The sequence below is a fragment of the Aquarana catesbeiana genome, linkage group LG01, assembly GCF_042186555.1.
Source record: "Aquarana catesbeiana isolate 2022-GZ linkage group LG01, ASM4218655v1, whole genome shotgun sequence".
Classification (NCBI taxonomy): Eukaryota; Metazoa; Chordata; class Amphibia; order Anura; family Ranidae; genus Aquarana; species Aquarana catesbeiana.
This window is the reverse complement of record NC_133324.1, coordinates 230,914,637-230,986,725: the sequence shown is the minus strand read 5'-3', so window position 1 is coordinate 230,986,725 and position 72,089 is coordinate 230,914,637.

Below are 72,089 nucleotides of genomic sequence, written 5' to 3'. Positions count from 1 at the left end.
TCCAGCTCACTTCATTCCTGCCTTCGCCTTGGTCACATCACAAGAAACTATCTCCTGCATTCCTGTTTAAAGATTGGCTTTGCTGACATCCCTTCTGGCTCCTTATCCTGCTTGCTGTTGGCTACTTGGATCCCTGCCTTTTGGCCTGGCTGATTACCCGATCTGGTTACTGAACTCTGGTTTGGCTGATTACCCGATCTGGTTACTGAACTCTGGCCTGGCTGACTACTCGATCCAGTTACTGCACTCTGGCTATGCTTTGATTATGCTTACTCTATTTACCTTTTTATTTTTATTAATAAACAAGTGTGATTTTACTGTACTTCTGTCTCGGTCTGGTTCATTATTTCTAACACCACTGCTTCAAAAGAGGACGTTTTCAAAGTGTTATGGGAAGAAATGGTGATTTGTCTTTTTAGCAGCAAGAGTTCAGCAATACTGGGAGTGGCCAACTCCCAGTATTTTATATGATTGGAGAATCATTGTTCATATTGTTCATATTGGTGCCTCCCCAACTCATGTTTACTATATCCTGATTGATGGGTTCCAAAATTGGGCGGTAACTGTCCATTTCTCATCTTCCCACTAGTGGTCAGTTCAGTTACATAATTGGAATTCATGTTGTTCTATAATGAAATCTGGTATTTTATAAGAACCGTATTGTTAATATGTGTCATATTGACGCTGATCTGGTGATTGCCCACCTTCATAACTCTTTGGTGCACTGTCCCAATATCGTGTACTTTGCTGGTTATAGGAAAATAGGACCTGTAGTAAATATACTGTGAATGTCATTTATTCAAGGAGGAAAAAAAACCTCCTTTCCTCCCTTCTCCTAATAATATTTGTACAAAAGTTATATTACAGAACATTTAGAGAAAGATATCATGTCCTTGTAGTTTGGTGTTTCATGGAACGATATATGTGATTTGATATGTGGGAAATCTCTGTTTATGAATTACTTTTAAAGATAATGGGAATCTCCCCATGTCAGTTTTTCATACTTGTCATTTTCAGTGAATGACTTCTGGTATACATTGATCCTTGTATATAGCAAGCATCATAAATAACTTGTTATAATATATATATATCTATATCTATATATACCTATAGATATTGATATATATCTATCTATATATATCTATATATATCTATATATATAGATATATATCTATATATATATAGATATATATAGATATATATAGATAGATGTATATATATATATCTAGAAAATGTCCAAATTGGGCCCAAAGTGTCAATATTTTGTGTGGCCGCCATTATTTTCCAGCACTGCCTTAACTCTCTTGGGCATGGAGTTCACCAGAGCTTCACAGGTTGCCACTGGAGTCCTTTTCCACTCCTCCATGACGACATCACGTAGCTGGTGGATGTTAGAGACCTTGCGCTCTTCCACCTTCCGTTTGAAGATGCCCCACAGATGCTCAATAGGGTTTAGGTCTGGAGACATGCTTGGCCAGGCCATTAATTTTACCCTCAGCTTCTTTAGCAAGGCAGTGGTTGTCTTGGAGGTGTGTTTGGGGTCGTCATCATGTTGGAATACTGTGATTTAACGTAAATCTGGTTTAGTGTTACTAAGAGCAGGTCTGCCAGGAAGAAGGAGATTAAAGGCTAGTTAATCTTTTTCCATTTTAAAAGTAAAATATCAGGGGTCTGTTCAGAGGCGTAACTAGAACCTTCAGGACCCCGGTGCAAGAAACCATGAATCAGAGGCAGCGGTGGTGATAGGGATGGGATCAGTCAACTGTGGGTGGTGGGGGGTAGGATCAGTGGCAGCAGTGGTGGTGAGGGGGGTGGGATCAGTCCACCAATGGTGGTGAGGGGGAAGGGATCAGTGGTGGTGGTGGGGAGGGGGGTGGGATTAGTGGCAGTGGTGGTAGTGGGGGGATGAGATCAGTAACTATGGTGGGGAGAGGGATGACATCAGTGGCAGTGGTGGTGATGGGATAGGAACGACATCAGTGGCAGTGGTGGTGGTGAGGATAGGGATGACATAAGTGGCGGTGGTGGTGGTGGGATAGGGATGATATCAGTGGCAGTGGTGGTGATGGGATAGGGATGACATCAGTGGCAGTGGTGGTGGTGGGGATAGGCATGACATCAGTGGCTGTGGTGGTGGTGGTGAGGATAGAGATGACATCAGTGGCAGTGGTGGTGGTGGGATAGGGATGACATCAGAGGCAGTGGTGGTTTGAGGATAGGGATGACATTAGTAGTGGCAGTGGTGGTGGGATAGAGATGACATCAGTGGCATTGGTGGTGGGACAGGGATGACATCAGTGGCGGTGGTGGGATAGGGATGACATCAGTGGTGGTGGTGGTGGGGATAGGGATGACATCACTGGCGGTGGTGGTGGTGGTGGGATAGGGATGACATCATTGGCAATGGTGGTTGTGAGGATAGGGATGACGTCATTGGCAATGGTGGTGGTGAGGATAGGGATGACATCAGTGGCAGTGGTGAGATAGGGATGACATCAGTGGTGATGGTGGGATAGGGATGACATCAGTGGCAGTGGTGGTAGTGGGGATAGGGATGACATCAGTGATGGTGGTGGTGGGATAGGGAGGACATCAGTGGCAGTGGTGGTGGTGGTGGTGGGGATAGGGATGACATCAGTGGTGGTGGTGGGATAAGGATGACATTAGTGGCAGTGGTAATGGAGGGATAGGGATAACATCAGTCCACTGCCACTGATGTCATCCCGATCCCTACCACTAGGGATGGGCGAATGGCTATGCCCAAGCATAAGTTCAGGCCGAACTTTGGTTGTTCGGATGTCCTGCGAACACCGAACAATATGCGGTTTTCGGGGCAAATTTAAAAGCCGCTGGTACACCGTTAAAGTCTATGGGACACTAACATGAAAAATCAAAAGTGCTAATTTTAAAGGCTTTAATGCAAGTTATTGTCATAAAAAGTGTTTGGGGACCTGGGTCCTGCCCCAGGGGACATGTATCAATGCAAAAAAAAAAATTTTAAACGTTTTTCGGGAGCAGTGATTTTTTTTTTAAATAAAGTGAAACAATAAAAATGAAATATTCCTTTAAATATCGTGCCTGGGGGGTGTCTATAGCATGCCTGTAAAGTGGCGCATTTTTCCCGTGTTTGGAACAGTACCACAACAAAATGAAATTTCTAAAGGAAAAATTGTCATTTAAAACTGATCGCGGCTTTAATGAATTGTCGGGTCTCTGCAATATAGATAAAACTCATTGAAAAAAAGAGCATGGGACCCCCCCCAGTCCATTACCAGGCCCTTTGGGGCTGGTATGAATATTAAGGGGAACCCCAAACAAAAATTTTTTTTAAAAATTGCGTGGGGGTCCCCCTAAAATCCATACCAGGCCCTTCGGGTCTGATATGGAAATTAAGGAGAACCCTGCACCAATTTTTTTTCTAAAAATGGCGTAGGGGTCCCCCCAAAATACTTACCAGACCCTTATCCGAGCACACAACCTGGCAGGCCACAGGAAAAGAGATGGGACGAGAGAGCGCCCCCCCTCCTGAACCGTACCAGGCCACATGCCCTCAACATGGGGAGGGTGCTTTGGGGTAGCCCCCCAAAGCACCTTGTCCCCATGTTGATGGGGACAAGGACCTCATCCCTACAACCCTTGCCCAGTGGTTGTTGGGGTCTGCGTGGGGCTTATCGGAATCTGGAAGCCTCCTTTAACAAGAGGACCCACAGATCCCATCCCTCCATGTGAAATGGTAATGGGGTACAAATGTACCCCTAACATTTCACAAAAAGAGTGTCAAAGTATTAAAAAAAAAACAAGACACAGTTTGGGACAAGTCCTTTATTAAGAAATAAAAAAATAAAAATGTCCCACGATGTCCATTCATCTTCTTATATCACTCCGCCGAAGGAACCGAAAAAAAAAAAAAATCCGCCACTGATCCGCTTCCATCGGAGGCTCCCACCGTGTGACACTTCATTGCCTTTGACAGTTTTTATATAACTCAGGGCGGGGCCACCCGGTGACCCTGCCCCCTCTGACACCATGGGGACTTTCCCATGGCTTCCCCGCATCAGAGGGGGGTGAGGTCACCCATTAACATAACCAGGTGACCCCGCCCTCAGTTATTTAAATACTGTCAAACTGTCAAACTGAAGCATCACACGGCGGGAGCCTCCCATGGAGGCGGATCGGTGGCGGATTTTTTTTTTCTTTTTCGGTCCGTCGGCGGAGCGATATAAGAAGATGAATGGACATCGTGGAACATTTTTAATTTTTTATTTTTTAATAAAGGACTTGTCCCAAGCTGTGTCGTTTTTTTTTGACATTTTGACACTTTTTTGTGAAATGGTAGGGGTACATTTGTACCCCGTTACCATTTCAGACAGGGAGGAGGCCAGGATTTGGGGGTGCCCCCACCTGCACGCCCCCACAACCACCGGGCAAGGGTTGTGGAGATGAGGCCCTTGTCCCCATCAACATGGGGACAAGGTGCTTTGGGGGGCTACCCCAAAGAACCCTCCCCATGTTGAGGGCATGTGGTCTGGTACGGTTCAGGAGGGGGGGGTGCTCTCTCACCCCCCCTTTTCCTGTGGCCTGCCATGTTGCGTGCTTGGATAAGGGTCTGGTATGGATTTTGGGGGACCCTACACCATTTTTGTTTAATTTTGCCACAGGGTTCCCCTTAAAATCCATACCAGACCTGAAGGGTCTGGTATGGATTTTGGGGGGACCCCTATGTCATTTTTTTTTAAATTTGGCGCAGGGTTCCCCTTAAATTCCATATCAAATCCAAAGGGCCTGGTATGGATTTTAGGGGGACCCCCATGCAATTTTTTTTTTTAATTTTGGTTCGGGGTTCCCCTTAATATTCATACCAGACCCAAAGGACCTGGTGTTGGACTGGGGGGATCCCATGCTCTTTTTTTCAATGAATTTTACCTATATTGCCGAGACCCGACAATTCATTACAGGCACGATCAGTTTTAAATGACATTTTTTCCTTTAGAAATGTCATTTTGTTGTGGTACTGTTCTAAATACGGGAAAAAATTGCCACTTTACAGGCATACTATAGACACCCCCCCAGGCACAATATTTAAAGGAATATTTCATTTTTATTGTTTCACTTTAAGCATTAAAAAAATCACTGCTCCAGAAAAAACGTCTGTTTTTAAAAAAAAATTTTGCATTGATACATGTACCCTGGGGCAGGAACCGGGTCCCCAAACACTTTTTATGACAATAACTTGCATATAAGCCTTTAAAATGAGCACTTTTGATTATTCATGTTCGTGTCCCATGGACTTTAACGGTATACGTGTGTTCTGCCGAATTTTTTGCCTGTTCGCATGTTCTGCTGCAAACCAAACAGGAGGGTGTTCGGCCCATCCCTTCCTACCACCACCACTGATGTCATCCCTATCCCCCCCACTAATGTTATCTCTATCCCCCATCCCCACTGCCTGATGGGAGGGGGAGAGGATGGAATCAGCCAGAGGCAGTGGTAGTAGAGGGAGGATGGGATGGGATCAGTGACACTGGCACTCACCTGCTCTCAGTGTCAGTTGATTCCCCCTCCTCCTTGCTCAGTGTGTCTCTGCTCTCTGCTCCCTTCATGTGCCTCCAGTGATGCCTCTCCTGACAAGAGGTCCCCTTGTAGAGTGGAGAGCTCCTCCCCCTTCACTCTAGTGGCCGTCACCTGGTCAGCTGACTTTCTGATCCAGTTTTCACCACCTGACATCATGGCATCTGACTGGATTCTGCAGCAATAGATGGCGGCGGGCAACCCTTCCCCATCGGTCGACCCTTCCCCACATGCTGCCCCCCACAGTGGTAGAAGGGGCGGGCAGGGCCCCCTCACAGTGGCGGTACTCCAGGGCTCAGTCACAAGTGCGAGCTTTGTGACCCTGGTAGTTCCACCACTGGGTCTGTTTATAACTCCAATATATCACCAAAGCCCCCCGTGACAATTCTGGAGAAGCTTCTTCCAATGCACATGCGGTGTGCAGTTAGCTGCAGACAGCAGCCACATTTGCAGCTGTGTATTCTGTACAAATCAATGACCAGCGCCGCTGCTGTTGCCATGTGACCACTCATTTGAGTGTTTGTATGACGTCATAGCACAGTTCTGCTGCGTCCAGATGCAGTGTTTAGCTTCATCTAAGTGCTGACTTTCAGCTGCCACTGGCCACCTGTTTAAATGGGTCCTTAAACAGTGTAGGTGGAGGTGGACTGCGGTACACTCACATACTTAGGATCCATTCACACCAGCAGGCAAGCATTGTGGTGCACATAACACAGATGCACTGCTGTGCATTGAGCATGTGCACTGCAGTACATTTTTACAACACATTGCAGTGCTTGATTCTTATCTTCTTGTTACACGTTTCCAAAATTACATTTATTCAACATATGCATGGCAAAGTATTGGGACTCAACGCCGCACCTTGTAATGTGTAAAGCGTAAAGTGCGCAACCAAATAATATACAGTAGCTCCCTTAATACAAAAAGGGGATTATGACACAAAGTAATAAAAACCATATGATTAGGTAAAGCAATAACAATTGTGATAGAGTCCATAAAGTGCTTCAGTAAGTGCAAATATGTTAAAGGACACTCAAAGGATCACTCTGTTGTTCTTTTCATGAAAACAACCAATCAGCGCCGCTTACCAGAGTTGCTGGATATCAAGTTTTAGTGATCAAAAAAGGCTCACACAGGGATCGCTCAGCCAAGGAATGCACCTCCACGAGTTCATCCAAAAGGGATCCTCTCTCCTGTAGCGGGCTATCCATTAGTATGATGTTCCTCACGGCAATAACCTTCTCCAGGTGATCTCCAACAGTGGGATATATCATGAAATAAAAAAAGAGGCTTCATGGTGCAATACTACACTTAAAAATTTAATAAAAAAATTGAAGGCACTAACATCCAAAAAAACGGTGATCAGTACATTCAAACAGCCGCGGCTCAAGCCAGCCAGCTGGTGCGCTGGTTGATCTTCGGCTCCTCCAATGCATCCTGTGATTCCCTTGTTCCTGTGATTTTCTGTGACCGACGTGGCTTGTTCTAGACCTGTCTTCTGCCCGCCTCTTGTGTTTGACCCCGGTTAGTCACCTGACCTTGTCTGCTCTGAAACCCACCTGGCACCTGACCTTGGCTTCCATTGAATATTCTTCAGTCTCTGCATTATCAAAGACCTGCTACGTCTCACAGGCGCAACCTGTCTGCTGACTTCCCTCCAGCACATCAGCTGTACTCAGGAACTCCCTGCTAACAGTCCAGCAGGTGACCCGTGCTACTTTGGACCTGAACTCTCCTATCTTAACCTTGGGGGGCCTGGAACTTAGCTGCAAGGGAAGCCCTCTCTCCATTGGTCTCCAGCACCAAGTACCTGATAGTATTAACCAGCCACATGTCTGAGGCCAAGAGAGGTGCTTCTGCATTGGAGGCCATATGCCAACAGATGACGGTCCTTACACAAGCAGTCAAGAATCTGCAAGATGGCTATTTTCACCTGGAAGGACACCTTCACACCATAACTGCTTCTATGACCGCTGCAGAACCAAACCCAGCTTCTAGCCCCACCTCTGCAGCTACACCTTCCAGCCCTCCTGTCATGGCTACATCTGCTGTGGCACTGCCACCTCCGGAACCCTGAGCGCTTTTTAGGGGATTGCCAGAAATTCAGGGCCTTCAAGAATGCTTGCGAACTTTAGTTTGCCCTGCAACCAAAGACTTTTTTCACTTGAGACAGTCAAGGTGGGTTCATCATTTCTCTCTTGCCGGATGAACCACAATCGTGGGCTAATAACCTACTAGATCAAAAGAACTTAGTGCTGAACACCTTCTTCGAAGCCATGGCTGCTCTTTATGATGACCCACAGAGAACTGGCACTGCTGAGTCTGCCCTTCATGCCTTACTACAAGGCCGATGACCCATGGAAGATTACATTGTGGAGTTTCGTAAGTGGTCAGCTGATATACCGGATGGAACGATGCAGCCTTGAATTACCAATTTTGTCTAGGCTTGTCTGAGACTCCTAAAGACGAGTTGGCCTGGATTGAAGCTTCTGCATCCCTAAAAAATCTCATCCAAGCCTCTATGCAGTTGGACTGACATCTGCGGGAGTGATGTTCTGAATGCACTCAGACCTTCCAGCCCACATGGGTATTGCCAAAAGTTCCAGGACCAACAGTCCCCATCTCTGTTCCTCAGCCCACCAAAACTTCTGATGTAGAACCCATGCAAATAGGTCTACTCCAACCCGCTTTGACCCCTGATGACAGAGCGGGCAGACAACAAAGTAACTTGTGCCTTTACTGTGGAGCTACAGGCCCCTTCCTGCACAATTGTCCTGTTTGTCCAAGTAAGTCCATTCAACCATATCCTTTGTTCCTCCGGTTATCTGAAACCTTGTCCACTCATGTTATTCTCCCATCTCATTGGGGGGTGGCCGGAAAAAAAGTCAAGCTGCGGACAATCGTTGACTCCAGAGCCTACAGCTGTTTCTTGGAAATCAACCTTGCCAAGGACTTACGCATTCCCCTTAACCTAAAAACGCAGAGACTTGACATGCATTTAACTGAGGGCCCTACTCTATCCTAGTAACCACAGATACTGGTCATCAGGAATTCTTTCGTTTTTACATCATTAAGTCTCCTATATTCCGAGCCATCCTAAGAATACCTTGGTTGCAGGCTCACAACCCACAAATCAACTGGCCCATGGGAGAGATCACCTTCTCATCCAACTACTGTCACCAACACTGTGGTGCCCCCACGCCAGTCAATTCTCCTGTGTGTCTTTATGTCCAGCCTATTAGTCATTCCGTCCCTTCCACTTACCATAACTTCCTTGACGTGTTTGACAAGAGGAAAGCCATCGAGAACAGATACCCACTTCTTCTAGTCCCTGAGTTATTCCAGAGATTCTGGACAGCCCGAGTGCTCACGAAGTTGGAATTATAGGGGTCCTACAACCTGGTTCGCATTAGGGAAGGTGACGAATGGACGCTTCGGCACTTTGAGTACCTCGTAATGCCCTTCGGGCCATGTAATGCCCCCATAACATTTAAACACTTTGTGAATGACATTTTCAGAGAGTATCTTGATCTGTTCTTGATTGTCTATCTGGATGATATAATAATCTTTTCAGCTTCACTTGAACTCCACCGAGACCAAGTCAGAAAAATACTAACCATTTAATCATTGATAAGTGTTTTAAAAGCCTGTTTCTTATATGAGTGGACATCCCAGTCTTTACCTTACTACAAATAACAAAAAACAGGAAATCGCCCCGGGACTTTAAATGAGGTGAATGCAGTTAGCCAACAATTGACAGAGTAAATGCAGTCTCAAAATGTATTAAAATTGTCATGCAAACATAAACAACATAGCCAAGCCACTGAAATGATATATACAGTAAAAAATGTCATTACACCTATCATGGTATAAAATGGAAATTGCAAAGTATACACGTGTTTAAAATATCCTAACTCATTTTGCAACACCATGCTCGCTTCATCAGGGGTAGATGCATGTGTAGTACATCTGTAGGGGGTATAATGAACCAAATAAGTATCAACACAGATATGGTATTGTGATAATTAGTCAAGAGGGTCTAAAACGCATGGCCCTATACTTACCAAAGGCTGGATCAGACTACCAAATGCTAAATACCCAGAGGCGGCAGTAATGAGCGTCCGGCTTGGGAGCTGAGGAGACAGAGGAAAAACCAACCCAACAGTGCACAAACGGGGGCAGACATGGCTGGGATGGGGGTGTGTGTCACCAAAGATCTCCCAGTATCCATTAATAATGTCAACTGAAATATAAATGCATATGTAGCAATAGATGCTGTCATAACAGCATAGAAGTAAAGTAGTATATGATATAAGTATGTACAGTATATGCATGAACCAATCTGGTTCAATAATGGCAAGGGCTTAGAATCTAGGGGACAATAGAGAAAAAAATAGAAATAATAATAAATAAATAAATAAAATGTGTAAAAAAAAATATGACAAAAATAGTGTGATAGAGTGCGTGCCCGCATAGCATGTATCCAAGTCCATTGTATATGTCAGCTAAAATAAGAATATATGTATATCAGTTGGTACTATACCAACAGAGTAACCATGAAGTATACAATGTGATTAAAAAAATATATATATACACATATGAACCAATGTTGTTCAAAGCTAGATGGACTTGGAAACTCGGAGACAGTGAAATAAATGAGATGAATGTGTAATGGTGTGTGCATGAATAAACCATGAGAGTGAACATAATATTGTGTGAGACAATATATATGGCAGACCATGCTAAAGTTAAGTGCTAAAATGTGAAGGGAATGAAGGATGATTAGCATCCATCAAGGAGTGTGGACTCACCTTGAATGAAGTGAAACTGCTGCGTGTGAGTGAAACAGGAAATAGGAAGTGACAAACAGATCCCAGCCATGACTAGCCCTCAATTTGTATCCCCAAAGGGCCCAGTGAGCTCCACCTCCAACATCATGTGTGCATGACGAGGCACGTGAACGTGATTGACGCTCACCGCCAAATGGAGGCACGCCTACGCAGACACCCCCAGTCACACATGCACACATGCCATGCAATAGCGAGCTGACGCCGCATCTGCGGATGCCGCCCAGTAGGTGTGGATGCATGACGCCGATGTGTAGGTGGCTCCGCCCACCCAGATATGGCAGGGGGGATAGCTGGAGGTATGAAAACCTCCCTTGTATACATCGCAGCTCCCGAGCCAATTGATAACTAACGCCACCAACAGGGAACAGCACCAAGAACCTAGATCAGCCCCATGGAGATGTGGTACCTGAGTGTTAGACGAAATGGCTGAAAGGGCTATGAAATAGAATAATTGTTTGTAATGAATAGTTGGCTGATGGTGGCAGCAGACCAGGTTTGGGCTAAATGGGTGTCTTCCACCCGGGTTCAATAGACAAAAAGAAAAAGGTCTGGTGTCACTCGCAAACCACCTCCATCCCAATATATGAAACAACAAAAAAACAAGTCTTTACCTTACTGAGGTATTAACTTACAGTTCTGGTCTGCAAAGGTGTATGAGGCCAACTACAAGTCTTTACTAACTGCAATTCAAAAGGATTTGTCCCACATAGCTTCTTATGAAATATCATGGCTAGGCCAGATAGCAGCCTTTAAAATGCTAGTGCTGCCTTAATTGCTATTATTTTAGGGCTATTCCTGTTACTCTACCCTCTAGCTTTTTTAAAGCAATTGATACCAGCCTAAAAAATTATTTGGCAGGGGAAAAAGGCTAGAATCCCCTTCAATACTTTATTTAAACATAAACCATTGAGGGAGTAGCCCTCCTGGTACTGTCCTCTTACCAAAGCGGCTATTCTGGATCAGATAAAGGCCTGGTTCGACTCCAACCCTACTAAATTATGGGTGCATATAGAGAAGGCAGCCCTATAGTATGTGGCAGAGACCTTCAAGCACTTTTATTTGCTAAAGCTCTGGACCACCCCTACCAAATACCAGATTTTCCTGCTATTCAAGCTACCCTTACTGCCTGGGAAGCCCTTCTTCGTAGGCTTCATTCTACCAATCCGAGAGTTAAGATGAATACCCTCCTTACTGTGTATGAATACTATCTCCCAACCCTGCAAGTGGCCCACTGGATACAACAAGGCATCCACACAGTTGTGGATCTAAGTCACATTACCTCTTCAGAATGTACTTTCCCCCTAGTGCAACTGTTCTCCTTCCATAAAAGGCATCAATATCTATTTGTTGAGATAGACTCTAATTTATGGAAGAATTTGACTTCTAAAACTCAGATAAAAGGTAGAGTTCTATCGCTTATTTCAATATTTAGAGGAAATGCCTAAACCTTCCTTACATATTTTCCTAACATATTTTCCTAACATATTGGGAGAGAGATTTGAACCAACCGTTACCTTTGAAAGATTGGCAAACGGCTATGAACCATCTTTTACTGTCCCACTGTACTGATCATTGGGATACCTCCCTTAAAATTCTTCATAGAGGATATATCACACCTTTTCATTTATCAAAAATTTACCCTACTCAATCCCCACTGTGCTGGTGTCAGTGAGGCTACCCTGGCACCTTGCTCTATATACTTTGGGGATGCAAATCCGTTTAAAGCTTCTGGGTTCACGGACTCCAGATGTGTGAGTGGCCAGAGCCGTGATGACATCATGCCCACGCATGCGTGCGGGAGCTGCTTGTTATAGCACAGGACTCTGAAGGAACGACACAGGTATGCCGTTACTTCAGAGTACATGCGCCTGTGATGTTTAGGAGTAGGGATGAGCTTCGTGTTCGAGTCGAACCCATGTTCGACTCGAACATCGTTTGTTCGCCCGTTCGCCGAATTGCGAACGATATGGGCCATTCGCGCCAAATTCGTGTGGCGCGTCACGGCCCATAATTCACTGCGGCATCGCAGTGCATTGCTGGCTGATGATTGGCCAAGCATGCACTATGACCCGCATGCTTGGCCAATCACAGCGCCGTCTGAACAGAGAGCCGTAATTGGCCAGCTCAGGGGATTTAGTACACGCCCCACACAATATAAGTCCGCCTGCACGGCGGCCTTGTGTAGTGTGTGTTCTGGCGTTGAGAGAGATAGACAGAGAGACAGTGTCATTTGATTTAAGTTAGATAGATTAGGCAGGACAGTCAGTGAGTTAGCTGCACTTACAGTGTTTTGTGTATATATATGCATCCCAGGTGTTGTGTATATATATATATATATATATATATATATATATATATATATATATATATATACTGTATATATATATATATACACTGCATTCAGTTTAGCTAGATCCGTTCCTGTTATCTTGCTACTGACAGGCAGGCTTGTGTTGTTACAGTATTTAAAGCTACCTGAAGAAAATTGCTGGTGTTCTTTTGATCCTATTAGTACCACAGTCAGGCAGCTAGACTATTTACAGTTAGTGTAGTGCGTCCTCTGAACTTTGTTCAGTTAAAGCTACAAGTTAGTTTAGTGAGACCTCTACATAGTGTTCAGCTAAAGCTACAAGTTAATGTAGTGCGTCCTCTGAACAGTGTTCAGCTAAAGCTACAAGTTAGTGTAGTACACAGTGTTGAGCTAAAGCTACAAGTTAGGGTAGTGCGTCCTCCTCACAGTGTTCAGCTAAAGCTACAAGTTAATGTAGTGCGACCTCTGCACAGTGTTCAGCTAAAGCTACAAGTTAGTGTAGTGCATTCTCCTCACAGTGTTCAGCTAAAACTACAAGTTAGTGTAGTGCAACCTCTGCACAGTGTTCAGCTAAAGCTACCTGTAGAAGGTTGGTGGTGTTTTCCTGATCCTATCACTACCGCAGGCAGCTAAATAAGCTACAAGTTAGTTTTTTCCGAGCTCTGCACAGTGTTCACCTAAAGCGACCTGTAGAAGGTTGGTGGTGTTTTCCTGATCCTATCACTACCGCAGGCAGCTAAATAAGCTACAAGTTAGTGTAGTGCGTCCTCCTCACAGTGTTCAGCTAAAACTACAAGTTAGTGTAGTGCGACCTCTGCACAGTGTTCAGCTAAAGCTACCTGTAGAAGGTTGGTGGTGTTTTCCTGATCCTATCACTACCGCAGGCAGCTAAATAAGCTACAAGTTAGTTTTTTGCGAGCTCTGCACAGTGTTCAGCTAAAGCTACCTGTAGAAGGTTGGTGGTGTTTTCCTGATCCTATCACTACCGCAGGCAGCTAAATAAGCTACAAGTTAGTGTAGTGCGTCCTCCTCACAGTGTTCAGCTAAAACTACAAGTTAGTGTAGTGCGACCTCTGCACAGTGTTCAGCTAAAGCTACCTCTAGAAGGTTGGTGGTGTTTTCCTGATCCTATCACTACCGCAGGCAGCTAAATTATTTACACGTTAGTGTAGTGCGACCCCTGCACAGTGTTCAGCTAAAGCTACCTGTAGAAGGTTGGTGGTGTTCTCATGCTACAGGCAGGCAGTTGATTTTGCTAGCTGCAGTATCAGTATATATATATATATATATATATATATATATATATATATATATATATATATATATATATTATATTATATATATCCCAGCTTAGTGCATCTACAGGCCATTAGTATGTCTGGAAGGCCAACAAGGAGAAGCAGACAGTCACAAGCCAATAAAAGAGGGCAAGCAGGCTCTGTGTCTAGAGGCAACAGTGCTGGTCGTGGAGACGGTGCATCCTCATCAGCACGTGGCCGTGGGACACGCTTGGCCTTTTTTTGGCAGCTGGCCGTGTTGAGCCGCAACATGCGGAAGATTTGGTCGAGTGGCTGACCAAGCCGTCCTCATCCTCCTCATACTCTCTCACTAATGCTCAGGGTACCTTGTCTGGCAAAGCAGCTGCCAATGCGGCCTCTTCCCTCGACTCAATGGCATCAGTTACTCCTTCCCTAGCCCCACCATGTCCTCCTGAGGAGTCCCTCGAACTGTTTGACCACAGTGTTGGGTACATGCTCCAGGAGGATGCCCAGCGTTTAGAAGGCTCTGATGATGATACTGAGCTAGATGAAGGCAGTAACATGAGCACGGACAGAGGGGGTGCCCAAGAAGGACAGCAATCTGGCAGTCATGCTCCCCCTGCTGCAGCATACTGCCAGGTTTGCTCCAGTGATGAGGAGGGAGGGGATGATGAGGTCACTGACTCAACGTGGGTGCCTGATAGGAGAGAGGAGGAGGAGGAAGCACATCACCAACGAGGCAAGATGCCCTCCAGGGGCCAGCCTAAGGGCAGCACACTGACTGCATCACACCGCAAAGCTCCGCATATGCAGGGCGCTGCTGTCTCTGCGCATTATTCTAAAAGTTCTTTGGTGTGGGCCTTTTTTGAGACGAGTGCATCAGATTGCACCGCTGCTATTTGCAACATATGTCTCAAGCGTATCTCGCGTGGCCAAAACATCTCCCGCTTGGGCACCACATGCTTGACCAGACATATGTTGACCTGCCATGCAGTTCGTTGGCAAGCGTATCTAAAAGACCCACACCAAAGAACAAAGAGGACCTCTCCTTGCTCCTCATCAGCTGAGATCTCTCTGAGACCTGCACTGAGAGGAATGAAGGTGTAGAATTAGGTGTGTCACAGCCAAGTACTTGTGGACAATCTGCTTTTGGTAAACCGATGTCAGATTGTACCAGGCAAATTTCCCTGCCCCAACTGCTGCACTGCCGAAAGAAGTTCGCTCCCAGCCATCCACATGCCCAGCGGTTGAATGCTAGCTTGGCAAAATTGCTAGCACTTCAAATGCTACCTTTTCAGTTGGTAGACTCTGCCCCCTTCTGTGAGTTTGTGGAATGTGCGGTTCCTCAGTGGCAGGTACCCAAACGCGTTTTACTCACGGAAGGCGATTCCGGCTCTCTCCTGGCATGTGGAAGGCAATATCTTGGCCTCACTGGACAGGGCGGTCAGCGGTAAGGTGCATATTACCGCTGACTCATGGTCCAGCAGGCATGGACAGGGACATTACCTAGGTTTCACGGCGCATTGGGTCACTGCTGGCAGCTGGGAAGGATGCAGGACAAGGTGCAGTAGTGTTGGAGGTTGTTCCGCGACCACGCCTCCAAAATGCCACTGCTAATGATTGTGACACACCTCTCTCCTCCACCCCCTCTTCTTCTTCTTCCGCCTCCATGGCGTCTTCCTGTGCTTTGTCCTCGGAACCAGCGGTGCTCCATAGGCATTCAAGGGGCTACGCAAGTACGCAGGCCAAAAGATGCCATGCGGTGCTTGAGCTGGTGTGCTTGGGGGACAGGAGCCACACTGGGGCAAATGTTCTGTCAGCTCTGCAGGGGCAGGTTCAGAGGTGGTTGACGCCACGTTAACTTAAGGCAGGAATGGTGGTTTGCGACAATGGCACCAACCTCCTTTCCGCCCTCCGACAGGGACAACTGACCCATGTGCCCTGTTTGGCTCATGTCCTTAACTTGGTGGTGCGGTTCTTGGGCAGGTACCCAGGCTTACAGGATGTCCTGAGGCAGGCCAGGAAAGTCTGTGTGCATTTCTGCCGGTCATATAATGCCAGTGCTTGGCTGGCAGATCTCCAAAAGGAGTTTAAGCTGCCCAAGAACCGCCTAATCTGTGACATGCCCACCAGGTGTAACTCAACGTTCGCCATGCTGCAGCCGCTGCACATGCAGCAGAGGGCCATCAATGAGTACCTGTGCGACTATGGCACCAGGACAGGGTCAGGGGAGCTTGTTTTTTTCCCCATGCCAGTGGACCATGAGCAGGGATGCATGCACTGTCCTGTCACCATTTGAGGAGGCCACGAGGATGGTGAGCAGTGACAGTGCATGCATCAGTGACACTGTCCCCCTTGTCCACCTGTTGGAGCACACGCTACGTGCAATAATGGACAGGGCACTTGAGGCAGAACAGAGGCAGGAAGAGGAGGACTTCCTTAGCTCTCAAGGCCCCCTTTAGCCAGACAGTGTTCCTGCGTGCCCGCCGATCACACAGGAAGAGGAAGAGGAGGAGGAAGAGGAGGAGGATTGTGTCAGTATGGAGGTGGAGCCTGGCACTCAGCATCAGCAGCAGTCTTTAAGGGATCAGTCCCAAGAAACACATGGACTTGTACGTGGCTGGGAGGAGGTGGCTGCGGACCATGTCATCCTTAGTGACCCAGAGGACTCAGGACCGAATGCCTCAGCAAACCTACGCTGCATGCCTCCCTGATCCTGCAAAGCCTGCGGAAGGATCCTCGTATTCGTGGTATCAAGGAGGGGGATTGTTACTGGCTGGCAACCCTCCTTGATCCACGTTACAAGGGTAAGGTTGCGGACCTTATCTTGCCGTTGCAGAAGGAGCAGAGAATGAAACATCTTCGGGAGGCCTTGCAGAAAGGTCTGTGCAACACGTTCCCAGAGACTGGGAGGTTACAAACTCCTGTTTCTGGACAACGTGTTGCTGAGGCTTCGGTCAGTCAAAGAAGGAACGGTAGAGAAGGTGGCTGTCTGATCGATGCGTGCAGACAATTTTTTAGTCCGCAGCCCCAAGGTATGATTGGTTCCAGCAACCATCGCCAGCGTCTGTTTTACATGGTGCAGGAATACCTAGGGGCAAGATCTGACTTGGACACCTTTCCCACCAAAAATCCTCTGGGTTACTGGGTCTTGAGGATGGATCACTGGCCAGAGCTTGCACAGTATGCAATTGAGCTACTGGCCTGTCCTGCATCCAGCGTTCTTTCGGAACGCACATTCAGTGCTGCTGGAGGCTTTGTAACCGATCACAGGGTGCGTCTGTCCACCGACTCAGTCGATCGACTGACCTTCATAAAAATGAATCAGTCTTGTATCACCACCAGCTACCAAGCACCTGATGCTGATGTAACCGAATAATTTTTTTTGAAATGTCAGATCCCTTCAAAGACTGGCTATGCTGATGCTGAGTGACTATCCTGTTATGCTGAGTAATTATCCTCTTCCTCCTCAATGATCATGCTGATAGTTTGTAAGAACATTTTTGGTTCTGGGTGCCGCCACCAGTGCCTAAGGCCCAATTTTTAAGCCCCTGTTTAACAAGGGCATGTAATTACAATTTTTTATGCAATTCTTTGCAGCAGGGCTAGTTCCTGCGCTCCAACTAGAGTATCTGTTAGGGGTTGCAGTGTTGTGGCACCAGATGGCACTGACAGGTGGCACTGGGGACAGATGGCACTGATAGGTGGCACTGGGGACAGATGGCACTGACAGGTGGCACTGGGGACAGATGACACTGATAGGTGGCACTGGGGACAGGTGGCACTGGGGACAGGTGGCACTGGGGACAGATGGCATGACAGATGGCACTGACAGGTACTGTGGGCACTGAATTTTCAATATTTTTTTGTGTACACTCACCGTGGCAGCACGGGACCTCTCGCTTCTCACACACTGTCTCTGTGTGAGGAGTGAGAGCCAGCGATGAGAGATGATCTCATATGTTTACATATGGGAGGGGAAGTAAACAGGAGGACGTCCAGGGACACCCGCCCGGCAATTGAGCATTGCGCTGTAGCCATCTTTCGGCTATAGCACGGGCGCAAAGTGGTTAAACACCTTTCCTTAAAAGTAGCTCAAAGGAACAAAAAGAACTTAATTGCACAACATAGCTTACCAGATCAATTTATTAAAACAAAGGGTTAAAATCTAACTCACAAAATGAGTGCACTTCATCCAGTGCACATAGGAACAATTGCCTCTTTAAACAAGCATTTCCCCCTTAAGGTTAGACTTTGGCTTTAGGTACCTATTCAAGATGGCCAACTTCCAGTTCCTGTCAGCGTAATGACGTCATCTGCCCATGTCCTTGATACGTTTCATCATCTAATCATGGATAGGTATCTGAAAAAAGGCATATGACCCGTACACATGATCGGACATTGATCGGACATTCCGACAACAAAATCCTAGGATTTTTTCAGACGGATGTTTGCTCAAACTTGTTTTGTGTACACACGGTCACACAAAGTTGTCGGAATTTCCGATCTCCAAGAACGCGGTGACGTCAACCACGTACGACGAGACTAGAAAAGGCCATTTCAGAACCAAGCGTGGCACCCTTTGGGCTCCTTTTGCTAATCTCGTGTTAGTAAAAGTTTGGTGAGAGAAGATTCGCGCTTTTTCAGACTCGTGGCTTTCAGATCGTTTTCTGCGGTTCAGTTTATGCTTGTGGGTTTGTATCTGCTTTTAGTGCGTGCAAGCAAGCTACGCGTGACTTGGATTAGTCATTGTGTTCTTGTTCGTTCGTTGCTGTTTTTCAGGTCACTCTTCACAGGCCTTGTTGTTCTTCAGTGCGTTCTGTTACTTTGTCCTGAGCAGCCGACTGTTTTCTAGCCATGTTGTGTATACGTACTCCTCGTAGAGTTCGTGCTGTGCGGGGGCTTGGTGTTGGGGTCTTGACCTTGACACAAGTCCAGTCCATGAACAGGGTGGGGAGGAGTTCATGGACCAAGAATTGGTTGCTTCAGCGTGACCAGTTCTCTCACATGCCTTTGCTCCGTGAGATCCGTGAGAATAATCCTGATAATTTCAGGAACTTTCTCCGGATGACGGACCCTGTATTTCACCATTTGTTGGCTTCGCTGACCCCCTATATCAGCAGGCAGGATACCTGCATGAGGCAAGCCATCACTCCGGAGCAGAGGCTCGTCGCTACCCTGCGGTACTTGGCGATGGGGAGAAGCCTGCAGGACCTCAAGTTCTCGACAGGCATCTCCCCCCAGGCTCTGGGTATCATTATCCCAGAGACCTGTTCTGCCATCATCCAGGTCCTGCAGAAGGAGTATATGAAGGTAAGATTTTTATCCTTTTATATCACATTTTATTGTATTGAATGTTTGCTAATATATTGTATTTCTTTCCTCATTCCCTAATTACCATGATTGAAATATGCTGTGAATGTCCCCTTTGTCCTCGTGCATGCTGGAATTTTATGGGTTTTTTTTAGTCCTTCATACATATTTGCCTTCACTTACCTCCCCAGCATGGTCTCCTGCCCTATATTCACCTCATGTAGTCACTTAACAATGTATTTTATGAGCTCCATAGTAGTGCTTTACCCCAAACAACCCCTAAAATGTTTAGAAATGTGATTTGTGCTTTAAATTCAGGCAGAGTGCCAGAGGCTTTTTTTTTTGTAGTGTCCCCAAATCATTTTTATTAACCCTCCCTCCCCCCAATTGCTAAGTCAGCTTATCCCAATTCTCTATCTATCCTCAATCATCTATCTGCTGACTTTGCCAAACCCATACGCACTATACCCATCTCTTTTGTGGTCAGATTTATGGATAAATTCCCCAAAGCATGTAGTGCAAGGGCCTGCCTGTATACTTTCAAATGGTACTGTTTAAAGTTTTTGTATTATATTATTATCTTGATAGGTAATAGCAGAATGTCCAAATGTGCTCAAATGTGTACAGTGTGTATTTATATCTTTGTATTATGACACTTCTTACCTGTCCAGTGGTCTGCCAATAGTGTAACTAAGGAGGGGCTGTTCCAAGTAATACCCTGTATTGAGGCATTCATCTCTCAATGAAGTGAAAAGGGTTACCTGTCCAAGAGTTCCCCCTCTATAATGTTAGAAATGGCCCATGAGAGGGGGGGGGGGGATATGATAGGTGTACCTTATACTTTGGCCTTGTTAAATTCCCCTTAATAAATGCTATCTGGAGGTTGCCCCAGAATGTTTGTGTCTAATCTGCTTGCCATGTTTCTGTGAAAAAATAGTAATGTTTATTGTTTTTTCCTCAACAGTTTCCTTCCACGCCACAGGAATGGCAGACTGTGGCCTCCCACTTTGCCCAGCGCTGGGACTTTCCTAACTGCGGAGGGGCAATTGATGGGAAACACGTCCACATCGTCCCACCACCCAACTTAGGGTCTTACTATTATAATTACAAGGGGTTTAATAGTATAGTGATGTTGGCGGTGGTGTCGCCTAATTACGACTTTCTGTATGTGGACGTGGGGAAGAATGGCCGGATGTCCGATGGTGGAGTCATCGCCCAGACGGAGTTCTACAGGCGTCTCCAGAATGGCAGCTTGGACTTGCCAGCTCCACAGGACAATGTGGAAGGTCTCCCATTTGTGTTCGTTGCTGATGAAGCGTTTGCGCTGGGGGATCACCTGATGCGGCCATTCCCGATGAGGACCCTCACCCCGGAACAGAGGGTTTTTACTTACCGGCTGGCCAGAGCCTGAAGAGTGGTGGAGAACACATTTGGAATCCTGGCCAGCCGGTTCCGACTATTTCTGACACCCATCCATATGGCGGAGTATAAACTGAACCATATAATACTGGCGTGCTGTGTTCTCCATAATTTTTTAAGAAAACATTCTGCCAACTATGCTGGCTCAGTTGGGCCTGAGGCTGGAATCCTACATCCAACAACACTGACGGCGCTTGAAAGTGGCCGTCCTGGCTTGCCCTCCCTGAGTGCCCGTAATGTCCGGTTACGCTACCTGGAGTTCTTTGCCGGTAGGGGGGCTATCAATATGCCAGACAAAATGTGAAGCCTTTTTATAATAAAAAAACAAAAGAAATTCTTGGTGGACATTTACTGCTTGTGTTTGTTTTAGCTGACCCTGACAGAAATGTGTGGAGTCCAGAAAATGGCGTGATTGTGTAACCTTATTATACAAAGCACTGTTGGCTGTTATTTACTAAATGCAAAAACACATTTCACTACAAGTGCACTTGCAACTGCACTGAAACTGCACTTGTAGTGCAAAGAGGATTTGCCCTTAGGAAATAACCCCCATTTTCTCATAAAACAACAATTACATCACCCCAAAAACGTTGTAGCGTTGAGACAATAATCCACACATTCTTGATGAACAATCTTTTTAATACCTGCACAATCACATGTGCATTTACCCAAGGTTTTTCTGACAAACCAACATGTTTGTTGTATACCAATTTTTGTGGTGGCATTATACAAAATCAAAATGTGCATTTTATGGAAAACAGGCCTGTGTAAAACCAACAAGAAAGACACAAATCTTGATCTTACAATGTTCACATTAGGTAAAACCTGAAGGCTATATCAGACATCAGTATTTAGGAACTGTGTTTGATATAGCGTTCAGATGGGGGGAAATCACCCCTGGAAAAGCCTAATTTGGAAGATGCACACAAATTTAACGATGTCAACATGTGCTATCTGCCATCAGGGGGGATCAAGGGACGTGTTTTGGGGGAGAAACCCCTTCCTCACCGCTACTTTATTATTGAGGAAGGGGTTGCACCCCCAAAACGCGTCCATTGATCTCCCGTGATGGCAGATAGCACATGTTGACACACTGTGTGCATCCTCCAAATTTGGCTTTGGGAAAAATCAAAAAAACATTTTGCACATTGTAGCACACAAAAGAAGAAAGTGATTTGGAGGCGTTTTAAACTCGCCCCAAAATGATGTTTTTATATTTTGGAATAACATCATTGATGTTTTGCTTGATGATTTCCAATTGTAAATTACACCCCATGATCTCCCCGATCAGGATCTGGGCACTTTCAGGTGTGTGAAAGGATCTTCATCCACAACCTCACGATCACCTAAAAAGAGAGGAACCCCAAAATAATTTTTGTTTACAAAAAATGCCACCATCCATCTCTTATCTGAGCCTGTGGTCGCAGACACTCACCTGTTGTGGTGACTAGTTCCACCACGTCTTCTTCCTCCTGCTCAGCTTGTGTTGGGGGTATTTCACCTTCTTCCAGAGGTGGGGGGTCTCTGGTCTCCTCAGATGAGGGGTGTCCTCCGAGTCTTTTCTCCCCTATGTAAAACAAAAATGGTATAATTAGCACACAGATATTTGATGGCAGAACTATAAATAGGAAACATTGCTTGGAAGTGGGGTACAATTGTCTATTTTAGCAGAGTTCCAAGATGTAATTTTTTAAATGCCCTTTGTCAAGCTGCAATACTTTACCTGTTTGGTACAAGCTTCACAGATGGAGACCCCCCTATAGTATACACTGGAGCACCTGTGTGGCCCCCCTAATAAAAATGGTGTTCTTGTGTCCCACACTAGTGCTCCAGTGTCCAGATGTGAAAACAGCTGCTGAGTGTCCTCTCCTTACACACAATCTAGTTTGCATTTCATTCTAGTAACAAAGCCATCTACACAACCCAATTCTTTGAAGACAAGTATAGGGCCTCAAAATGCTGGCCAAATGCATATGGGCTAAACAATGGTATTTTATAGTCCGAAAGAAAAATGTGTGATCCGAACGAATAATGTGCCCATGAACATGAAAGTTGCCATTTTAAACTGTACAACAGTTCCTAAAAGCACATGGAGCAGCACGAACCTAATAAACATAAAGAATAGGAACACAGCACAACTACTTACTTTTTTGCAGCACTCTCCGGATCTTTCTGTACTGCTCATGTTCTCGTAATTTCAGGTCCGACCACCGCTTCCTGAGCTGATCTTTCGATCGTCGTACCCCGAATTTCCGGTGCAGACTCCTGACCACTTTCGCCATGATCTTGGCCTTTCGGACATTGGGGTTGGGGTAAGGCCCATACATTCCATCATAGTCGGCCTTCTTCAGGATGTCCACCATCTCCAACATCTCCCCAAAGGACATATTTGAGTCCTTCAATCTCCTTCTGGATCGGGACGTTTCAGGCTCCGGCCTTTCCTCCTCCTCCTCCTCCTCGTTGCTACAATTAGCACGCATCTGCTGTCTATCCGCCATGTGCTCTTCCCCCACTGCGCCGAACGAAAAGGGGCAGGGAATAGACTAGAAAGAATGTCAGGGGTGGGCGGAGTTATACGCATGCGCAGTGTGTATAAAGCGTAACACACGTTTGTCTTACGTACGATCTGTGAGCGGAGGAAGGAGCATCGGAGACGCCGATCGTGCTAACGAAGGTAAGATCTAAACTTGGGCCTATACTGCTTCGAAATGGAAGCCTATATTGTAACAAGATTAGGGGAGTTTGGCCCGACATTAGGGTTTATCTTGTGTATTGCAGAGAAAATGGATGGCTTCAACGACCACAATTTCCTGCCCCTGTTCATAGACAAGTACAGGGAACTGCCCTGTCTGTGGCAAGTGAGACACCCCCACTATAACCATAAACAGAAGAGGCAGGCAGCGCTGGAGAAACTGCTGGAGTTGGTGAAGCCGGTGGTCCCCACAGCAAACATCCCTTATTTAAAAGCTAAAATTGGTGGCCTGAGGAGCACTTATCTAAGGGAGCGCAAGAAGGTCACAGATTCCCAGAGGTCCGGAGCTGCAGCAGATGACGTTTATGTCCCCAGGCTGTGGTACTATGAGAGACTGCGATTTCTGTCAGACCACACTGAAGTCAGGGAATCCCTCTCCACTCTTCCTTCCACGCTTCCTTCCATCCCAGCTGAGGCTTCCGATGTCCAACCTGGGCCTTCCAGCCAGGAAGAAGTGGAGGAGCCCAGCTGGAGTCAGGTATAGCATTCTTCTACAGATTTCTGGTCAATAAATAAATGATGTTTACTAGATGTTATTATTGATCACTAATTGCTGATTTATTAAAGTGTTTTACATATCCATAGACAGTAGTGGGCACCCAAAATTGGGACAAGAATGAAAACTGCTGGGCTCAGAAGGATAGTCTGTTATATTTGTTAACATTGAATTAGCAGCAGTCAGGAGGTGAAAATTGTGTGTGATTGATGAAAACAATACTAAAACTATGTCCCTTTTTCATACACAGGAGGACCTCAGCCAGGAGGAGGTTGTGGAATGTGGCAGCCAGGAGGAGGTGGGGATTAGTGGCAGCCAGGAGGAGGCGGGGCTAAGTGTCAGCCAAGAGAAGCCTGGGACCAGTCGCAGCCTGACTGAGTCTCAGGTTCCTCCCCTCCGCCTGCCACATAAACGAGCCAGGAAGACGACTCCGAGTCCTGTGCAGGATTCAGCATACAGGCTGATCCAGGAGGCTTCTGTGTCCCTCAGAGCCTTCCCCAGTCCTGAAGAGGCCTTTGCCTGCATGGCTGCCACCAAATTGCAGGGCATGCGGGAGGGCCAACGCAAGCTCTCTGAGGACCTGATTTATAAAGTCCTACGTAAGGGGTTGAGTGGGGAACTAACACCCAAGACAGATGTCATTGAGATCGACGATCCTCCTCCTCCTCCTCCTCCTGCTGCCACAATTCCACCACCACAGCCACAGCCTGGAAGGAAGCGTGGAAGGAAGACCAAAGAGTGATTGCCCTGGGTTCAGTCTGGTCTGACAGAAGATGCAGTCTCTCGTATGACCACAGCCTGGGGACATAGATGTCATCTGCTGCTTTCCGGATCTCTGGGACTTCTGGACCAGACTGCCCTCCCTAAGATAAGGACTCCTCAGGCCACCTATTTTGCTTTTAAATAATTGATGTCTGCCCTGGGGGTCCAAGGCTTCACCCACTTCTGCAGTTTCTCCAGCATTGCCTCCCTCTTTGTTTAGTTGTGAGCCCTTAATAAAATTTTTTAGGTAAATTCTACTCTCCTGTGTGTGTTTTCATCCAAAAAGGACAGTTTGTTGGTGACGATTCAGGTACATTTCTAAAGTACAATGTGAAATTAACAAGGGACAACAACAACAAACAATCTCCTACAGATTAAATAGAACAACATATCAATGGTGTTGTGGTAACTTGTCACAAAAAACACACACAAACATTTTCGGGAGTACAAATCAAAATCACCAAAAAAAAAAAAAAAAAGAGAAACACAAAAAAAGAATCAACATTAAAGCCAAAAAAAAAAAATAAAATATAAAAAAAATGTTGTCAGATGTGAGAAATCAAAATATATTGAGGGAATCCAGATAAATAGTAACGAAATAAGTTTGTGAGAAGTGTGTGTGAATATGAGCATCAAAACTACTTAATTCTTTTAACCACTTTTAACATTGCAGCGTGACGAAAGTGCTGTATCCATTGCGAACGCTAAGTTTACCAGAACGAGCTGTCCCGTCTCTGAATTTCTTCTGAGCATGCGTGGCACTTTGTGCGTCGGAACAGGCCACACACGGTCGGAATTGACGCGATCGGATTTTGTTGTCGGAAAATTTTATCTCCTGCTGTCCAACTTTGTGTGTCGGAAAATCCGATGGAAAATGTCCGATGGCGCCCACACACGGTCGGAATTTCCGACAACACGCTCCGATCGGACATTTTCCATCGGAAAATCCGACCGTGTGTACGGGGCATTACTCTGCTATAACCTGGAGTAGTGCACATGGAAATAATGTTTAGAGCATGATATAATTGGCTAAATGGTACTGAAATATGCGGTATATTATTTAAAGATAATCTGCTTTTAAACTGTGTGAAAAAGTGATTTATACACTGAAATATCTTTAAAAGTCTGAGAAGTGAAAAATTCCCTGTTTTGTACTAGGTGCCAACACAACTGAGCATGCTCGGAACTGAAAATAACTCTCATTTTAACTCAAGTGTCTTTTTTAGCTGGCACTATAGTAAATACCGAAATGAGAGCTAATTAGAGAGCATTTTTTGAATGCTCTCTCAGTGAAAATCTGCTCTATTCTAGTCCAAATCAGGTATTAGCCATTGATTCTAATGGAACAATTCTAACTTTCACAAAAAAAACCTTTTAATGTTGAGATGAAATGTATCTTTCTCTGAAATAAATTTTCCTTTGCAACTTTGTTGCTTCTACTTAAAACATTTAGTTTATAAGAATGCTAGAATGTGGAAAGTTTTGATGTTTTGGTAAAATATATTTTTCTCTGTCACTTTCACTTGTTACTCTCCATCTCACAACAATCTTTACCCAAACTCACACAGGTGTCTTTATAATCCACAAACAATACCATTGCTGATGCAAATTTAAAATTAATCACAATTTTTTGTGCTTTTTATTATTTCCGAATATTCATAATTTGAGCCCAAAAAATGTGATATGTGTACCAACATCAGAAAGCAAAATGTAATTCCCAAAAATCTGAGGGTAATATTCTACTCTCACCCACAAAAAAAACACCAAATATCACAGAATAAATCAAGAAGAATAACTTGAGTAATGTAATTCCATCATTTGTATGTCCAAAGAAATGCAGTATTTATGTGTTTTTATGTCTATTTATGTGTAGTTATGTGTAGGAGGCTCTTGCATGTGGCAGCTTAGTGGCTTAGAGGTTAGAACTTCTGCTTAGTATCCCTAAGTGTCTGGGTTCAAATCACAAGCATGTTACTTCATGTAGAGAAGTTGTCTCATCTCCCAGGTCCTATAACTATGTCTAAATGTAGAATTTATGTGTAAGAGGGTTCCACCACCATTGTAAGTCTTTTCCAGATACACTGTTTAGCCAAAAGTATTGGGACGCCTGCCTTTACACACACATGAACTTTAATGGCAGCCCAGTCTTAGTCCGTAGGGTTAAAATTTGATTTGGCCCACCCTTTGCCACTAGAACAGCTTCTGGGAAGGCTGTCCACAAGGTTTAGTGTGTCTATGGGAATGTTTGATCATTCTTCCAGAGGTGCATTTGTGAGGCCAGGCACTGATGTTGGATGAGAAGGCCTGGCTCACAGTCTCTACTCTAATTCAGCCAAAGGGTGTTCTATCAGGTTGAGGCCAGTCAAGTTTCTCCACCCCAAACTTTCTCATCCATGTCTTTATGGACCTTGCTTTGGGCACTGGTGTGCAGTCATGTTGGAACAGAAAGGGCCTTTCCCCAAACTGTTCCCACAAAGTTGGGGGCATAAAATTGTCCAAAATGTCTTGGTATGCTGACGCCTTAAGAGTTTCCTTAACTGGAACTAAGAGGCCAAGCCCAACCCCTGAAAAACAACCCCACATCATAATATCCCTCCACCAAATCATTTGGACCAGTGCACAAAGCAAGGTCCATAAAGACATGGATAAGTGATTTTGGGGTGGAGGAACTTGATTGGCCTGGACAGAGTCCTGACCTCAACACAACAGAACACCTTGGGGATGAATTAGAGAAGAGACTGTAGGTCAGGCCTTCTCATCCAACATCAGTGCCTGACCTCACAAATGCACTTGGAAGAATGGTCAAACATTCCCATAGACACACTCCTAAACCTTGTGGACAGCCTTCCCAGAAGAGTTGAAGCTGTTATAGCTGCAAAGGGTGGGCCAAATGAGTTTTGAACCCAATACTAATACTGGGATGCCATTAGAGTTCATGTGCGTTGTGACAGACCTAGCCGGGAGAGAGACTTTTGGAGGGGACTGAATGCTAGCCGCTTGCTGATCGATCGTGGGCCCTGGCATTTGGGGGAACAGTGCTCTTTGTGAGCTGTATGCCTGGGGACCCTTGAGGTGGTATTACTGTGGATTCGGGTCCTGGTCCCCCAGGACACACAGACTCTGGGGACCCTGGATTTGCCATATTAGAAATAGTGGCTGATTCATAATGCTGGGACAAATACTGTTAGGAGATGCTGATGTCAATTTCAGCTACCTGTCTGTCTGTTGCCTGCTAGAATGTGTATTGTAAATAAGTCTCTAGTATGGGATCTAAGAGTCATTAGATCCCCATTGTTGTTTGTGTTAATTAACTCTGCTATTGTGATAATGTTGATTGGATTCTCTGAGCTACAAGACAGCCAGTCTGGCCTAAAGGTCATGTCTGAGTCATCTAGGCTGTCTAAAGGGATTAGTTAATTAGCCCATGTTAATTAGATTTCTGGTCACAGGTGTATGTTCAGAGTAATATGAGCCGGAGGTACGCACCTCCTCTTTTATTGTATAAAAGAGCCTGTATTTTTCAATAAAGTAGATTCCTGGTTGAACTTACATACAGCCTGCCTGGTGTTTGTTCTGAGCTACACAACTGGATTAGAACGGCACATAGCTGTAGTTCTAGTCTCGGAGCCTCGGATGACCGAACCATCAGATGTTGCGATCTGCAGTCTCATTCTATAGCCGCAGAGGAGTGTCGGGAGAGTGGAACCGAGTGAGCAAGGGGCTCGTTACATGCGTTTAAATGCAAGCATCCCAATACTTAGGCCAATATATTGTATATTGCTTGTGACACTGAGCATGGCTATGGACTTAGGGCTGGTTCACACCACAGAGATGCAGAGAACATGTGCGAGGCTGCCTGGTGGCTAAGTGGGTAGCAGTTCTGTCTAGCAGCACCTGGGATGTTGGTTCACATTCCCCAACATGCTAATCCTTGTGTTGAAGTTTATATGTTCTCCCTGTGTGGGTTTCTCACTACAATTCAAAGACATGCTGGCACCCTATTTGTCTCCTGTCGAAATAGGTTCTAATGTAAGAAAGTTCATTTTGGACTTTATATTGGAAGCTTATTGCAGCCAGGGACTGATGTTAATGTTTATTAGCACTAATCATGCCCAAGGACTTGGACATTTCAAATTTAAGGGTTTACACTGCACGGGTACATATGCTTATAAAACTGTTGCTTTGTTTATGTGGATGCAAGTGGACTTTGATCTTTGTCCTGTAGTTGGAGATTTGATGCACATAGCCAAGGGCTAACACAGTTGCGAATAGTATTATGTGTTCCTGCCCATCAGATGCAATCACTTTAGACATACATGAGGAGACAGATTGAAAGATACTGGTGGGCGTGTACTTCTATTGGGTGTGTCAGTGTGCTAACACTACAACCTCTCTTATATAAAGGCCTGCAGTAGGGGGGTTCGTTTGGCCTGAGAAGGTCAGGTTTTTTGCTGTGACTTGAGGGGGAGAAGGAATGATATTGTGCATATTGACAAATGCCCAACTAGGGATATTTGATGAAATTCTTGTGCATTTTTTCAATTGAAGGTGGGTTTATGTGGCCATGCTGTCAATGTTGTGAGTGTATTGTTACTGTCTGATCATGCAAACATCGTTTGAAAGCATCTGCTGACCTACTCTTTTTGATCTCGTTGTTTAATCATGTACACCAAAATGCAGCTTCCAGCAGAACATGGTCACCAATGTATGTATGTGTGGATTGTGGGCTGGTGGTGGGTGTTTTGAATAAGTCTTTTTTAATATCATGTTGGAATGCTTTGTAAGAATGACTGTTAAGTATGTATCTATAATCTTGCAGATAAAAATGTGATGTGTTGCCCATTATACACTAAAATTAAAGCTGTGTCCACTCTAAGGTTTTGTCAAATTTTAGATTGTAAGCTCCTATGAGCAGGGCCCTTAAAATCCCATTGCTAAATGTAGCACCATATATCCTGTCCACATTTTTTTGAAGCTAGTAAATGAATGTACCTTTTTTTTGCTGCTGGTAAAATAAAAGTACATTATTGAGCTTTGTTGTGGTGTTTTTTTTTTTCTTTTTCTTTCTCTTTAGTTTTTGTGGGTGGTGGTTTTGGGAAAGTGCAATATCTCTTATATTTCATTTCAATATGTATTTGTGCACCAAAAAACGAATCTCTTTGCCCTGGTTCACATTGATGCTACTTTGAAATCGCGCTACTTCACTTGAAGTAGCACAATTTCAAAGTAGCAAGTTCAGTGTGATTTCAGATACTACTTGATAGACATCCATGTGTCTTCATACATGGATGTCTATTGAAGTCGCACCTGAAATCGTCAAAAGTAGTGCAGGAACTACTTTAGCAAATTGGTGCGGTGCCACAACATTGGTGTCGCATCGATTGGAACAGTGCCATTGCTGCCAATAGTCATGCGATTTGATCTCTCAAATCGCATGACAAATTGCTCCAATGTAAACCTAGGCTTCTGCACACCTGCAAGTAAATGATAAAGGTGGAATCTTTATATATAACAGCTGTGGAGAATTACAGGTAATGAATTCAGATGGTGGATAGGCAGTGTTGTATGTGTCAGCTTTAGTTCACATTGGTGCGATTTGAAATGTCAAAGCGGTGACAATTGCACTGTTTTAATTGGTGTGACTTTGGGGTGCAATTTGTATTGATATCAGTGCAGAAACCTGCACAGATGTCTCTGAACTTCCCCCTGCAGTCAGGACTGACATGGGGAATGAAATTGTGTGATTTTAGCTGAACGATTTCCTCCTTCTGTCAGTGTGAACCAGGGCTCAAACTTGGCCTTTTGTTTTTGTCATTCACCTGCTGCTAACCCAGGGACACCATTTCTTATCGAACGCCTTTAAAAATCATAAGTAGAAATACAAATTTGCATAACTGCAAATAAACAAAAATAATACAATTCTAATTGTGGTTGCGGTCAAATATTCGCAGCAGCAATCAAAAGGGAGTGGTTTCGCCTTCTGACCCAGAAATAAGTCATTGTAATCACCCGGAAGTTCCTGTGCTGGTCAGGATCTCCATCTAGGTGGACATGGCGAGGTCCCTCTTTAGCAAAGAGGAGGTGTTGCTCATTTTCCGGATAAGGGTATGATATGTACTTGTGCTTAACCACTTCAGCCCCGGAAGGTTTTACCCCCTTCCTGACCAGAGCACTTTTTACAATTCGGCACTGCGTCGCTTTAACTGCTAATTGCGCGGTCATGCAATGCTGTACCCAAACGAAATTTGCGTCCTTTTCTTCCCACAAATAGAGCTTTCTTTTGATAGTATTTGATCACCTCTGCCGTTTTTATTTTTTGCGCTATACACGGAAAAAGACCGAAAATTTTGAAAAAAAATGATATTTTCTACTTTTTGTTCTAAAAAAAATCCAATAAACTCAATTTTAGTCATACATCTAGGCCAAAATGTATTCGGCCACATGTCTTTGGTAAAAAAAATGTCAATAAGTGTATATTTATTGGTTTGCGCAAAAGTTATAGCGTCTACAAACTAGGGTACATTTTCTGGAATTTACACAGCCTTTAATTTATGACTGCCTATGTCGTTTCTTGAGGTGCTAAAATGGCAGGGCAGTACAAAACCCCCACAAATGACCCCATTTTGGAAAGTAGACACCCCAAGGAATTTGCTGAGAGGCATGTTGAGCCCATTGAATATTCATTTTTTTTGTCCCAAGTGATTGAACAATGACAAAAAAAAAAAAAAAAAAAAAAATTACAAAAAGTTGTCACTAAATGATATATTGCTCACACAGGCCATGGGCATATGTGGAATTGCACCCCAAAATACATTTAGCTGCTTCTCCTGAGTATGGGGATACCACATGTGTGAGACTTTTTGGGAGCCTAGCCGCGTACGGGGCCCCGAAAACCAATCACTGCCTTCAGGATTTCTAAGGGCGTACATTTTTGATTTTACTCCTCACTACCTATCACAGTTTTGAAGGCCATAAAATGCCCAGATGACATAAAAACCCCCCAAATGACCCCATTTTGGAAAGTAGACACCCCAAGCTATTTGCTTTGAGGCATGTTGAGTCCATGGAATGTTTTATATTTTGACACAAGTTGCGGGAAAGTGACAAATTTTTTTTTTTTTTTTTTTTTTTTGCACAAAGTTGTCACTAAATGATATATTGCTCACACAGGCCATGGGCATATGTGGAATTGCACCCCAAAATACATTTAGCTGCTTCTCCTGAGTATGGGGATACCACATGTGTGGGACTTTTTGGGAGCCTAGCCGCGTACGGGACCCCGAAAACCAATCACTGCCTTCAGGATTTCTAAGGGCGTACATTTTTGATTTTACTCCTCACTGCCTATCACAGTTTCGGAGGCCATGGAATGCCCAGGTGGCACAAACCCCCCCCAAATGACCCCATTTTGGAAAGTAGACACCCCAAGCTATTTGCTGAGAGGCATGGTGAGTATTTTGCAGCTCTCATTTGTTTTTGAAAATAAAGAAAGACGAGAAAAAAAATTTTTTTTTTTCTTTTTTCAATTTTCAAAACTTTGTGACAAAAAGTGAGGTCTGCAAAATACTCACTATACCTCTCATCAAATAGCTTGGGGTGTCTACTTTCCAAAATGGGGTCATTTGGGGGGTTTTTTTGCCACCTGGGCATTCCATGGCCTCCGAAACTGTGATAGGCAGTGAAGAGTGAAATCAAAAATTTACGGCCTAAGAAAGCCTGAAGGCGGTGCTTGGTTTTCGGGGTCCCGTACGCGGCTAGGCTCCCAAAAAGTCCCACACATGTGGTATCCCCGTACTCAGGAGAAGCAGCAGAATGTATTTTGGGGTGTAATTTCACATATTCCCATGGCATGTTTGAGCAATATATCATTTAGTGACAACTTTGCGCAAAAAAAAATAAAAAAAATAAAAAATTGTCTCTTTCCCGCAACTTGTGTCACAATATAAATTATTCCATGGACTCAACATGACTCTCAGCAAATAGCTTGGGGTGTCTACTTTCCAAAATGGGGTCATTTGGGGGGGTTTTGAACTGTCCTGGCATTTTATGCACAACATCTAGAAGCTTATGTCACACATCACCCACACTTCTAACCACTTGAAGACAAAGCCCTTTCTGACACTTATTGTTTACATAAAAAAATAATTTTTTTTTGCAAGAAAATTACTTTGAACCCCCAAACATTATATATTTTTTTTAAAGCAAATGCCCTACAGATTAAAATGGTGGGTGTTTCATTTTTTTTTTTCACACAGTATTTGCGCAGCGATTTTTCAAACGCATTTTTTGGGGAAAAAACACACTTTTTTACATTTTAATGCACTAAAACACACTATATTGCCCAAATGTTTGATGAAATAAAAAAGATGATCTTAGGCCGAGTACATGGATACCAAACATGACATGCTTTAAAATTGCGCACAAACGTGCAGTGGCGACAAACTAAATACATTTTTAAAAGCCTTTAAAAGCCTTTACAGGTTACCACTTTAGATTTACAGAGGAGGTCTACTGCTAAACTTACTGCCCTCGATCTGACCTTCGCGGCGATACCTCACATGCATGGTGCAATTGCTGTTTACATTTGACGCCAGACCGACGCTTGCGTTCGCCTTAGCGCGAGAGCAGGGGGGACAGGGGTGCTTTTTTTTTTTTTTTTTTTTTTTTCTTTATTATTATTATTTTTTTATCTTATTTTTAAACTGTTCCTTTCATTTTTTTTTTTTTTTTAATCATTTTTATTGTTATCTCAGGGAATGTAAATATCCCCTATCATAGCAATAGGTAGTGACAGGTACTCTTTTTTGCAAAAATTGGGGTCTATTAGACCCTAGATTTCTCCTCTGCCCTCAAAGCATCTGACCACACCAAGATCGGTGTGATAAAATGCTTTCCCAATTTCCCAATGGCGCTGTTTACATCCGGCGAAATCTAAGTCATAAAATGCTCGTAGCTTCCGGTTTCTTAGGCCATAGAGATGTTTGGAGCCACTCTGGTCTCTGATCAGCTCTATGGTCAGCTGGCTGAATCACCGGCTGCATTTTCAGGTTCCCTGTTGAGACAGGAGAGCCAGAGAAAAACACGGAAGACGTTGGGGGGGGAGGGGCATTCCCTCCCACTGCTTGTAAAAGCAGTCTAGAGGCTAATTAGCCGCTAGGATTGCTTTTACATGAAAGCCGACCGCTGGCTGAAAAGAATGATACCAAGATGATACCTAAACCTGCAGGCATCATTCTGGTATAACCACTCAAAGTCGTGAATGGCGTACCTGAAGACAAAAAAATGGTTAACAATAAAGCACAGTAAACGGTAAGGTATAAAAAATTGCATACCTGAAAAGCAAACATGATAAAACATAATAACAATAAAACATTGCAGAATAGAATACAGTAAAAAAGAACAGAACAATAGAGAGAGAGAATAGAGAGAGAAAGAACAATAAAACGACAACTATTTTTTTTTTATTTTATATTTTTGTATGTGTTTTTTTTTTTTTTTACACTTTTTTTTGTAACTAACTTTTATAACTGTAACCGGTTCCAGGTTCGGGTCTCTCAAAATGCGATGGCATCTTGGGAGACCCTGTGAAAGTGTGCCTAGTCTGTGCAATGCTGTACCCTACGCTAATACTCAACTAGTGCATGGTAGCGTTCAAAATATTCACCAATGCAAAGACCAGGATTGTCAGGACAGGAGGGACAATAATAGCGGGTGTCACGCCTATATCCGCGCTTGCTGCAGACACGACATCTTTTTTGGGGGGGTTCGCTGGGTAGGGGTACTCGGGAGGACATAAAGAAAATGCCTCTCATGCAGCCGACTGCATTTGGTTGGGGATGTGAATGGGGGAAGTACGGGCGCCGCAGAAGCGGTGGGTTCCCAATTAGGATTGGCGAATGCAGCAGGAAGGGCACTATGGGCACGACGGGCCTGTGTTCGTCTTCTTGGTGGCAGCGGGACACTACTTGTGCTTGTCACCTCACCAGCTTGAACTGCACTTATGGGACTCGCCACGTCACCAAGTGTTACTGCAGTGCTGGTTTGACTACGACCGGGGTGTACTAGGCCGCTGGTGCTTGCCAGTTCACCAAAACGCTACCAAAAAAACTGTTAGCGATCGCAAGGATCAGGCCTGACTCTGCGAACGCTGCAGTTATGCGTTTAGTGTTTTGTAAGTGACAGTGATCGATCGATACTGCACTTGGGTGGGCTGGGCTGGGCCGGGCGGAGGGGCAAAACGCAGGTGCTAGCAGGTATCTGGGCTGATCCCGCTAACACTGCGTTTGTGGGAACCCTAAACTGCTGGGGACGCTAGTATAGATCTGATCGGATCAGATATTGATCCGTTCAGATACTATACCACTAAGGGAGGCGTATGCTGCGTGCGTGGGTGTTAGCGGTACTGGCGCTAACCTGACGCTGCCTGGGGCTGGTGCTTGCCAGTTCACCAAAACGCTACCAGAAAAACTGTTAGCGATCGCAGGGATCAGGCCTGACTCTGCGAACGCTGCAGTTATGTGTTTAGTGTTTTGTAAGTGTCAGTGATCGATCGATACTGCACTTGGGTGGGCTGGGCTGGGCCGGGCGGAGGGGCAAAACGCAGGTGCTAGCAGGTATCTGGGCTGATCCCGCTAACACTGCGTTTGTGGGAACCCTAAACTGCTGGGGACGCTAGTATAGATCTGATCAGATCAGATATTGATCCGATCAGATACTATACCACTAAGGGAGGTGTACGGTGCGTGCGTGGGTGTTAGCGGTACTGGCGCTAATCTGACGCTGCCTGGGGCTGGTGCTTGCCAGTTCACCAAAACGCTACCAAAAAAACTGTTAGCGATCGCAGGGATCAGGCCTGACTATGCGAACGCTGCAGTTATGCGTTTAGTGTTTTGTAAGTGACAGTGATCGATCGATACTGCACTTGGGTGGGCCGGGCAGAGGGGCAAAACGCAGGTGCTAGCGAGTATCTGGGCTGATCCCGCTAACACTGCGTTTTCGGGAACCCTAAACTGCTGGGGACGCTAGTATAGATCTGATTGGATCAGATATTGATCCGTACAGATACTATACCACTAAGGGAGGCGTATGCTGCGTGCGTGGGTGTTAGCGGTACTGGCGCTAATCTGACGCTGCCTGGGGCGACGCATATCACCGCCGGGCGATCAGGGGGCTAAACCTTTATTCGGTAATAAACGGCGGGTGCCCTGACACTATAAAAAATAAACAAACTAACCAGCGTCACTCGTAACAGTTATACGGTGATCAGTGGTGAAAGGGTTAACTAGGGGGCAATCAAGGGGTTAAAACCTTTATTAGATAGTATATGGGGGTCCCTGTCGCTATAAAACGCTGACAGCGAACCTAAATATTTACGTCTCTAACTATCGTCACCAGCGACACTAATACAGCGATCAGAAAAATGATCGCTTAGCAACACTGGTGACAGGGGGTGATCAAGGGGTTAAAACTTTATTAGGGGGGGTTAGGGGGGTATCCTAGACCTAAAGGGGGCTACCACTCACTGCCCTAACACTGCAACTGTCACAAACTGACACTATGCAGTAATCAGAAAAAAAAAAAAAAAAAAAAAAAATACTGCTAATGTCAGTTTGTGACGGGGGGGGGGGGGGTGATTGGGGGGGGATCGGGGGGCGATCGGGGGGGGATCGGGGGTGTAAGGTATGCCTGGCATGTTCTACTGTGTGTGTTTGTGTGTTGTGCACTTACATGTCTTCTCTCCTCGGCGCTGGACGGAAACTGCCAGACCGAGGAGAGATGACATCACATCCTCTGCCTGTGTGAAACTATACACAGGCAGAGGAGGATTCCCATTGGCTGGGAGCGATCGCGAGGGGGGGGCCACGATCGGATGGTCTCCCCCTCGCCTCCCGACGCTCCCAGTCAGATGCCGACCGCCGATGGCACCGGGGGGGGGTCCGATCGGACCCCCCGCCCGCGGGAGGCAGATCACGTACAGGTACGTGATTCTGCCTGCCCGTGCCATTCTGCCGACGTATATATACGTTAGGCGGTCGGCAAGTGGTTAATCAATGCGGGGGTGGATGTGGTAGTTAGATTTGGTGTGGGTGGGGTTCATTGATTTGTTTGGCATCCCCACACATTTGCTTCTGGCCCATGTGCACACATCACTTCCTGCATTTGTTCTGCTGATGTAAATGAGAGCTCCTTTCTATTAAAATATATATGACTTGTTTCACAGTTGGGCGACTTTGGACCTCCGAGTTGCTTGACAAGTTGTACCCCATGATTCTCAATGATAACTAGGGATGGGCCGAACATCCCCTCTGTTCGGTTCTCAGCAGAACATGCGAATAGACAAAAAATTTGTGTGAACACCATTAAAGTCTATGGGACACGAACATGAATAATCAAAATTGCTCATTTTAAAGGTTAATATGCAAGTTATTGTCATAAAAAGTGTTTGGGGACCCGGGTCCTGCCCCAGGGGACATGTATCAATACAAAAACAGTTTTAAAAATGGCAGTTTTTTGGGGAGCAGTGATTTTAATAATGCTTAAAGTGAAACAATAAAAGTGTAATATTCCTTTAAATTTCGTACCTGGGGGTGTCTATAGTATGCCTGTAAAGTGGCACGTGTTTCCCGTGTTTAGAACAGTCTGACAGCAAAATTACATTTCTAAAGGAAGAAAAAAATCATTTAAAAGTGCTAGCGCTAGTTCCAGTGTTCTGCTGAGAAAGTTCCCCCCGGCGGATAAGGACTCCCCTGTACTGTGCAGGCGCAGCGCTTGTGCAGTACGAGCCACCGAAAATAGCCGAAGCTGAACACCTGTGAGTCAGCTGTACAGGGCGCCTTTAACAGGGCCCCTCGCGGGCTCGCTTTGCTTGCCACGCTTCGGGCACGGCCTCGCTTCGTTCAGCATATTTTTATTCTAACTCTATGTCCACTTGGATGGTGGGGATTGAACCTGGACTCAAGGCAGAATGTAGTGCGCAGGCACCGTGTAGAGCTGGCGATCAGCTATTCAAGTTTGGAGACTTTTGGCGGCTCCGTAGTCGTTCGTACTGTGCAAGCGCAGCGCATGCGCAGTACAGGGGGGTCCTTATCCGCCGGGGGAACTTTCTCGGCAAGACACCGGCTATTAATGAATTGTCGGTCCCGACAATACACATAAAAGTTCATTGATAAACACGGCCCCGGATGCCCCCATAGTTCATTACCAGGCCCTTTGAATATTAAGGGGAACCCCAAACCAAAATAAAAAAAAAGTTCATGGGGGTCCCCCCAAATTCCATACCAGGCCCTTCAGGTATGGTATGGATTTTAAGGGGAACCCCGCACCAAAATTTTAAAAAAATGGCGTGGAGTCCCCCCAAAAATCCATTCTAGACCCTTATCCGAGCATGCAACCTGGCAGGCCGCAGGAAAATAGGGGGGGACAAGAGAGCGCCCCCCCTCCTGAACCGTACCAGGCCATATGCCCTCAACATTGGGAGGGTGCTTTGGGGTAGCCCCCCAAAACACCTTGTCCCCATGTTGATTGGACAAGGGCCTCATCCCCACAACCCTTGCCCGGTGGTTGTGGGGGTCTGCGGGAGGGGGGCTTTAACAAGAGGACCCCCAGATCCCACCCCCCGTACGAAATGGTAAGGGGGTACAAAAGTACCCTTACCATTTCACAAAAAAGTGTCAAAAAAGACAAGAGACAGTTTTTGACAATTCCTTTATTTAAATGCTTCTTCTTTCTTCTATCTTCTTTCTTCTATCTTCTATCTTCCTTCGGTTTCTTCCTCCATCTTCTTCTTCTTCTGGTTCTTCTGGTTCTTCCTCTGGTGTTCTCGCCTGGCATCTTTCTCCACGGTGTCTTCTTCCCTTCTTCTCGGGCCGCTCTGCATCCACCATGATGGGAGGCTCCCGCTGTGTGATGCTTCTCGTCTTTTGACGGTTCTTAAATAATGGAGGGCGGGGCCACTGGTGACCCCGCCCCCTTCTGACATCATGGGGAATGCCATAGGGAAGTCTCTGTCAAGTTCCCGTGCATCAGAGGGGGGCGGGGTCACCATTATTTAAGAACCCTCAGAAGACGAGAAGCATCACACAGCGGGAGCTGTGTGTTGTATTTCAAAATTGTATTTCAAAAATATGTTGGTTTGTGAAAAAACCCTTTTCTAAACGCAAATCTGAATGTGCACAAAGTAAAAATTTTTCTACTCAACAATGTGTGGCTTCTTCTTTCAATGCTCAATAGCAGTTTTTTATTAAGTTGTTGTTTACAGTGATAATGGGGGTTATTTACTAAAGGCAAATCCACTCTGCACTACAAGTGCGCTTCCAGTGCAGTTTCAGTGCACTGGTAGTGCAAAGTGTATTTTCCTTTAGTAAATAACACCCACAGTACTTTATAATTTGCATCAATCAGGCCATTTTCGTAACTCCAAAAAATAAATTCATGCTGCGGAAAATGATGAATATTTTAAGCATTAATGCATTACATACATTAACAACAAAAACAAGGTGTGTGTGTATCAGACCCACAACTAGGGATGAGCTTTGTGTTCGAGTCGAACCCATGTTCGACTCGAACATCATCTGTTCGCCCGTTCGCCGAATTGCGAACGATATGGTCCGTTCGCGCCAAATTCGCGTGGCGCGTCACGGCCCATAATTCACTGCGGCATCGCAGTGCATTGCTGGCTGATGATTGGCCAAGCATGCACTATGACCCGCATGCTTGGCCAATCACAGCGCCATCTGAACAGAGCCGTAATTGGCCAAAGCCAAGGAGGCTTTGGCCAATTATGGCTCAGGGGATTTAGTACACGCCCCACATTATATAAGGCCGCCTGCACGGCGGCCCTGTGTAGTGTATGTTCCGGCGTTGAAAGAGATAAAAGGAGAGACAGTGTCATTTGATTTAAGTTAGATATATTAGGCAGGACAGTCAGTGAGTTAGCTGCACTTACAGTGTATTGTATATATATATGCATCCCAGGTGTTGTATATATATATATATATATATTATATATATATATATATATATATATATATATATATATATATATATATATACACTGTATTCAGTTTAGCTAGATCCGTTCTTGTTATCTTCCTACTGACAGGCAGGCTTGTCTTGTTACAGTATTTACAGCTACCTGAAGAAAATTGCTGGTGTTCTTTTGATCCTATTAGTACCACAGTCTGGCAGCTACAGTATTTACAGTTAGTGTAGTGCGTCCTCCTCACAGTGTTCAGTTAAAGCTACAAGTTAGTTTAGTGTGACCTCTGCACAGTGTTCAGCTAAAGCTACAAGTTAGGGTAGTGTGTCCTCCTCACAGTGTTAAGCTAACGCTACAAGTTAGTGTAGTGCGTCCTCCTCACAGTGTTCAGCTAAAACTACAAGTTAGTGTAGTGCGACCTCTGCACAGTGTTCAGCTAAAGCTACCTGTAGAAGGTTGGTGGTGTTTTCCTGATCCTATCACTACCGCAGGCAGCTAAATAAGCTACAAGTTAGTGTAGTGCGTCCTCCTCACAGTGTTCAGCTAAAACTTCAAGTTAGTGTAGTGCACAGTGTTCAGCTAAAGCTACAAGTTAGGGTAGTGCGTCCTCCTCACAGTGTTCAGCTAAAGCTACACGTTAGTGTAGTGCATCCTCCTCACAGTGTTCAGCTAAAACTACAAGTTAGTGTAGTGCGTCCTCCTCACAGTGGTCAGCTAAAACTACAAGTTAGTGTAGTGCGACCTCTGCACAGTGTTCAGCTAAACATACAAGTTAGTGTAGTGCATCCTCTGAACAGTGTTCAGCTAAAACTACAAGTTAGTGTAGTGCGACCTCTGCACAGTGTTCAGCTAAAGCTACAAGTTAGTGTAGTGCGTCCTCTGAACAGTGTTCAGCTAAAACTACAAGTTAGTGTAGTGCGACCTCTGCACAGTGTTCAGCTAAAGCTACCTGTAGAAGGTTGGTGGTGTTTTCCTGATCCTATCACTACCGCAGGCAGCTAAATAAGCTACAAGTTAGTTTTTGTGAGCTCTGCACAGTGTTCAGCTAAAGCTACCTATAGAAGGTTGGTGGTGTTTTCCTAATCCTATCACTACCGCAGGCAGCTAAATAAGCTACAAGTTATTTTTTTGCAAGCTCTGCACAGTGTTCACCTAAAGCTACCTGCAGAAGGTTGGTGGTGTTTTCCTGATCCTATCACTATCACAGGCAGCTAAGTAAGCTACAAGTTATTTTTTTGCGAGCTCTGCACAGTGTTCACCTAAAGCTACCTGTAGAAGGTTGGTGGTGTTTTCCTGATCCTATCACTACCGCAGGTAGCTAAATAAGCTACAAGTTAGTGTAGTGCGTCCTCCTTACAGTGTTCAGCTAAAACTACAAGTTAGTGTAGTGCACAGTGTTCAGCTAAAGCTACAAGGTAGGGTAGTGTGTCCTCCTCACAGTGTTCAGCTAAAACTACAAGTTAGTGTAGTGCGTCCTCTGAACAGTGTTCAGCTAAAACTACAAGTTAGTGTAGTGCGACCTCTGCACAGTGTTCAGATAAAGCTACAAGTTAGTGTAGTGCATCCTCCTCACAGTGTTCAGCTAAAACTACAAGTTAGTGTAGTGCGTCCTCTGCACAGTGTTCAGCTAAAGCTACAAGTTAGTGTAGTGTGTCCTCTGAACAGTGTTCAGCTAAAGCTACAAGTTAGTGTAGTGCGTCCTCTTCACAGTGTTCAGCTAAAACTACAAGTTAGTGTAGTGCAACCTCTGCAGAGTGTTCAGCTAAAGCTACCTGTAGAAGGTTGTTGGTGTTTTCCTGATCCTCTCACTACCGCAGGCAGCTAAATAAGCTACAAGTTAGTTTTTTGCGAGCTCTGCACAGTGTTCACCTAAAGCTACCTGCAGAAGGTTGGTGGTGTTTTCCTGATCCTATCACTACCGCAGGCAGCCAAATAAGCTACAAGTTATTTTTTTGCGAGCTCTGCACAGTGTTCAGCTAAAGCTACCTGTAGAAGGTTGGTGGTGTTTTCCTGATCCTATCACTACCGCAGGCAGCTAAATAAGCTAAAAGTTAGTTTTTTGCAAGCTCTGCACAGTGTTCAGCTAAAATTACAAGTTAGTGTAGTGCGAGCTCTGCACAGTGTTCACCTAAAGCTACCTGTAGAAGGTTGGTGGTGTTTTCCTGATCCTATCACTACCGCAGACAGCAAAATAAGCTACAAGTTGTTGTTTTTGCGAGCTCTGCACAGTGTTCACCTAAAGCTACCTGTAGAAGGCTGGTGGTGTTTTCCTGATCCTATCACTATCAAAGGCAGCTAAATAAGCTACAAGTTAGTTTTTTGTGAGCTCTGCACAGTGTTCAGCTAAAGCTACCTGTAGAAGGTTGGTGGTGTTCTCATACTACAGGCAGGCAGTTGATTTTGCTAGCTGCAGTATCAGTATATATATATATATATATATATATATATATATATATATACAGTATATATATATATATATCCCAGCTTAGTGCAGCTACAGGCCATTAGTATGTCTGGAAGGCCAACAAGGAGAGGCAGACAGTCACAAGCCAATAAAAGAGGGCAAGCAGGCTCTGTGTCTAGAGGCAACAGTGCTGGTCGTGGAGAAGGTGCATCCTCATCAGCACGTGGCCGTGGGACATTCTTGGCCTTTTTTTCAGCAGCTGGCCGTGTTGAGCCGCAACATGCGGAAGACTTGGTCGAGTGGATGACCAAGCTGTCCTCATCCTCCTCATCCTCTCTCACCCATGCTCAGGGTACTTTGTCTGGCAAAGCAGCTGCCAACGTGGCCTCTTTCCTCGGCTCAATGGCATCAGTGACTCCTTCCCTAGCCCCACCATGTCCTCCTGAGGAGTCCCTCAAACTGTTTGACCACAGTGTTGGGTACATGCTCCAGGAGGATGCCCAGCTTTTAGAAGGCTCTGATGATGATACTGAGCTAGATGAAGGCAGTAACGTGAGCACGGACAGAGGGGGTGCCCAAGAAGGACAGCAATCTGGCAGTCATTTTCCCTCTGCTGCAGCATACTGCCAAGTTTGCTCCAGTGATGAGGAGGGAGGGGATGATGAGGTCACTGACTCAACGCGTGTGCCTGATAGGAGAGAGGAGGAGGAGGAGGCACATCACCAACGAGGCAGGATGCCCTCCAGGGGCCAGCTTAAGGGCAGCACACTGACTGCATCACACCCCAAAGCTCCGCATGTGCAGGGCGCTGCTGTCTCTGCGCGTTATTCCAAAAGTTCTTTGGTGTGGGCCTTTGAGACGAGTGCATCAGATCGCACCGCTGCTATTTGCAACATATGTCTCAAGCGTATCTTGCGTGGCCAAAACATCTCCTGCTTGGGCACCACATGCTTGACCAGACATATGTTGACCTGCCATGCAGTTCGTTGGCAAGCGTATCTAAAAGACCCACACCAAAGAACAAAGAGGACCTCTCCTTGCTCCTCATCAGCTGAGATCTCCAACCCCACTATACCTTCAGTCCTCTCTGAGACCTGCACTGAGAGGAATGAAGGTGTAGAATTGTCACAGCCAAGTACTTGTGGGCAATCTGCTTTTGGTACACCGACGTCAGATTGTACCAGGCAAATTTCCCTGCCCCAGCTGCTGCACCGCCGAAAGAAGTTCGCTCCCAGCCATCCACATGCCCAGCGGTTGAATGCTAGCTTGGCAAAATTGCTAGCACTTCAACTGCTGCCTTTTCAGTTGGTAGACTCTGCCCCCTTCCGTGAGTTTGTGGAATGTGCAGTTCCTCAGTGGCAGGTACCCAAACGCCACTTTTTCTCACGGAAGGCGATTCCGGCTCTCTACCGGCATGTGGAAGGCAATGTCAATGCCTCGCTGGACAGGGCGGTCAGCGGTAAGGTGCATATTACTGCTGACTCATGGTCCAGCAGGCATGGACAAGGACATTACCTAAGTTTCACCGGGCATTGGGTGACTCTGCTGGCAGCTGGGAAGGATGCAGGACAAGGTGCACTAGTGTTAGGGGTTGTTCTGCCACCACGCCTCCAAAATGCCACTACTAATGATTGTGACACACCTCTCTCCTCCACCCCCTCCTCTTCTTCTTCCTCCATGGCCTCTTCCTGTGCTTGGTCCTCGGAACCAGCAGTGCTCCGTAGCCATTCAAGGGGCTATGCAAGTATGCAGGCCAAAAGATGCCATGCGGTGCTTGAGCTTGGGGGACAGGAGCCACACTGGGACAGAGGTTCTGTCAGCTCTGCAGGGGCAGGTTCACAGGTGGTTGACGCCACGCCAACTTAAGCCAGGAATGGTGGTTTGCGACAATGGCACCAACCTCCTCTCTGCCCTCCAACAGGGACAAATGACCCATGTGCCCTGTTTGGCTCACGTCCTTAACTTGGTGGTGCAGCGGTTCTTGGGCAGGTACCCGGGCTTACAGGATGTCCTGAGGCAGGCCAGGAAAGTCTGTGTGCATTTCTGCCGGTCATATAATTCCAGTGCTCGGCTGGTAGACCTCCAAAAGGAGTTTAACCTGCCCAAGAACCGCCTAATCTGTGACATGCCCACCAGGTGGAACTCAACGTTGGCCATGCTGCAGCGGTTGCACACGCAGCAGAGGGCCATTAATGAGTACCTGTGCGACTATGGCACTAGGACAGGGTCAGGGGAGCTTGTTTTTTTTCCCCACGCCAGTGGACCATGATCAGGGATGCATGCACTGTCCTGTCACCATTTGAGGAGGCCACGAGGATGGTGAGCAGTGACAGTGCATGCATCAGTGACACTGTCCCCCTTGTCCACCTGTTGGAACACACGCTGCGTGCAATAATGGACAGGGCACTTAAGGCAGAACAGAGGCAGGAAGAGGAGGACTTCCTTAGCTCTCAAGGTCCCCTTTATCCAGACAGTGTTCCTGCGTGCCCGCCAATCACACAGGAAGAGGACGAGGAGGAGGATTGTGTCAGTATGGAGGTGGAGCCTGGCACTCAGCATCAGCAGCAGTCTTTACGGGATCAGTTCCAAGAAACACATGGACTTGTATGTGGCTGGGAGGAGGTGGCTGCAGACCATGTCGTCCTTAGTGACCCAGAGGACTCCGGACCGAATGTGTCAGGAAAAGCCCTCTTGTAGTCATTCCAGCAAACGGAAGATTAAAAGAATGCCTGTAAGCGCCATCCGGCGCTCGCGCGCGCGCAATAGCTCCAATAGCGGCGCGCGCCCCCTGTAACAACACTTGGCGCCAAGATGGGCTATTTAAAGGAGACTGTTCCAATGCTGCCTTGCTGTCCGGTCTACAGCGTTTCCTGAGACCCCTGCTCCCTTGTTACCAGTTTCTCTGTATCCAGTACTTACTTGGCTTGTTCCTGACTTACCTGTTTGCTGCCTGCCCCGATCTCGGCTTGGACTCTGACTATTCTCTTGGTTTGCCCTCCTGTACCTGATCTGCCTGCCAGTACCTTGACCCGGCTTGTCTGCACTGCCCTGCTGTCTGCAACCTGCTACGGGACTACAGTGCACCTCCCTGCTGTCTGCAACCTGCTACGGGACTACAGTGTACCTCCCTGCTGTCAGCAACCTGCTACAGGACTACAGTACTCCTCCCTGCTGTCTGCAACCTGCTGCGGGACTACAGTGCACCTCCCTTTTGTCTGCAACCTGCTACGGGACTACAGTGCACCTCCCTGCTGTCTGCAACCGGCAACGGGACTACAGTGCACCTCACTGATGTCTGCAACCTGCTACGGGACTACAGTGCACCTCCCTGCTGACTACAGGATCCAGCTCTCTACTCCAGTGTTCCAGCCAGGCACTTGTGCCCCTCTGTACTTCTGAGCCCCTGTTTACACCTTCAGGGGTTCCTGAGTCAGAGGTATACGAGAGGCCGTTCTCTGCACTCTGGGCTCCACCTACCAGGTATGTGACAGTACCGGACAGCCATGTCCGAGCCCACGCAGGGAACGTTGCCTATGGAGGACTTATGCCATCATCTGGCTGGACTTACACAGGCTGTTAAAGACCTGCAAGACGGTTACAAACGTCTGGAAGAACGTGTTCAAGTGCTCTCTACCTCCGCTCCAGGTCCTTCCCCGGGTTCTTCTGTAGTAATGTTGCCTCCAGAACCTAAAGTTCCCACACCAGAAAGGTTCTCCGGGGACCGCAGCAAGTTTAGAGCATTCCGTAATGCCTGTGAACTTTTCTTTGCACTACAACCCAGGACTTTTTCTTTAGAAACCACTAAGGTGGGGTTCGTCATCTCCCTCCTGCGGGGGGAACCCCAGGCATGGGCTCATCGACTCCTGGAACAAAAGAACAGCTGCCTTAACCAACTGGACACTTTCTTCCAAGCCATGGCCCTTCTCTATGAGGACCCGCAACTAGCAGCTACCACAGAAGCAGCTCTGTTCTCTCTCCAGCAAGGCCGTAGTGCGGCGGAGGACTATGCATCTGAGCTCAGGCGTTGGAGTTCCGACACAAACTGGAACAATGCCGCCCTACGCCACCAGTTCCGCATGGGACTTTCCGAGCCACTAATGGATGAGTTGGCCCGGGTTGGCTTTCCTGCGACACTTGAAGCCCTTATCAATCTTGCCATCCAGATCGACTGGCACCTAAGAGAGTGAAGAGCTGAACGGACTGCTGGGTCCGCTCGCCCAGTCTGGATGCTTCCACGTGTACCACAGCCTTCTGTCCACACTCCTGCTGATTCCACTGAGCCAATGCAGCTAGGCCTGATCCGTCCCTCTCTGACTCTGGAAGAACGTCAACGCCGGCGAGCGAATAACCTTTGCCTGTATTGCAGAGAATCTGGACATTATGTAAGGACTTGTCCTGCAAAGACTCGTAAGCACTTTACTCTTTCCTCTACCTCTTCACCTGCTGTGTTAGATAATGCTACTCATTTGGCTATCCCCATCTCTCTACAGCTTCCAGAAGGGAATACACAAGCAACCGCCATCATTGACTCCGGAGCCTGCAGCGGGTTCATGGACTTGTCTTTTGCCCATAGACTCCGCATACCTTTACGACCCAGAGCACAGGGACTGTCTGTACATCTGGCCGATGGATCGGCTATTAAATCTGGGCCTGTAACACAAGAAACAGTTCCTCTTAAAACCACCATTTCCGGCAACCACCAAGAACTACTCTGTCTTGATATCATCGAATCTCCCTTGTTTCCCATCATATTAGGAATGCCCTGGCTCAAGGCACATAATCCGCAAATAGACTGGTCCATGGGAAAAATTAGTTTTCATTCCTCCTATTGTCAGCAACATTGTTTACAGGAAACTCCCAACATCCCATCTTCTCTGCTATGTCTGGAGACTGATGCTGAAGCCTGCCAAGCAGTTCCTAAGGCTTATCATGGTTTTCTGGATGTATTCAGTAAGAAAGGGGCAGAGACTCTGCCACCCCATAGACTTTACGACTACCCGATTGAGTTGCTTCCCGGAGCAGAAATTCCCTTTGGGAGAATTTTTCCCTTGACCAAACTTGAACTTGGAACTCTTAAAGAATACATAGATGACAACCTGAGGAAAGGGTTCATACGCCCTTCTACCTCTTCAGCAGGAGCAGGCATTTTCTTCGTAGAAAAGAAAGACCACTCTCTACGCCCTTGCGTAGATTATCGAGACCTTAATAAAATCACAATTAAGAATCGGTATCCTCCACCCTTGGTACATGAACTTTTCCAGCGACTCGGAACTGCATCCATCTTTACCAAATTAGACCTTCATGGAGCCTACAATTTAGTCCGGATCCGAAGCAGAGATGAATGGAAAATGGCCTTCCGTACCCGCTTCGGACATTTTGAGTATCTTGTCATGCCTTTCGGGTTATGCAATGCTCCTGCCACCTTCCAGCATTTTGTTTATGATATTTTCAGAGACTACCTTGACTTGTTTATCATAGTATACCTGGATGACATCTTGATCTTTTCCTCCTCACTGGCTACTCATCGGGAACATGTCAGAAAAGTTCTAAGCCGCCTTCGCCAGCATGGCTTGTATGCAAAACCTGAGATGTGCGAGTTTGAACGCCAAAGCATCCAGTTTCTGGGCCTAATCATTTCGATAGATGGTGTCAAGATGGATCCACAGAAGGTCTCTGCCATCTTGGATTGGCCAGCCCAGGGGAGTCCAGCGATTTGTGGGGTTTGCGAATTTTTATCGCAAATTCATCAAGGGATTTTCTTCTATCATTTCCCCCATCACAAGTCTTACCCGGCAAGGCACCCGTTTCCAATGGTCTCCTGAAGCTCAAGCAGCCTTTACTTCCTTGAAAGAACAGTTCGTTTCAGCCTCCGTCTTAAAATATCCTGACCCAGCCTTACCTTATATACTGGAAGTAGATGCTTCTGAGATAGCAGTAGGGGCAGTTCTTTCACAGAGACAAGGATCCAAGGCTCTGTTACACCCAGTGGCATTCTTCTCTCGCAGGCTAACCGAAGCTGAAAGAAATTATGATGTCGGGGACGGAGAACTACTTGCAATCAAGGCTGCGCTAGAAGAATGGCGTTACCTCTTGGAAGGAGCAGCCCATCCTATTCTGGTGTACACTGATCACAAGAACTTAGAGTACTTGAAAGTTGCCAAGAGATTGAAACCACGACAAGCCAGATGGGCACTTTTTTTCACTAGATTTGCCTTTCACATCACTTACAGGCCGGGATCTAAGAATACTAAACCAGACGCGCTTTCCCGGATGTTCAGCGAACCTGAAGTTTCTTCTCCTCCTGATACCTTCCTTGCTCCTGGGAATTTTCTCATGCTTCAGGGAGATCTCCTTTCCCAAATTAAACAAGCTTCTTCACTGGCTCCCCATCCAACAGATGTCACTTTACAGTGGAAAAATGATCTACTTTGGTACAAGGACAGAATTTTTGTGCCACAACAGACACGGGTTGCCATCCTCAAGTCTTGTCATGACCATGAACTAGCTGGCCACTTCGGGGTACACAAGACTTCTGAACTCCTGCAGCGCATGTTTTGGTGGCCTCAGCTACAAAAGGACTGCAGACAATATATTGAAGCATGTACTACTTGCATCCAGAACAAGGGCAGCAAGACCAGGGCTTGAGGACTGTTGAGGCCTCTACCTGTACCAGAAAGACCATGAAGGATGATCTCCGTGGATTTCATTGTGGAATTACCACCTTCAGAAGATTTCACCACCATCTTCGTAGTGGTGTACAGACTTTCTAAAATGGCTCACTTCCTGCCTATGAAGGGTACCCCATCTGCTTCTGAGACTGCGAAGATTTTAATTAAAGACATTGTAAGACTCCATGGTGTACCCGCTAATATTGTATCTGATCGGGGGGTACAATTTACATCCAAATTCTGGAAAACCCTGTGTGGGGCCTTGAAGATTGACCTCTCCTTCTCTTCTGCCTACCATCCTCAGACGAATGGTCAAACTGAACGAACCAACCAGACCCTTGAACAGTATTTGCAATGCTATTCTTGCTTTTCTCAAGATGACTGGGTGCCTCTGCTACCTCTTGCTGAGTTCGCCTACAATAATTCTGTGCATTCTGCAACCAACCAATTCCCGTTTTTTGTGAACTATGGGTTCCATCCCTTGTTTCTGTCCAATAACATGCCAGAGTGTGCAGTACCGACGGCTCAAGAAACCTTGAACTTCTTCAGCACCAACAACAAGCAAGAAACAATGGCAAAGACCCAGGACTATAACAAGGAAACGTTTGACAGAAAGAGAAGAGGGGAGCTTGACCTAAAACCTGGAGATCAAGTCTGGCTGTCCACGCAGAACCTGAAACTGGCATGCCCATCCAAGAAATTGGGCCCTAAGTTTGTGGGTCCCTTCCCAGGGTTGAGAAAAATTAACAGTGTGGCGTATGAGTTGAAGCTACCGGAGTCTTTCCGTATACATCCAGTCTTTCACGTGGCTTTACTCAAACCGTCAGTCCCGGATCCCTTTCTTAACCGGAACACCGGTCCTCCTGAACCTGTACTTATTAACGGCGAAGAAGAATTTGGGATAGAATCCATCATAGATTGCCGAAGGAGACGTAATCAGGTTCAGTACCTGGTGAAATGGAAGGGTTACGGCCCCGAGGAGAACTCCTGGGAATCAGAGACTAACATCTACGCCAAAAGACTAATTCTAGCCTTTAAAAGAACTCATCCGAGTAAAATGGCCCAGTTGGGCATCCGGAGGCTGCCCTTTGGAGGGGGGCAATGTCAGGAAAAGCCCTCTTGTAGTCATTCCAGCAAACAGAAGATTAAAAGAATGCCTGTAAGCGCTATCCGATGCTCGCGCGCGCGCAATAACGCCAATAGCGCTAATAGCGCGCATGGGCGAAAGCGCGTGCGCAATAGCGCCAATAGTGGTGCACGGGTGCGCGCGCGCGCCCCCTGTAACAACACTTGGCGCCAAGATGGGCTATTTAAAGGAGACTGTTCCAATGCTGCCTTGCTGTCCGGTCTACAGCGTTTCCTGAGACCCCTGCTCCCTTGTTACCAGTTTCTCTGTATCCAGTACTTACTTGGCTTGTTCCTGACTTACCTGTTTGCTGCCTGCCCCGATCTCGGCTTGGACTCTGACTATTCTCTTGGTTTGCCCTCCTGTACCTGATCTGCCTGCCAGTACCTTGACCCGGCTTGTCTGCACCGCCCTGCTGTCTGCAACCTGCTACGGGACTACAGTGCACCTCCCTGCTGTCTGCAACCTGCTACGGGACTACAGTGTACCTCCCTGCTGTCAGCAACCTGCTACAGGACTACAGTACTCCTCCCTGCTGTCTGCAACCTGCTGCGGGACTACAGTGCACCTCCCTTTTGTCTGCAACCTGCTACGGGACTACAGTGCACCTCCCTGCTGTCTGCAACCGGCAACGGGACTAGAGTGCACCTCACTGATGTCTGCAACCTGCTACAGGACTACAGTGCACCTCCCTGCTGACTACAGGATCCAGCTCTCTACTCCAGTGTTCCAGCCAGGCACTTGTGCCCCTCTGTACTTCTGAGCCCCTGTTTACACCTTCAGGGGTTCCTGAGTCAGAGGTATACGAGAGGCCGTTCTCTGCACTCTGGGCTCCACCTACCAGGTATGTGACAGTACCGGACAGCCATGTCCGAGCCCACGCAGGGAACGTTGCCTATGGAGGACTTATGCCATCATCTGGCTGGACTTACACAGGCTGTTAAAGACCTGCAAGACGGTTACAAACGTCTGGAAGAACGTGTTCAGGTGCTCTCTACCTCCGCTCCAGGTCCTTCCCCGGGTTCTTCTGTAGTAATGTTGCCTCCAGAACCTAAAGTTCCCACACCAGAAAGGTTCTCCGGGGACCGCAGCAAGTTTAGAGCATTCCGTAATGCCTGTGAACTTTTCTTTGCACTACAACCCAGGACTTTTTCTTTAGAAACCACTAAGGTGGGGTTTGTCATCTCCCTCCTGCGGGGGGAACCCCAGGCATGGGCTCATCGACTCCTGGAGCAAAAGAACAGCTGCCTTAACCAACTGGACACTTTCTTCCAAGCCATGGCCCTTCTCTATGAGGACCCGCAACTAGCAGTTACCACAGAAGCAGCTCTGTTCTCTCTCCAGCAAGGCCGTAGTGCGGCGGAGGACTATGCATCTGAGCTCAGGCGTTGGAGTTCCGACACAAACTGGAACAATGCCGCCCTACGCCACCAGTTCCGCATGGGACTTTCCGAGCCACTAATGGATGAGTTGGCCCGGGTTGGCATCCCTGCGACACTTGAAGCCCTTATCAATCTTGCCATCCAGATCGACTGGCACCTAAGAGAGCGAAGAGCTGAACGGACTGCTGGGTCCGCTCGCTCAGTCTGGATGCTTCCACGTGTACCACAGCCTTCTGTCCACACTCCTGCTGATTCCACTGAGCCAATGCAGCTAGGCCTGATCCGTCCCTCTCTGACTCTGGAAGAACGTCAACGCCGGCGAGCGAATAACCTTTGCCTGTATTGCAGAGAATCTGGACATTATGTAAGGACTTGTCCTGCAAAGACTCGTAAGCACTTTACTCTTTCCTCTACCTCTTCACCTGCTGTGTTAGATAATGCTACTCATTTGGCTATCCCCATCTCTCTACAGCTTCCAGAAGGGAATACACAAGCAACCGCCATCATTGACTCCGGAGCCTGCAGCGGGTTCATGGACTTGTCTTTTGCCCGTAGACTCCGCATACCTTTACGACCCAGAGCACAGGGACTGTCTGTACATCTGGCCGACGGATCGGCTATTAAATCTGGGCCTGTAACACAAGAAACAGTTCCTCTTAAAACCACCATTTCCGGCAACCACCAAGAACTACTCTGTCTTGATATCATCGAATCTCCCTTGTTTCCCATCATATTAGGAATGCCCTGGCTCAAGGCACATAATCCGCAAATAGACTGGTCCATGGGAAAAATTAGTTTTCATTCCTCCTATTGTCAGCAACATTGTTTACAGGAAACTCCCAACATCCCATCTTCTCTGCTATGTCTGGAGACTGATGCTGAAGCCTGCCAAGCAGTTCCTAAGGCTTATCATGGTTTTCTGGATGTATTCAGTAAGAAAGGGGCAGAGACTCTGCCACCCCATAGACTTTACGACTACCCGATTGAGTTGCTTCCCGGAGCAGAAATTCCCTTTGGGAGAATTTTTCCCTTGACCAAACTTGAACTTGGAACTCTTAAAGAATACATAGATGACAACCTGAGGAAAGGGTTCATACGCCCTTCTACCTCTTCAGCAGGAGCAGGCATTTTCTTCGTAGAAAAGAAAGACCACTCTCTACGCCCTTGCGTAGATTATCGAGACCTTAATAAAATCACAATTAAGAATCGGTATCCTCCACCCTTGGTACATGAACTTTTCCAGCGACTCGGAACTGCATCCATCTTTACCAAATTAGACCTTCATGGAGCCTACAATTTAGTCCGGATCCGAAGCAGAGATGAATGGAAAATGGCCTTCCGTACCCGCTTCGGACATTTTGAGTATCTTGTCATGCCTTTCGGGTTATGCAATGCTCCTGCCACCTTCCAGCATTTTGTTTATGATATTTTCAGAGACTACCTTGACTTGTTTATCATAGTATACCTGGATGACATCTTGATCTTTTCCTCCTCACTGGCTACTCATCGGGAACATGTCAGAAAAGTTCTAAGCCGCCTTCGCCAGCATGGCTTGTATGCAAAACCTGAGATGTGCGAGTTTGAACGCCAAAGCATCCAGTTTCTGGGCCTGATCATTTCGATAGATGGTGTCAAGATGGATCCACAGAAGGTCTCTGCCATCTTGGATTGGCCAGCCCAGGGGAGTCCAGCGATTTGTGGGGTTTGCGAATTTTTATCGCAAATTCATCAAGGGATTTTCTTCTATCATTTCCCCCATCACAAGTCTTACCCGGCAAGGCACCCATTTCCAATGGTCTCCTGAAGCTCAAGCAGCCTTTACTTCCTTGAAAGAACAGTTCGTTTCAGCCTCCGTCTTAAAATATCCTGACCCAGCCTTACCTTATATACTGGAAGTAGATGCTTCTGAGATAGCAGTAGGGGCAGTTCTTTCACAGAGACAAGGATCCAAGGCTCTGTTACACCCAGTGGCATTCTTCTCTCGCAGGCTAACCGAAGCTGAAAGAAATTATGATGTCGGGGACGGAGAACTACTTGCAATCAAGGCTGCGCTAGAAGAATGGCGTTACATCTTGGAAGGAGCAGCCCATCCTATTCTGGTGTACACTGATCACAAGAACTTAGAGTACTTGAAAGTTGCCAAGAGATTGAAACCACGACAAGCCAGATGGGCACTTTTTTTCACTAGATTTGCCTTTCACATCACTTACAGGCCGGGATCTAAGAATACTAAACTAGACGCGCTTTCCCGGATGTTCAGCGAACCTGAAGTTTCTTCTCCTCCTGATACCTTCCTTGCTCCTGGGAATTTTCTCATGCTTCAGGGAGATCTCCTTTCCCAAATTAAACAAGCTTCTTCACTGGCTCCCCATCCAACAGATGTCACTTTACAGTGGAAAAATGATCTACTTTGGTACAAGGACAGAATTTTTGTGCCACAACAGACACGGGTTGCCATCCTCAAGTCTTGTCATGACCATGAACTAGCTGGCCACTTCGGGGTACACAAGACTTCTGAACTCCTGCAGCGCATGTTTTGGTGGCCTCAGCTACAAAAGGACTGCAGACAATATATTGAAGCATGTACTACTTGCATCCAGAACAAGGGCAGCAAGACCAGGGCTTGAGGACTGTTGAGGCCTCTACCTGTACCAGAAAGATCATGAAGGATGATCTCCGTGGATTTCATTGTGGAATTACCACCTTCAGAAGATTTCACCACCATCTTCGTAGTGGTGTACAGACTTTCTAAAATGGCTCACTTCCTGCCTATGAAGGGTACCCCATCTGCTTCTGAGACTGCGAAGATTTTAATTAAAGACATTGTAAGACTCCATGGTGTACCCGCTAATATTGTATCTGATCGGGGGGTACAATTTACATCCAAATTCTGGAAAACCCTGTGTGGGGCCTTGAAGATTGACCTCTCCTTCTCTTCTGCCTACCATCCTCAGACGAATGGTCAAACTGAACGAACCAACCAGACCCTTGAACAGTATTTGCAATGCTATTCTTGCTTTTCTCAAGATGACTGGGTGCCTCTGCTACCTCTTGCTGAGTTCGCCTACAATAATTCTGTGCATTCTGCAACCAACCAATTCCCGTTTTTTGTGAACTATGGGTTCCATCCCTTGTTTCTGTCCAATAACATGCCAGAGTGTGCAGTACCGGCGGCTCAAGAAACCTTGAACTTCTTCAGCACCAACAACAAGCAAGAAACAATGGCAAAGACCCAGGACTATAACAAGGAAATGTTTGACAGAAAGAGAAGAGGGGAGCTTGACCTAAAACCTGGAGATCAAGTCTGGTTGTCCACGCAGAACCTGAAACTGGCATGCCCATCCAAGAAATTGGGCCCTAAGTTTGTGGGTCCCTTCCCAGGGTTGAGAAAAATTAACAGTGTGGCGTATGAGTTGAAGCTACCGGAGTCTTTCCGTATACACCCAGTCTTTCACGTGGCTTTACTCAAACCGTCAGTCCCGGATCCCTTTCTTAACCGGAACACCGGTCCTCCTGAACCTGTACTTATTAACAGCGAAGAAGAATTTGGGATAGAATCCATCATAGATTGCAGAAGGAGACGTAATCAGGTTCAGTACCTGGTGAAATGGAAGGGTTACGGCCCCGAGGAGAACTCCTGGGAACCAGAGACTAACATCTACGCCAAAAGACTAATTCTAGCCTTTAAAAGAACTCATCCGAGTAAAATGGCCCAGTTGGGCATCCTGAGGCTGCCCTTTGGAGGGGGGCAATGTCAGGAAAAGCCCTCTTGTAGTCATTCCAGCAAACAGAAGATTAAAAGAATGCCTGTAAGCGCTATCCGATGCTCGCGCACGCGCAATAACGCCAATAGCGCTAATAGCGCGCATGGGCGAAAGCGCGTGCGCAATAGCGCCAATAGTGGTGCACGGGTGCGCGCACGCCCCCTGTAACAACACTTGGCGCCAAGATGGGCTATTTAAAGGAGACTGTTCCAATGCTGCCTTGCTGTCCGGTCTACAGCGTTTCCTGAGACCCCTGCTCCCTTGTTACCAGTTTCTCTGTATCCAGTACTTACTTGGCTTGTTCCTGACTTACCTGTTTGCTGCCTGCCCCGATCTCGGCTTGGACTCTGACTATTCTCTTGGTTTGCCCTCCTGTACCTGATCTGCCTGCCAGTACCTTGACCCAGCTTGTCTGCACCTCCCTGCTGTCTGCAACCTGCTACGGGACTACAGTGCACCTCCCTGCTGTCTGCAACCTGCTACGGGACTACAGTGTACCTCCCTGCTGTCAGCAACCTGCTACAGGACTTCAGTACTCCTCCCTGCTGTCTGCAACCTGCTGCGGGACTACAGTGCACCTCCCTGCTGTCTGCAACCTGCTACGGGACTACAGTGCACCTCCCTGCTGTCTGCAACCGGCTATGGGACTACAGTGCACCTCCCTGCTGTCTGCAACCTGCTACGGGACTACAGTGCACCTCCCTGACTACAGGATCCAGCTCTCTACTCCAGTGTTCCAGCCAGGCACTTGTGCCCCTCTGTACTTCTGAGCCCCTGTTCACACCTTCAGGGGTTCCTGAGTCGAGGTATACGAGAGGCCGTTCTCTGCACTCCGGGCTCCACCTACCAGGTACATGACAGAATGCCTCAGCAAACCTACGCTGCATGGCCTCCCTGATCCTGCAAAGCCTGCGTAAGGATCCTTGTATTCGTGGTATCAAGGAGAAGGACCAATACTGGCTGGCAACCCTCCTTGATCCACGTTACAAGGGTAAGGTTGCGGACCTTATCTTGCCGTCGCAGAGGGAGCAGAGGATGAAACATCTTCAGGAGGCCTTGCAGAAAGGTCTGTGCAATGCGTTCCCAGAGACTGGAAGGTTACAAACTCCTGTTTCTGGACAACGTGTTGCTGAGGCTTCGGTCAGTCAAAGAAGGAGCAGTGGAGAAGGTGGCCGTCTGACAGAGGCGTTTAGACAATTTTTTAGTCCACAGCCCCAAGATATGATCGGTTCCAGCAACCATCGCCAGCGTCTGTTTTACATGGTGCAGGAATACCTAGGGGCAAGATCTGACTTGGACACCTTTCCCACCGAAAATCCTCTGGGTTACTGGGTCTTGAGGATGGATCACTGGCCAGAGCTTGCACAGTATGCAATTGAGCTACTGGCCTGTCCTGCATCCAGCGTTCTTTCGGAACGCACATTCAGTGCTGCTGGAGGCTTTGTAACCGATCACAGGGTGCGTCTGTCCACCGACAGCTACCAAGTACCTGATGCTGATGTAACCGAATAATTTTTTTTTAAATGTCAGATCCCTTCAAAGACTGCCTATGCTGATGCTGAGTGACTATCCTGTTATGCTGAGTAATTATCCTCTTCCTCCTCAATGATCACGCTGATAGCTTGTAAAAACATTTTTGGTTCTGGCGCCGCCACCAGTGCCTAAGGCCCAATTTTTCAGCCCCTGTTTAACAGGGGCGTGTAATTACAATTTTTGATGCAATACTTTACAGCAGGGCTCGTTTCTGCATTCCAACTAGAGTATCTGTGAGGGGTTGCAGTGTTGTGGCACCAGCACCAGTGCCTAAGGCCCAATTTTTCAGCCCCTGTTCAACAGGGGCATGTAATTACAATTCTTGATCTAATATTTCACAGCAGGGTCCTGAGAGGGCTTACAGTGTTGTGGCCACAACAACACCTAAGGCCCAAATTTCTGCTAAGTATATAGGGCAGGCCCCTACTTTCAAACATCCAACTTACAAACGACTCCTACTTGTAAACGGAAGGAGACAACAGGAAGTGAGATGAAATCTACCCCTAGGAAGGGAAATTCTCTCCTGTAAGAGTTAATATGGGAAAAACATTTCTCCTTTCCATTGATGCTTTATCACCAATCCTTGTTTCACAAAAAAACACAAATTTTCCAAAAACATTTGTCATTGGGACAAAAAGTGAGGTGAAATCTTCTGAAGAGGAGCACAGACAGCAAAACAAATGTCACAGGGGTGATAACCCTTCCCTATGTTTTCCAAAAAGCTTAAAATAGATTTTTTGGCTGGAGCTAAACACGTTAAAAATGTACCAGTTCAAAATTACAAACAGATTCTACTTAACAACAAACCTACAGTCCCTGTCTTGTTTACACCGCCTGTATACTGCTGTTCAGAGTACAGAGCCTGTATACTGCTGTTTCCTTTTTTCATTTGGGTGTGGGGTTCCCTTTAATATCCATACAAGACCCAAAGGGCCTGGTAATGGACTGGGGGGTACCCATGCTATTTGTCTCACTGATTTTCATCCATATTGGCAGGACCCGACATTACATTAAAGCCGCAAGCAGTTTTAAATGACTTTTTTTCCTTTAAAAATGACATTTTGTGCAGGGACTGTTCTAAGCATGGGAAACACGCGCCACTTTACAGGCATACTATAGACACCCCCCAGGTACGAGATTTAAAGGAATATTTCACTTTTTTTTTTTTTACTTTAAGCATCATTAAAATCACTGCTCCCGAAAAAACTGCCATTTTTAAAAGTTTTTTTTGTATTGATACATGTCACCTGGGGCAGGACTTGGGTCCCCAAACCCTTTTTAGGACAATACCATGCAAATTAGCCTTTAAAATGAGCACTTTTGATTTCGAACGTTCGACTCCCATAGACGTCAATGGTGTTCTAACGTTCGTGCAAATTTTCGGTCCGTTCGCAGGTTCTGGTGCGAACCGAACCGGGGGGTGTTCGGCTCATCCCTACCCACAACATAATAGTTAGCTGAAGAAGAGATTGTCACCTCATGTAACAAAGAAATTACGTTTGCACTATTGTAGAAAATGGGCAAAAAAAAGCACATTGGATAACCAAGGAGACAGCTAAAAGAAACACAAGCAGTAAATCAAAGGAAAATATTATTTCATTTTAAAATACAAATTTATTTAAAAAAAGGTTTGTTAAACATTTTCTGGCATATCAATGGCCCCCCTACCTGCAAAGTACTCCATACATTCTTGACGGTCCCGGACCTCGCGAGCACTTTGGGGGGACAAGCCAGGACAGCCAGCTTCAAGCACAGTCAGGGTTTGTTCTTGAAATCCGGCCTCAGGCCCAACTGAGGCCACATAGTTCATAGAATTTCTCCTTAAAAAGTTGTGGAGAATGCAGCATGAAAGGATTATATGGTTACGTTTATATTCCGCCATGTTGATTGGCATAAGGAATAGGCGGAACCGGCTGGCCATTATCCCGAAAGCATTCTCCACCACTCTTCTGGCTCTGGCCAGCTGGTAGTTAAAAACCCTCTGGTCCAGGGTGAGGGTCCTCATCGGAACGGCCTCATCAGGTGTTCACCCAGCCCATACGCTTCATCAGCGACGAAGATGAATGGCAGACCAGCCACATTGTCTTCCGGAGGTGGCAATCCCAAGCCACCACTCTGGAACCATCCGTAGAACTCGGTCTGGGCAATGACACCACTATCTGACATCTGGCCATTCTTCCCCACGTCCACATAAAGAAAATCATATGTCGACACCACCGCCAACATCACAATACTATTAAACCCCTTGTAGTTGTAATAGCATGACCCCGAGTTGGTTGGTGGGACTATGTGGACATGTTTCCCATCTATTGCCCCTCCGCAGTTGGGAAAGTCTCACCGCTGGGTAAATTGGGAAGCCACAGTCTGCCATTCCTGTGGCATTGAAGGAAACTGTGGAGTGAAACAAGAAAGAAATGAATTACGACTTTTGCACATAACATTGCAGGCAGATTAGACACAAACATTCTTGGCCATCATAAGTATAACATTTATTTGAAGGAGTATTTAAAGAAAAAAATCTAAGGTCCACTTATCAAATTCCTCACCCCCTCTGATGGCCCATTGTAAAAATTTTAGGGGGGGGGGGAATGTTTTGGCCAGGTAACCCTTTCCATTTCATTGAGAACTGAATGCTTAAAAAATGTTTGTTTCTTTGGCTAGCCCCTCCTTTACTTACACTATTGGCAGCCCACTGGACAGGTAAGAAGTGTCATAATCCAAAAATATGAATACACACTGTCCAAATTGAAGCACATTTTTACATGCTGCAATTACCTAGCAACATAATAGGAGAACAAAACTTTAAAAAGTACCATTTGAAAGTATTCAGGCAGGCCCTTTCACTACATGCTTTGGTGACTTCTTCCATAAATCTGAACACAAAAGAGGTAGGTATAGTGTGTATGGGTTTGGCAAAGTCAGCAGACAGAGGATTGGTCTCGGTTGACTTAGCAGTTGGGGGGAGGGAGGGTTCCAAATTATTTTGTGACCCCAAAAAAAGCCTCTTGCACTCTGCCTGAATTTAAGGACACAAATAATATTTAAACACATTTTAGGGGGTGTTTAGGGTAAAGCAGTACTATTGAGCTGACAAAATACATTGTTAAGTGACTAGGCTAGGTGTGTATGGGCCCAGGATAGCATGCTGGGGAGGTTAGTGAAGGCAAATATGCATGAAGGACAAAAAAGGAGCATTAAAAACTTCCAGCATGCATGAGGACAAAGAGGACATTCACAGCATATTACAATCATGGTAATTAGGGAATGATGAAATAAATACAATATATTAGCAAACATTAAATACATAGAATGTGATGTTAAAGGAGAAAACTTACCCTAATATAGTCCTTCTACAGGACCTGAATTGTGGTAGAACAAGTCTCTGGAATAATGATTCCCAGAGCCTGGGGGAGATGCCTGACGAGAACTTGATGTCCTGCAGACTTCTCCCTTTCGCCAAGTACCGCAACGTGGCAACTAGCCTCTGTTCAGGAGTGATGGATTGCCGCATGCAGGTGTCCTGCTTGGTAATATAAGGGGACAGCAAAGCCAACAAACGGTGAAAAACAGGGTCCATCACCCGGAGATAATTCCTGAAATCATCAGGATTATTCTCTATTATTGGTCACACTGGAGCAACCAATTCTTCGTCCATGAACTCCTCCTCGCCCTGTTCATGGACTGGGCTTGGGTCAAAGTAAGAACCCCAACACCAAGCCCCTGCACAGCACGAACTCTACGATATGTACGTACCCGCAACATGGCTTCAAAACAGTCAGAACGAACTAACAGAACGCATGGAAAATCAGAAAGGCCTGAGAAGAGCGATCTGAAAATCAGAAACGAGCGTACAAGAACGCACTGAAAATCAAATACGTACTATAAATAGCACGCACTGAAATGATACGAAACCACAAGCACAAACTGAAGAGCAGTAACGATCTGAAAAGCATGAGGCTGAAAAGCGCAAATCGTCTCTCACCAAACTTCTACTAACACGAGATTAGCAGAAGGAGCCCAAAGGGTGGCGCACTGGCTATTGAATTTCCTCTTTATAGTACCGTCATATGTGTTGTACGTCAGCGCGTTCTTGACGACCGGAATTTCTGACAAATTTGTGCGACCGTGTGTATGCAAGACAAGCTTGAGCAGGATTGACCAGGATTTCATTGTTGGAATGTCAGATCGTGTGTACGCAGCATCATTCTCTAACATACATTGGCAAATAGGAAATGAAAAATTAATCTGATTGATTGATCTTAGCAATGCATCCACTTTCCTTTACTTTTCCTTTAGTGGTTTTTGCACTTAGTTCTAATGAGGGCTAAGAAGTCTGAAATGGCTATATGCAAGTTAGTAAAACTGGCTCTGTACAATTATGGTTATATATGTGATATACACCAGCAGTTCAGGATGCACAGGTGTCTAAAAGGGTCAAAAAATAATGATTTGCATGACTTTGTTCACATGCACATAAGCAGAGACTTAGCGCCTTGTTTTGGGGTTTTGTGCTAGAAAGGAATCAATATCTTTGTCGATAAGATGGCAGTGATGTATCTCATTGTGCTCTAGAGGTGGGCCTCACCATGACCTTAATGGTTATACTGTTCCCCTATAGAAGTGTAAGTAGTGGGGTGCTTGCTGAGGGTTTCCAACTACCACTAAGTCATCCCAACCACTGGCTCCAACAAAGTATAGTAAACCAGATGGCTCAGTATACATAACAGTATTTGCCTGCCATCCTATGGGTTACCCAAACAATGTATGCAGCATTTGGGCCCCATCTGGTCACTCATTTCAGCTGCTTTCATGTCCACAGCACCAGGTAACACAGGTGCTAGATGCTCTTTTGCATTGCATATCCCATGTGAACATAGCCTAAGTGTTTATATCCATAGAGCTTGCAAATGTATGAATCATTAGAAACACCATCACTTTTTTAACCATCCTAATTTTTTTGTCGAGCAAACTTAAATGAAACTAGGAGAAGTCTTAACAAGAGAGCCTGTGAATTATGTGAAATACTCTCTGAGTTTCCAATTTAGTTCTATTGATTTATAACGTCTTTTCAATTACTGAATTCTTCTCGGTGGAACCGTGCACAGCACACCTACGTGAGCATCATACCGTATGGCATACAGGTACTTACAAAGGGGCAATTTGTGTCTCTACTAAAGACTGATGAGCCACAAATAATGAGGATTTTGTAGGAAACATTTATTAAATGAAAATCTAAAATTCATTAACACAAGAATATATTGAAATATATTGTATACCAAAAAGTAACTGAAGAAAACAGAAGTGTTATAGTTATTGTGAACATTCTGTAATATATGAACCTATTTAAATTCAGAAGAAAAGCCATTTGGAATCTTATTAAATTCCTGGCGTTTTTATTTTGTGTTCATGCTTCAGTGACTCCAATGGGAGCTATGCATCATAACTCCAAACAATTTCAGCCACTCTAGCTTTTTTTTGTTATTAAACCTGTGGCGAATTCCATGTATTATAAGAGGCATCTTCATTTCTGTCTTTATTGTTATATTTTTAAAGGGCTTTAATCTTTTTCATTTCTCCAAATCGAAGGGTTAGCAAAGCAAAGTGTTTTGATTGACTTTGTACCTACTTCTTTAAGAGTCTGCCAAATAAAAAGGATATTTTGTGTAGAAACTGGAGGGGTCATTCTAGATCTAGAAGGTTTGAGCCAAGGGTGATTTTCGTGGGACCTGCAAGATTGATACATATTTTTTTATGACCTAACCTGGTGTTTTTTTTAGGATCCGGTGTCTTCCAAGATGATAAATAATATAATATAATGTTAAAATATCATTTGGATTTCAGGTTCTACTTGTGCTTCTTCATAAAGAAGTTAGAAATTACACATCTGACACTTGAGTGCTTCATGGTGCAGAAGTCTTTTGCCATAATATTAAATTAGAACTTCAGCCAGTTTTGGATAGACTGGGTACGGCTTAGAACACCTTTCCGGTTTGTATTGACTATCTGAGTCCCTAAGAGGAAAATTTTCACTTATCATTATCTGATGAGGGAAGCGAAAAAAAAATCTTCTACTGTATATTCAAACTTTCACATTTGTATTGTAAAAAATTGAGATTGGTCCTGCCACTCCCATCTTTTGAGCTTTTCTTTTGCTACTATAATTTGACTGACAGCCACACTGAACAATAGGGAGCTTCCAGATGGTAGCACTGGGAGAGCTCAAGCTAAAAACTTTTACAGAAATGTCAAGCTTTCCACATGCTATCAGCTGCTATCACTCTACTCATGATTTTGGCATGTTGTTTTCTTGCTATCTTTTGCTTTTGATTTTCGTCACCTTTCCTCTGTCTTAATTGTCCAGTACTGCAATAGGTCTGCGGTCTACTTTAAAAATAAATCATTTTAATTTTAACAGACATTAACAAGAGGGACTGCTGCTTAATAAAAATAGAATGTACAGGGGAAATTAAAAAAAATTAATTAGTCTATATTACACAGGACAGCAATCTATTTCTTTTGACATAGAGGCTAATCAGTCATTGTCTGTAAAACCCAATTTAAGATTATTTAAGCTTCATTAAAAGCTTTATGCTAGGTTATCCACTGAAAGCTGAAAAAGCTCTACCCATCTGTTCTTCTAAGAGTTGTCTGACTGTCACTTAACGCACAGAATTAATCAAGTGCTGATGGAAGATGACATAATGACACATTTGAAAGACAAACTAAATACTGTTCTAGAAAGGCCGGACAGGATGACAAGTGATGGTCTAGATTGGGCTTATGGATTTCTATTAGTAGAGCAGAAAGGCATTTTAAGATAGCTTTCAATTGTTTTTTGTCAAATACGCCCCTCAGTCCTTCTCCAATTATTGCCAATCCAATCCTGTTATGAATTTGACGACATTATTTTTTGACCCATTGAGAACAGTAGCACATCTATTTCATATAGGCTTTCTTTTTTGCAAAATTGCTTTTCTGCCTATGCAAATCAATGGGAATTCAAAGGCAACTTAAAAAAGCTTAAAAAGGGGTCAAATGCAGGGGAGAAGGAGGACATCTGCATGTCAGAAGCACCCATATAGAAACCTTGATGTAAATTAGCAGTATCTGATGTAACTCAGAAGTGATCCCATTTGCAAGTTAAATGTACCTGAAACTAGGCTGCAATTGTAAATCTACAACAGCGCTAACTGACCTGGACACACTCAAGTTACCTTAGTGCCAAAGAGTCCCACAGCAGTAGTCAGGTGTCCTGCCACAGCTTTAGTTTCACACTTTTAGAGATTGTACTTAAAGTGCTTTAAAAAGTTGTTCAAGCTTCTTCCCCACCACCACTTTGGATTTTGTAGTAAAAAAGACTAATGTCCATCAAATTCGACTTTTTATAACTCCTGCAGCTCTGTTCCAGAAGAAGAAAATAAAAAAACCCTGTGATTTATATTGTTAAAACTGGAGTTTGAGATTTTATTTCATTGATTTACACAAGCTAGCCCATAATGTCAAAGACGAACAGGATCAGATTTTTAGCACCATGGTCCAGGGTAGCACAGACACTGGGGGTAGCATGTAGACTTCCACTCTCCCCTTCCTGCTGAGGTTCCTGCCTCTACTCAGTGCCTCCTGTTCTGGCCAGAACTGCAGTTTGTGTCACTTCCACCCTCTCCTTCCTTCTCAAAACAGTCCTCTCCTCCTGGGCCACATGGAAACTCTGCAGCAGCTATCAGGTCCAAAATGTAGTGCCACCATTCATGTGCCCCTGAATTATAGAGTGGATCAGGCATCCTCTTTGCTTGGGGACACTATCGATGTGCTACAATGCAAATGCCTAGATGGAAGTCTGCTGCTCCATCTGAGAAAAATTGTCTGCATGTATTCTGCTAATTTGCTCTCTGCAGCTCCCATAGAAATAGTAACAGCCAAGACAGGGCTAGCAGAAGCAAAAATCACAGCCATAGACCTGTACACACCTTTGTTAACTGTCAGGCAAAGAACAGACAGCACAGAAGCAGATTGCAGCACAGCCTCCAGCATCATGGTCAGGCAGTCTCTCCCCTGCTGCTTTGTCAGCACACCATATAGAAAGTTTGCATACCCATTTATCACCCTTGCCCCCTTTTCTGGAAGAAACATTTTGCTTTTAGGAAAATATTTGCTTGTAGTCAGGGCTGGCCCAAGAAGTAGACAGAAGAGACCACTTTGAACATTTCTGCAGAAAGGGGTGCAAAAAAGACAGGGCATGCAACCTATGCTGCTTTAGATTGGACTTTAGATTGGAAGCTCATTGCAGCCAGGGACTGATGTTAATGGGGGTTATTTATGAAAGGCAAATCCACTTTGCACTACAACTGCAAACTACAGTGCAAAGTGCACTTGAAATTGCACTGAAAGTGCACTTGGAAGTGCAGTCACTGTAGATCTGAGGGGAAGATCTGAAATGAAGGGAAGCTCTGCTGATTTTATCATCCAATCATGTGCAAGCTAAAATGTTGTTTTATATTTTCCTTTCATATCCCCCTCGGATCTACAGCGACTGCACTTCCAAGTGCACTTTCAGTGCATTTTCAAGTGCACTTTGAACTTGTAGTTTGCACTTGTAGCGCAAAGTGGATTTGCCTTTCGTAAATAACCCCCAATGTTTGTTAGCACCAATCATGCCCAGGGACTTGGACATTTAAAATTGTAGGGTTTACACTGAACAGGTACATATGCTTAGAAAACTGTTGCTTTGTTTATGTGCATGCAAATAGACTTCAATCTTTGGCCTGTAGTTGGAGATTTGATGCACAAAGCCAAGGGCTAACACCGTTGCAAATAGTATTATGTGTTATTGCTCATCAGGTGCAATCACTTTAGACATACACGAAGACACAGATTGAAAGATACTGGTGGGCGTGTACTTCTATTGGGTGTGTCAGTGTGCTAACAATATAACTTATATAAAGGGCTGCAGTAGGGGGGTTTGTTTGGCCTGAGAAGGTCAGGTTTTTTGCTGTGATTTGTGGGGGAGAACGAATGATATGGTGCATATTGACAAATGCCCAACTAGGGTTGTTTTCTGAAATTCTTGTGCATTTTTTCCATCAAAAGTGGGTTTTTGTGGCCATGCTGTCAATGTTGTACGTGTATTGTTCCTGTCTGACCATGCAAACATGGTTTGGGAGCATGTGCTGACCTTCTACTCTTTGATCTCATTGCTTAATTCTGTACACGGAAATGCAGCTTCCAGCAGAACACGATCACCAATGTATGTATGGGTGGATTGTGGGGGTGGTGGTGGGTGTTATGTTTTGAATAAGTGCCTTTCTTAATATTATGTTGGAATGCTTTGTAAGAATAATGACTGTTAATTATGTTTCTATAATCTTGCAGATAAAAATGTGATGTGTTGCCCGTTCTACACTGAAAGTAAAGCTGAGTCCACTCTGAGGTTTAGACAAATTTTAGATTGTATGCTCCTATGAACAGGACCCTTAAAATCCAATTGCTAACTGTTTTGCTAAATGTAGCACCAAATATCCTGTAGATTTTTTTTTTTTAAGCTAGTAACAAAATGCACATAATTTTGTTTCTGCTGGCAAAATAAAAGTAAATTATTGAGCTGCTTGTTTGTGGTTTTTTTTTTGTTTTTCTCTTTTCTTTCTTTTAATTAGTTTTGGTGGTGGTGGTTTTGTGGAAGTGCAATATCTTTTTATCTTATTTCTATATGCATTTGTACACCAAAAAAACTAGTCTCTTCGCCCTGGTTCACATAGATGCTACTTTGAAATCGGGCTACTTCACTTGATGTAGCCCAATTTCAAAGTATCAAGGTCAGCGCGATTTCAGGTGCTACATGATAGACATCTGTGTGGCTTCATACAGATTTCTATTGAAGTCACACCTGAAATCAGCAAAAGTAGTGCAGAAACTACTTTTGCAAATTGCTGTGGCGCCGCAAAATCGGTGTCGCATCAATTGGAACAGTGCCATTGCCGCCAATGGGCTGTGACTTGTCATGCGATTTGCTCTCAAATCGCATGACAAATCGCTCCACTGTAAACCTGAGCTACAGCACACCTGCAAGTTAATGATAAAGGTGGAATCTTTACAGTTAAAAAGAAAAAAATGTGTGCGCTTGCATTAGATACTTAAATCTATGTTCCTGTGTGATTGTCATAAATAGATAAATAAATGAATAAACACCATCAGAGTTAATTTTAAGTGTAAGTGAATAAAAAGTCACTATGCAACACAGCAAATAGCGATATGTAAATCAAATACTAATATTAACCATTCCATACAGATAAATATAGAAAACTTGTGTGCAAAAAACAAGGTTATTCCACCGAAGTGCAAAGTCATAAGTGAAAGAGTTCAAAATTGCGTCATGAGTCGCAAAAAAACACATATCCAAAGTTCATAAGTTGCATTCCTTAGTGTGTATAAAGGAATAAGGGGACGTGAAGGGACCTCCAACCACCAGTGGATCCAAAGGTTGATAACAGACGTATCCTTACCAGACGCGTTGGACCTCCTTTATAGCAAGGTCTTAGAAGCATGCAGATTTAGCCCTCTGCAGGGACAGGAGATGACAGCTCACCACACGACCGGAGATGATTCTGACACTTCCGCGTTGATGTAAATACTCCCTCATTTTAAACTCGTGAATAAAGAAGGGGAGAAAAAGAAACTCCAATAGTGTAGTAGATAAAAAAAGGGAATTTTATTGTCTCAGACAACTAGGCATCATACAAAAACATCCAAAATATAAAAGCCGGCAAAATATAAAAACAGCAGAGATGCCCGTGCTAAATTACATGGGGCTCTATGGCGATCTGGCATACACTGCGTAGCCACGCCCTACATGTTTCGTGATAGGTCACGTCTTCAAAGGGGCACGGGCGACGCAGTGAACCATCGCCATTTATAATACTTCCTCACACTCAAGCCTCATTTTCATCTAAAATTCAATTACAATCTGAGCATGTGCAAAGGATACCAAGCCTCGATATGGCTCCCATTATAATGCTTCCTCACATTCAAGCCTCGTCTTCATTTGGAAATGATTTCCAAATGAGAGATCGTAACTGGATTTCCAAATGAGATCGTAACTGGATTTCCAAATGAAAGATCGTAACTGGATTTCCAAATGAAAGATCGTAACTGGATTTCCAAATGATAGATCGTAACTGGATTTCCAAATGAAAAGATCGTAACTGGATTTCCAAATGAAAACGAGGCTTGAATGTGAGGAAGCATTATAATGGGAGCCATATCGAGGCTTGGTATCCTTTGCACATGCTCAGATTGTAATTGAATTTTAGATGAAAACGAGGCTTGAGTGTGAGGAAGTATTATAAATGGCGATGGTTCACTGCGTCGCCCATGCCCCTTTGAAGACGTGACCTATCACGAAACATGTAGGGCGTGGCTACGCAGTGTATGCCAGATCGCCATAGAGCCCCATGTAATTTAGCACGGGCATCTCTGCTGTTTTTATATTTTGCCGGCTTTTATATTTTGGATGTTTTTGTATGATGCCTAGTTGTCTGAGGCAATAAAATTCAATTTTTTTATCTACTACACTACTGGAGTTTCTTTTTCTCCCCTTCTTTATTCACGAGTTTAAAACGAGGGAGTATTTACATCAACGCAGAAGTGTCGGAATCATCTCCGGTCGTGTGGTGAGCTGTCATCTCCTGTCCCTGCAGAGGGCTAAATCTGCATGCTTCTAAGACCTTGCTATAAAGGAGGTCCAACGCGTCTGGTAAGGATACGTCTGTTATCAACCTTTGGATCCACTGGTGGTTGGAGGTCCCTTCACGTCCCCTTATTCCTTTATACACACTAAGGAATGCAACTTATGAACTTTGGATATGCGTTTTTTTTGCGACTCATGACGCAATTTTGAACTCTTTCACTTATGACTTTGCACTTGGGTGGAATAACCTTGTTTTTTGCACACACGTTTTCTATATTTATCTGTATGAAATGGTTAATATTAGTATTTGATTTACATATCGCTATTTGCTGTGTCGCATAGCGACTTTTTATTCACTTACACTTAAAATTAACTCTGATGGTGTTTATTCATTTATTTATCTATTTATGACAATCACACAGGAATATAGATTTAAGTATCTAATGCAAGCGCACACATTTTTTTCTTTTTATTTAAATTTTTCACCTCATTGATATTTGTGTTTTTTGTTGCAGCTGCAGTCACACTAATTTTTGCTTGGTAGCACAGGTTTTCTTTCTTTTTACCTTTGAATCTTTATAGATAACAGCTGTGGAGAATTGCAGGTAATGAATTCAGCTGGTGGATAAGCAGCGTTGTATGTGTCAGCTCTGGTTCACATTGGTGCGATTTGACATGTCAAATCGGTGGCAATTGCACCGTTCTAATTGGTGCGGTTTGTATTGATATCAGTGCAGAAACCTGCACTGAAGTCTCTGATATTGCCCCTGCAGTCGGGACTGACATGAGGAAATAAAATTGTGTGAGTTCAGCTGAACGATTTCCTCACGCTGTCAGTGTGAACCAGGGCTCAAACTGGGCCTTTGTCTTTGTAATTCACCTGCTGCTATCCCCGGATCACCATTTCTTATCAAATTCCTTTAAGTTTACCTTCAAATATCATATGTAGAAATACAGATTTGCATATCTGCAAATAAACAAAAATAAAAAATGCTAATCGTGGTTGCAATCAAATATTCGCAGCTGCAATCAAAAGAGCGTTGTTTCAACTTCTGACCCGGAAATGAGTCATTGTAATCACCCAGAAGTTCCTGTGCTGGTCAGGATCTCCATCTAGGTGGACATGGCGAGGTCTCTCTTTAGAAAAGAGGAGGTGCTGCTGATTTGCCGGTTAAGTGTAGGATATGTACTTGTGCTCATGGGCATCCGCAGAACTTTTTTCAGGGGGGGCACTTCGGCAGCGGCGATACACAGTCGCATTTATTCCTTTCTTCATCCGCTAGCGGGGGGTTAAAAGCGCCCCGCTATCGGCCAAATAGCGAGGCTAAAATGATGGTAAAGCGCCACTAAAACTAGCGGCGCTTTACCCATAACGCGGCCAGATGGCAGTTTGAAATAGCTCTTGAGATAATTCAGCTTCACTCCATGTCCATATAAATATAGCTTAGAGAATGTACATTCTTCTATTTGCAATGTATTGCAATACATCTGTTGTGGCCATATTTTGATCTTTATAAAAACAGCCTATACTGTATAGGTTGTTTTCATCAAGATCAAAATATGGCCACAACAGATGTACTGTATTCAAAATCAAAAAAAGAGCAGCGCTGTGATAGTGATTACCTTAAGGTTACCCTATAGGTAAACAGATATATAAAGTGAAAATACCTATTTAAGTGTTAATAAATTATATCAAATTTGTGAATAAGGAATTGATCACATGAAGATTAGTCCCAAAATCAGTAAGCGAAAAAACAGTCCAGATATAAGTCCCAACAGAAGAAATGGACTGATGAGGGGAGATAGGATAACAATCCCGATTGCCAAATGAAGTACAGTTGGATAAATGAGACCTTCACCGCACCAATGTGACAAACTGATAAAATTGTGCGCTTACCAGAAGGCAAGCTAATATAAGCTTGCGACCTTAACCCGGTCGGGGCCTTTGTAGATGAAACGGCACCGCACCCCTTCAGCTTATGGATGAGTATACTGTCAGTCAGGTCCCAGGGAACATTCATATGAGGAGGTACCCCTCCAGTTATACTCGGTTCTCACAGGGGGTATGTGAAGGAAAGAAAGGGCAACATAGTGTAATCCTGCTTAGGTTTATTAAAAGGTAGATAAAAATTGCACTTACATTTAGTAGGTCATATAAAAACAAAAGTTAGCCGGCCAGCTAAAAAGCGAACACCCGTCCGAGACGGAATCTGCAGCACGTCAGCACGCCCGACGTACGTTTCGTCACACTCTGACGTCGTCTGGGGCACGGGCGACGCACTGACGTGTCGCACATATATAGCAAACAGCATAACCAGGCCTCGTAATGAGACCGGAACTGGAAATCACCCTGCGCTCCACTAGATGAAGCGGATGGTAAGAAAACGCCATCTTGGACGAGGGAGTAAATAAATAAAATTAATGCAGATTGCTACTGCGGGACCCCCAGATCTGCAAAAAATAATGTAAGACACTATTAACGAGGTCAACCATACAATAATGCATATCAATTAAGGTAAACTAATGACAAATAGGAATAACAAAAATTACCCTATTCATAAGGAAAATAGAATCCCAAACAAACTATAGGTTACATTACCGATAAAAATTAAGTTATAAGTGGGTGCCAAAATTAAATTAATTATAAAAAATTATTATAAAAAACGGTCCAGAGCATAATTAATTACTCATATACCCCACCCCTTTAATTGAGTAAGGATAGGACATATACAGGGTAAACACCACACTCAATCAAGTAGAAATTACCCAAAATGGGCAAAGCTAGGGGAGGGAAGGGTGATTTCGTCCCCCATAAGAAAAAGCTTTTTATATGCATAATATTCAAACAAGGATACACAAGGGAGATACATCACACTCTAATAATTTAGACATAACATCCCTCAAGAGTCTTAATTGGAATACAAATGATGGGGCATATACCCCATGGCCAGAAACCTTTGATCCACCATGGAGGATATATCCAACCTAGGGTTCGATGGATATTTATGGCCTCTCTTGCTTAGTATAAAGGTAAGTCCTTAAGGGCATCCCAGGGTATATGTATAAATAAGGTTCATCCCATAGATAAAATTTCCTTATTCCTGATAGTAATTTTATGAGTTATCAATGAAGGCATTGGTATCAACGTCCACATTGAGGCCATGTGGGACGTAGCACTTAATTTTATGTATCCAGAGCATCTCGAGCCTAGAGATGCTCCTGATCAGAGAACTGCCCCTCCAATGGGGACGATACCTATCAATACCCAAAAACAAGGTCTTGGATGGATCCCTGTTATGGGTAGTTAGTGCTTTGACACAGAGTGTTTCGGGAAACCGTTTCTGATGTTGGTAATATGTTCCTTTAAACGAACGGAGAGGGGTCGTCTAGTCCTGCCCACATACTGCAAGCCACACGGGCATTGCAGCATGTAGACAACCCCCTCCGTTCCACAGGTGATAAAGGGTTTGATGTCGTGTTCCTCATGAGTACTAAAAGAGGTGAATCTCTGGGTACGTCTAGAGGGCGCAGAATTCAACTTGCAGACACGACATCTACCACATTTATAGTACCCCTTCAAGTTATCAAAAAGGCCTTGTATGTTCCTACCAGGGGGATCCAAGACGTTAGGCGCTAGTCTATTTCTGAGGGACATTGCTCCCTTAAAGATCACCTGAGGTCTCTCTGGGATCACACCTCTCAGAACAGGATCATTACACAATATGTGCCAATGCCTATCAAACAAGCTTTTGATATTATTGTGCTGTATTGAATAGGTTGTGACGAAGGGGAGAGTCACAGAGTTCTCCCTAGGGAGTGCCCTCT